General features: G+C 41.2%; 3 protein-coding genes across 10 annotated transcripts; all 3 read right to left on the bottom strand.

Moving 5' to 3' along the window:
- Positions 1 to 6,203: 6,203 nt before the first annotated feature.
- USP18 (ubiquitin specific peptidase 18) lies at positions 6,204 to 29,721 on the bottom strand. Of its 6 annotated transcripts, XM_087935134.1 has the most exons (13): positions 29,582 to 29,695; positions 26,810 to 26,977; positions 22,982 to 23,116; positions 22,355 to 22,535; positions 20,640 to 20,736; positions 19,951 to 20,096; positions 19,613 to 19,692; positions 16,917 to 17,063; positions 15,609 to 15,704; positions 14,835 to 15,005; positions 11,759 to 11,890; positions 9,978 to 10,027; positions 6,204 to 8,128 (listed from the first exon to the last, which is right to left on the bottom strand). In XM_087935134.1, exons 4-13 carry the CDS (start codon positions 22,524 to 22,526, stop codon positions 8,074 to 8,076), a joined length of 1,146 nt encoding a protein of 381 aa, XP_087791260.1. In that variant the 5' UTR covers positions 22,527 to 22,535; positions 22,982 to 23,116; positions 26,810 to 26,977; positions 29,582 to 29,695; the 3' UTR covers positions 6,204 to 8,073. The 6 variants fall into 6 exon arrangements, with proteins under 6 accessions (XP_087791260.1, XP_087791262.1, XP_087791259.1 ...); XM_087935136.1 differs by lacking the exon at positions 26,810 to 26,977 and having other exon boundaries at positions 22,978 to 23,116; positions 29,582 to 29,705; XM_087935133.1 differs by lacking the exon at positions 26,810 to 26,977 and having other exon boundaries at positions 29,582 to 29,696.
- A 7,405-nt stretch (positions 29,722 to 37,126) lies between these two features.
- Positions 37,127 to 51,296, bottom strand: LOC113446242 (tubulin alpha-8 chain). 3 transcript variants are annotated; one of them, XM_087935128.1, is made up of 6 exons: positions 51,151 to 51,279; positions 48,877 to 49,099; positions 44,257 to 44,405; positions 41,964 to 42,644; positions 38,879 to 39,044; positions 37,127 to 37,573 (listed from the first exon to the last, which is right to left on the bottom strand). In XM_087935128.1, the coding sequence occupies exons 1-5, from the start codon at positions 51,151 to 51,153 to the stop codon at positions 38,925 to 38,927; spliced, it is 1,176 nt and encodes a 391-aa protein (XP_087791254.1). In that variant the 5' UTR covers positions 51,154 to 51,279; the 3' UTR covers positions 37,127 to 37,573; positions 38,879 to 38,924. The 3 variants fall into 3 exon arrangements, with proteins under 3 accessions (XP_087791254.1, XP_026571624.1, XP_087791255.1); XM_026715839.2 differs by lacking the exon at positions 38,879 to 39,044 and having other exon boundaries at positions 51,151 to 51,296; XM_087935129.1 differs by lacking the exon at positions 38,879 to 39,044 and having other exon boundaries at positions 50,800 to 51,260.
- A 9,192-nt stretch (positions 51,297 to 60,488) lies between these two features.
- LOC113446161 (tubulin alpha-8 chain-like) lies at positions 60,489 to 65,200 on the bottom strand. The gene is made up of 4 exons (XM_026715719.2): positions 65,158 to 65,200; positions 62,454 to 62,602; positions 61,210 to 61,890; positions 60,489 to 60,802 (listed from the first exon to the last, which is right to left on the bottom strand). Exons 1-4 carry the CDS (start codon positions 65,183 to 65,185, stop codon positions 60,509 to 60,511), a joined length of 1,152 nt encoding a protein of 383 aa, XP_026571504.2. The 5' UTR covers positions 65,186 to 65,200; the 3' UTR covers positions 60,489 to 60,508.
- Positions 65,201 to 65,767: the final 567 nt, after the last annotated feature.

The raw sequence follows: 65,767 nt of genomic DNA, 5'->3' as shown, positions 1-65,767 counted from the left end.
CTGAACTGGTAGTAAGAAAACCTACCGGTACAGCTGAACCAGTTCCTCCAATTATCAGCTGAGAGGATAAAAGAAGTGACAAGCGCATGGTGGGTAGGAAGGTTGGTCCTAGCTTTTTGTTTCTTCATCCTGTCAGCTGATTGGTGTGTTAGAGTGCATGCGTGCAAGCACAATCATCCACCGAACCGGTAGCAACCAAGGTAGGAACCACTACTGAAGTATCTTTTTAGTATCTATTATTATTATTGTTGTTGTTGTTGTTCACAAAAAACGATGGTGTACACAGCAAATGAGATGATGATGCTGGTTTTCGTATCACAAATCACTAGTCGAACACTTCCCAAGCGTTTTGGACTGCGTAATGTATCGATGGATTATGCGAGCAGATCCCCGTAAGGTGGCCTTCTGCAGCTAACCAATGGTGATTTTGTCAGCGCCAATTGTTTTTAAGTGCTTGCCTAGGTCTTTAGGCACAGCACCCAGTGTGCCAAGTACCACTGGAACCATCTGCACTGGTTTATGCCAGAGTCTCTGCAGTTTCAAGTCCTGATATCTGGTCATTTTTTCAAGTTGTTTCTTATCGATTCTGCTGTCACCAGGTATGGCAATGTTGACGATCCACACTTTTTTCTTCTCCACGATTGTGATATCTGGGGCATTGTGTTCCAAAACTTTATCAGTCTGTATTCGGAAGTCCCACAGTAGTTTTGCATGCTCATTTTCGACCACTTTTTCAGACTTATGATCCCACCAGTTCTTTGCTACAGGCAGATGGTAGTTGTGACACAAGTTCCAGTGGATCATCTGATGACTGTGTTGTGACATTGTTTGTAGTCAGTCTGAGCGATTGTTGTTGAGGTAATTCCCCGTTAGAAGAATGAGTGCATACAGGGAGACATATTTGAGAGTAGTGTTTGAATAATACACACACAGCACACAGATACACTGTACAGTAAATGTAGGGTTTTTTTTTACTTTCAATAAAGGTTTTAAACAAAGTTCAAAATAAGTAATCCAAAGTCATTCACAGGTAAGATCAGTCAGTTTTCAGTCCAGGGATAATCCAATAACAAAGTCTAGTGTCAAAAACAGTTCAGTATCAGACTTACATCAAATCCAGGAATACCAGTCAATTAGAAGGAAAGGCAATATTCTCCAACAGAAGGAAATAGAGACTGAGACTCTCTTCTGAGACAAAGCCTAAACAACCCAGGTTTCTGGCTCCATCTTATGGCCGTTTGAGAAACCACACCCAATTACACTTTTAGGATTCTCTTAAAGAGACAGTATTAAAATGTCTATCCTGGTTTATATATTGTCCAACCCAAATAGCTGTTAGGTGACCTACATTCCTAACAATTGTCTTACAACAACTCAGTATGTGATCGATGGTTTCATCCGCTTCTTTGCAGAGTCTGCATTTGGGGTCATCAGCAGATTTTTCTATTCTGGCTTTGATTGCATTTGTTCTGATGGCTTGTTCTTGGGCTGCAAGAATCAGGCCTTCTGTCTCTTTCTTCAGTGTTCCGTTGGTCAGCCATACCAATAATTACCACACATAGGTTCTAAATAGGTTTGTGCCAAATTCGGGGATGTGTGGGAGGTAGGTTGTTTTAACAGAGGCAAGATGCAACCCCAACAATGCAAACAAAGCCCCCCGATACTTTATGTGTATCATAAATGGGAGCCTAATTCACCATCAGATGAACTGTCCCAATTTTGAAGGATTTTTATCATTTTTATCATCATATTATTCACATTCATCAGAATTTGCATTCCTACCACTTAAAAGCCAATTAATCCAGTTTCTGGGCTTCACACAAACCACCAAACTCTGAACTAATCACATGGGGTGGAGTTGTACTGTACAGCACATTAAGCTAAAATGTGGTTTCCTGGTTAGTGGGTCAATGTGCTGGTTAAATCCATACAGTACAGCAGAATGATTCTGACTCGGAGCCTTCTGTCTAAGTGACCCAGTAGAGCAATTTTAAATTCAGAATACAAACTCAGTTCCCCTATGGTTTATCAAGAATCTCTGTTTGTTTTCCATCATTAACTAAAAGGGGAAACAATGCTGATTCTTATTTTGATGCTTGATGCTGATGATATCCGTATCCTGATATCTTTCTCTACTAGCAGGAAACCACCTACAGGAATTTAATGAAGGGCCAGGGGAAAGTTTGCGTGGCCTTGGACGCTTTCGGCTTTATTTTTTACCAGTAAGAACTGAAAACTGGCAAAATCATGAGGCATCTCTACAGTAAATAGGAAATCTCCAGGAAGCAATATGGCAGCCCTGGTGATATTGCCTAATTTGTCAATAAAACATCTGCAAGAAAACCACCAAGCTCAGAGAGCACTGGGAACCAGAGTTTAATTCTGAGCTACAAATATTCTCTTCTATCAGTACTAAGCTAGTAGTAAAGCTGCTTCAGTGTCTTTTCTTTCTTTTTTCTTTATGGTCTCAAAAATTTGGTGTTAAATGCAGTATTGTAATCTTTAGAATAAAAAGAATGAAATAAGATTTGAGATGAGAAGAAAAAGGTCTCTATATTATGTGTACTTTAAAGGAATTTCCACTCTGGAGTAAATGGAAGAAACTGAGCTTTCCCTTATATCAGTATGTAAACCTGACACTCATATGTGACTGAAAACCTTATGCAATTCACTATAGCTTTAGTATTCAAGAGGATTTGGGACAGCCGATCTTTTATTATCTTTAACATTTGCTTGAAGGCACGATTCCTTATAGAGCAGGCTGTGACCTATGGACATCAACTCCTAGAATTCCCCAGCCAGCATGGAATTCTGGAAGCTGAATTCCACAAATCTATTTGCCAAGGTTATAGAGGAAATGTAGGCCCTACAATTCCAGAGATGTAGCCATTGTGATGCCTTTCTTTTTCCTATCTTATTATCTTTTGCATGTGGTTCATGAAAAATTATGTGAAATTTACTATGCAGCACAAGATTTTGGACTGTTGTGCTTGTTTAATATTGATTTCTTCCTATTATTATATGCCATATACTCCTACCACAGCAAACCAAGCATATAGTGGTATTATCCCAATGTCACAAGCAGTGACTGTGATGAGGGATAGCAGGTTCGAAACACGTCTTCTTTGTTGTTACAATAAATCAAAAGTATTCGGAAACCCATATGGGATCACTCAGAACTGAAGGAATTAGGGTACCCATATTTGCAGAATGTCTCTTCTAGCTAAATTTCCCCCTCTGGAACATCTTAAAGAGAGTTGAGAGCATTAGTTGCAAAGGCAAATTAATCTATTTCAAAAGACCTCTATACCCTAGAAGAGAAGTTGTCAATGTTTCTGTTTACAGCTGACAAAGTAAAAGAGTTTTGTGTGATTTTTATTGGGCAAGAGAATTTCTTCACTTGTAAAATTACCCATGAAATTGCATAGATGCTATACATTCAGAGACGACTGGAATGGTTATCTTGTTTTCAGTCAAGCTTCTTCATGTGACCCAAGGATTAACCTCAAGATTAGCCCATCGTCCATGCCAAGAAGAACATGATAGCATGGTTGAGTATATGAACGATCACACTTGAACTTCTATAAAAGCAAAGAGTGATCTAATATCATCCAAAACAGGAAGCTAATATCATCCAAAACAGGAAGAGCTAGACAGACCATTGCTAGCAGTTTTTCTGAATTTATAGCCATGATCAAATAAACTGGCCAGAGCAGAACTCTGTCTTTGATCAAACACAGACAGATCACAGTGGGTCAAGTATTTGTTAGTGGTCCTGGAATTGGATGGAGCTGAAGATCTGATACAGGTGTAACAAACGTGATTTCATTAAGGGCCGCATCAGGGTTGTGTTTGACCTTGAGAAGTGGGGGGGCATGGCCAGCTCACTGTCACTTGAAGCTTTTTTTGGCCACGATGGCCTCCTACAGCCCTCTGCCAGCAAAAATGGAGCCGGGGGGGCTGTGCGTGGCTGCCAGGCTCTGGTTTTGGCTGTGAAGGCCTCCTGCAGCCATCGGCCAGCGAAAACGGAGCCCGGGGAGGCCATATGCGTCCCCAGCTCCGTTTTCACTGGCAGGGGTTGCAGGAAGCCATCACAGCCAAAAATGGAGCCGCACACAGGGTGGGCCGCACACAGCCTCCCTAAGCTCCATTTTCACTGGCAGAGGTACAACAGGCTGGTCCTTCACTGTTTCCAGGGCAGCCACTTGGGCCAGATCTAAGCATCCCACAGGCTGAATCCGGCCTGTGGGCCTTGAGTTTGACACCCCTGATCTGATAAATGAATACCTCTATCAAAAGTAGATGAAGGGTTAAATAGCCATTTCTAAATTACAAGGCAGTTTGGAGATGCTGTACAATTATTCGTTTCTATTTAAGGATCCAATTTTTGAAAAACAATTCTTCATTCGTCATATTATTGTATAATGTAAGTAAAATTTCCCTAGAGTGAAAGTTGGCTCCTTGTTATCGTATGGACATGTCCATGTTGTTTGCTTGGCAGTAGCATGGAAGAGACTTTTCAACAATCTATAGTGTATGGCTGGCATTTTCAGTGCCACCTGCAATTTAAAACGAAAAATGAACTTATTTCCTAGGAAGCCACAGACCAGATTTATTAAAGAGATTCTTCTCACTTAAACTGCGACTCACAAAATGCCATTGTTAGAAAGGGCCCTGCGTGAGCTCCAATCACAAACAGACCCATATCATGTGTTAGCACATTGTGTGAACCTATCATTCATGGCTGAAACTCAGCCAATGTGTTTAATTGAATATAACATAGTAAACAAATTATAGGTTAGGTGAGAGGTAGAAACTCAGCCGGTTAGTAACATGAAAGAAGATAGTTCTAATTTAGGACACATCAAATGCACAAATTCCCAGGTTCATTCTTCTTATACAGGTAGACCTCGATTTATGACAATTGAGCTTAAAATTTCCATTACCAAGCAATGCAGTTAAGTGAGTTTTGCCCCATTTTACAACTTTTTTTGCCACAATTGTGAATTGAATCTGGCTTCTCCCATTGTCTTTTGCTTGTTGAAAGCCAGCTGGGAAGGTTACAAATGGTGATAGCATGATTTCGGGAGTGTGCGGCTGTTTTACATGCCTGTTGCCTGAATTTTGACCAATCATATGACCAATGCCACGATCATGTGAAAACTGGTTTTAAGTCACTTTTCTCAGTGCCATTTTAACTAAATGAATGGTTGTAAATTGAGGATTACCTGAATTGGGGCTTGGTGTTAAAACCAGCACTTCTCAACTTGGCAAATTTAAGATGTCTGGACTTCAACTCCCAGAATTCCTCCAGCCAATATTCTGGGAGTTGAAAAACCACCATTGGGAAACACTAGTTTAACCACAATGACAATTGCTAAATATAAGAACTGTGTGCAATTGCCAAGGTTGAGAAACATATTAAACAAGAATTCTACCAATTCTTTTACAAGTACAGCTACAAAATTTTAGGACAACTGCAGGTAAACCAAGGAGCAGGGCAAGAAAATTGGGGCCATCCAGATAATATGGACTTCAGCTCCCCTAACTCCCAACCAAGAATTTCTGAGAATTCTGGAAGATCACCTACATGGAAGCTTCTAGGTTGGAAAAAGCTATTTGGTGTGACAATACCCAGCATTTTTGTAACCTTGCTCAAACCTTTCTTAGGTTTCTCAGCCCTGATTGAACCTATAATGGCAGTGTAGTTTAATGCAGGTCTTCCAACCATGGCAACTTTAAGCCTAGCAGGCATCAACTCCAAGTCCAACAGGCTTAAAGTTGCCATGGTTGGAGACGTCTGATTTAATGTGTTTAATGTCCTACAGAACTGTCCCATCCTTCCATGGAAGGTGGGGTTATCAAGTCTCTTCCACCATAGAGATGGGATGAGATTTATAGCTGTCCATCCTTGTTAGGATAAGGTCAAAAATCCAGTATAGTGTAATGTGGATTTGGAGCGTTGGATGAGAAATGGAGAAATCCAGGTTCAAATCCTTCCTTTGCACTAAATATTGATCTTGAAAGACTTTGAGCCAACCATTTTCAACCCAACTTACCTCTTAAGTCTATTGTAGAGATAAAAATAAAAGATTCCTGTACAATGAAAACGTTGGGCCCGAAAGCCAGATGGGTGATTCTGGTAGTTTTCAGTCCAATTTATCTCAGAGTTGTGGGAAAATAGGAGGAAGGAGTATTAACTATGTTCAACGCCTTGAGTAGGTTTATTTAAAAAAAAAAAACAATAAAGGTAGGATATAAATAAATTTAATGCATAGAAAGAAAATAGAAAGAAGCTCATCTCTTTATCATCTGATATTGGATTATGTGCAAGAACACCCCATTCCACCCAAGAAAATTTAGCCAAAATTATCTCCTCCCATGCAATACATTTCTAAAGCTAATTCTTTTACACTAAATTGGGCAAGAGGTGGGGTGAGGGAATGGAATTTCTCTGCCTCGTTCTTAGGCTGCCCTCTGCCGTTAATCTATTGGAAATAATGTGGTTCTAGATTTCTTAGCCCAGCTTTGCTTAAGGAATGATGTCTCCTTTGCAACAGAAGAGAGCCAAGACATCTAGCATACCTAGACATCCTTCCAGTCAAATGTCACCAATGTGTTTGCTGGCATTTTGTGACCAAGATGAAGCACCCGAGGATGTTCTCAGCAAAACCTTTGCTTAGTATCAACTTTCCTCCCAACCTTCAATGCTTTCTCCACCTTGTTTCAAAATTGTCTTTTAAAATGGAAAGGTAGAAATAGGTCTCAGCCCAAGGGCCTTCCCATGTAAAATAAAACCAATATGATTGGAGAACCCAAAATATGTAAGATTAGATTTAAAGTTATACTTTGCCAGTGGGTCACTCTTCTTGTTGTGCCATATCTATTGTTGGATGTTGGCGATCATGTTGGCAATCTCATTTATATCCGTGGGTCGTTACATGAATATAAATATAGAGAAGAAACCTGTATCCAAATGTGATTAATACTGCACTCTAGAATTCCTTAACACCGATTAATATGAACATGGGTTGCACTAATTGTATTTAGCATATCTTCACTTTGGATTTTCAAAGTCCAAACATACCTGAATATTCCATAATTGAATTAAAACTTATTTATGATCTGTTACAATCCCTAATTCCATTTTTATTAGATCTGCCCCATCAGTGATTTCTTATCTATTTAATAATATGCTATAATTAACTTTCTGCTAATCTAGAGAAAGCACTTATTAAAGTAGGACTATATAAAGTACAGATAAGAAACCATGCTCCAGGAGTGGTTTTCTTTTCTGTAGCAGAGATCCTGATCTTTTAACAGTTGCAAAAGTAGATGAATATTTCTTCACATCTATTTATCTGTTGTAAATATATAGATATGTTTCATAAGCTTACATGAAATGGAAACGTTATCTTGAAGATCTTGTTTTAAAGCTGTTGTTGATCCAACACATTTTTTTCTTGAAGACTGGTGATGATCAGAAGAATAAAGCCAACAGATGAGACAGAACCAGTGGTGGTATTCAGCAGGTTCTGACTAGTTCTGGAGACCCGGTAGCAGAAATTTTTAGTTCGGAGAACCAGCAAATACCACCTCTGACTGGAGATTTTACAGTATCTTTTCCCTGCCATGCCCAAGCCACACCCACGGAACCGGTAGTAAAAAAAATTTGAATCCCACCAAAGAACTATAATTTATATCGGACTATGGAGATTCTGTCATTCAGGTCATGGTTGTCCCAGAGATGCTTTTTCAAGAGGCAATTGCATTTTCTTTGTTTTTCCTTGAAGACATTTCACTTCTCATCCCAGAAGCTTCCTGGATCACCAGGAAGGAGTTATGGGAAGCTTTCCAGAGCTATTCTGAAAGAAATTAGTTGTTTTGCTTATGCACTCATTTTCTGGAGGGCTCAAAAGTGCTAACTACATTCTTAATTCTCCCTCTAAAATGTACATTTTTCATGTGCATGCTCATTCACTGATGGGCAATGGGTTCAACTTGCTGGCTTCTGTTTAGGGGGGAAGTGTGAATGGGAGCTTATCGTCAGTTATCGTAAGTCTTCATTTCCATTTACACCGATGTGCCATTTTTTCTCATGTAAACCAGAAGGTAGGCAGTTTCACCCCTGCAAAATAATGGAAGAAAAAAAATGAATGATGGAAAACAAATCAGGTGATAACACGAGAATCAGGTAGCAATTACTTTTCCAAACAACTTCCAGGGGAATACATAGAATCATATGAAGTTCTTTTGCCCAGAATTTAGTCAATTTAAATTGTTTCAAATTGGGACAAGCAACTTGGGTATCCTCCAAATGTCTCATAATCAGCAGGAAAAGAGAATACAGATAGTCATCAACTTATAACCATCTGTGAAAATATTTACAGATCCCTCACATCCCGGACATAAACTGTTTCAACTCCTACCTTCAAAATGATGCTATAGAGCACTGCCCAGCAGAACAACTAGACACAAAGACCGTTTCTTCCCGAATGCCATCACTCTGCTAAACAAATAGTTCCCTCAACACTCTCCAACTATTTACAAAGTCTGCACTACTATTACTATTAATCTTCTCATCACTCCTTATCGCCCATCTCCTCCCACTTGTGACTCTAGGACTGTAACTTTGTCGCTTGTATCCTTATGATTTATACTGACTGTTTCCTACTATGATTTGATTGCTTATTGTACCCTATGATTATTGTTGTACCTGATGATTCTTGACGAATGTATCTTTTCTTTTATGTACACTGAAAGCATTTGCACCAAGACAAATTCTTTGTGTGTCCAATCACATTTGGCCAATAAAGAATTCTTTCTTTCTTTCCTTCCTTCCTTCCTTCCTTCCTTCCTTCCTTCCTTCCTTCCTTCCTTCCTTTCCTTTCCTTTCCTTTCCTTTCCTTTCCTTTCCTTCCTTCCTTCCTTCCTTCCTTCCTTCCTTCCTTCCATCCATCCATCCATCCATCCATCCATCCATCCATCCATCCATCCATCTATCCATCCATCCATCCATTGGCCAAAGTTAAAACAACACTGAAAAAAATGACTTAGGACTTGTTGCAACCATCCCCAGAGTCACATGTTTCCAAATTCAGAGCTTGGCAACTGGCTCATATTCATCACAATTGCAGTATCCCAGGGTTATGCGATCACCTTTCCAGACCTTCTGACAAGCAAAGTCAATGGGGAAACCAGATTCATTAACAACCATGTTACTAGCTTAACAATTGCAGTAGTTCGTTTAACCAGTGTGGAAAGAAAGATCATAAAACGTGGCAAAACTCACTTAACACCTGTCTTCCTTAGCAAGGGAAATTTGGGGCTCAAGTGTCATCATAAGTCAAGGACTACCAGTATACTGTACTGATCTAATGTTGTTCTCCGCACAGCCAGCCTGTGATGACCCAGGGTGTGATACAAAACAAACACAGTCACAAAAACCCGGTGAAGCCCCTTTTATTCCTTCACTTTGCTTCCAAGCTCCAAATATCCTTGACAGAAGATAAAAAACTCCCACACAAACAGTTACAAGAAGGAGGGAAAAAAAGCAACACAAACCAGGCAAGATAAGAACTGGAGGATGTCCGCAGATAACAGAACACACACTGGGAAGGACGCCAAACTCAGAAAGGAACCATAGAGATAATTTCACACTTTGTTTCCAGCTTTTGCCCGTACGCATATCTATCCTCTTATTCAGTTGTCACAGCTGCAACCCATGAAGAGGATCAAGGCCCTCTCCTTCTGAGTAGACGTCTCTCCCTTATCCTCTCCCTGAGTGCCCCTAGGCTGGATAGGGGATGGGCCTGGGTCCTCCTCTGACTGCCCAGCCTCCTCCACAGCCTCCAGAGCCACACTCTGTAGCCACTCCCTGTCGGCATGACACAGCCGTATACTGTAGTTTCCCCCTTCTCCTCCCTCTGAACTACTATTCCAGATGGATCAGAATAAAACCTGGCATTCTTCCTTACCAACAGAGAGACTGTCTTCCATAAGTACATTTGATATCATCCCAGGATACCTGCAGAATATAAAGCACAAGCGTCCACATTCAAGGTTATTTTTCAAAACATGCTGAACGCACAGTCATGGCTTATTTTAATTTTTGCTTGTCGAACAACATAGAAGTAAATTAGTTCATAGCATAGATCAAACCTGGCATTTTACTACCCCAGGGCTACATCCAGTCTTTTGGCTGTCCCCTCTGCATCCCATGTGGACTGTTTTTATTTTGAAGGGCACCCCACTTTTTTTTTTTCAATTTACATATGTGTATGTGTGCATGCCTATACACCTTCGCAGCCCTATTGGTTCCCTGCCCTCCCAGCACAACAGTTCCAGTTCGTCATGTGGCCCCTTAGAAAAATTAATTGCCCATCACTGCTGTAGAGGAGCAAAATAATCTGGAAAATCTTGCCCAATTTGTTTCATTTTCATTCCTCCTTTAATTCCTCCTGCCTTGAAGCTCTGCAGATAGGTAGGTCAGACATAATACCAACCAGGGGAAAAAAAACCTTTCAGATTCTAATTTCCTGCCACAAAAGACTGGATATACTGCAAAATTAAGGCACAAGCCAACTTAATGCAACAAGTTACCTTCTGTGAAAAATGGATCAATGGTAGTTGCCATATCTCATCATTACAGCACATGTATTCACTGATAAGATTTATGCTTTTGTACCACAAGTATCTCATTAAAATCCCTTTTAATGACCATTCTTAGATTTTAAGTCACAGTTTCCTTGGCTTCAGCTTAGAACAGATATAGATGCTGCAAAATGAAATGTGGCTTGTAGTTTAGAAACAGAATATCCTGCTTGTTCCATTAAGCTTGATTAAACTATGGCTTAATTTGTTGCGTAAACCCCAATCAATATTTGTAGATGTGCCCTTTAAACTAATCGGTTTCAGAAATGGAGTCAGTGGCCTTTCACAGGATACTGGACTGTCATTCCCATGACCCCTTAGGTCAGTAATGGCTAACCTTTTTATTGTCACCTGCTGAAAATGCATGGTCGCGCATATGCGCCCGCACCCATAGTGCAATGCGTGCACCCCCCTCCCCTGCACATGCATGCATGACCCCCCTGTACTGCACCCTCTGGGCATGTGTGTGCAACCCCCCACGCGCACTCCACCTCCCCTGCATATGTGCACACATCTCCCCTATGCATGCACGGCAGATATCTGAAAATCAGCTGGCTGGTGGGAGGTGTGCACACATACATGCACAGTGGATCAGTTCTGGGCGATGGCTCACATGCTGGCAGAAATGGCTCTGCATGCCACTTCCGGCACACTTGCCATAGGTTCACCATCATGCCCTTGGGTACCGGATGTCGTTACTGGGAGTTAAAAGACCCCAACACCATTTTGACAATCAATGTTTCTTGCCCCTGAATTTGATTCTGAACTTCTTAGCCCAGGGGTTCTCAACCTGTGATCCACAGATCCCGGTGTGTGTGGGTATGTGTGTGTGTTTTCACAGGGGGTCCACAAATACTTGGTACAATCTAATGCTTTAAATCTTAAGTCTTGGTGGTCCGAGGCCACAAAAGGTATTTGAAGTGGGTCTGAGGTGAAGAGAAGGTTGAGAACCTCTCTGCTAGCCTGTTTAATAACTCTTTTTTAATCTTCCACTCTTCCCCACATCCCTGCCAGAAGCCCCATATTCAAGTCAAAATGCATCTTGCAACATTGGAAGTGATCATGATTGTGTAAGACCATCTCCAGTACTGCCTGGCTTCCTCACCTCACAAACACTGGAATCGTTGAAGCAATACCACTTGCTTTCGGTGAGACTCCAGATATAGGCACAATAATGACCAAAGTCAGCTGGTCCCGAGTGGGCAATCACCGCAAAGAGATCATACAACCCATCATTCTGGAAAGAAGTACAGAGCAATACTTTGAAGAACAAAGCAGATGAAACACTTCCTTCTTCTAGCAGGGAATGACTATTATTGTCACACCGCTCCTGGGCTACCCACTGTGTCAAAGGACAAAGAGCAATAGCAATAGCACTTATATACCACTTTACAGTGCTTTACAGTGCCCTCTCTAGGCGGTTTACAAAGTCAGCATATTGCCCCCCCAACAGTTTGGGTTCGGAAGGATGGAAGGCTGAGTCAACCTTGGGCCTGGAGAGATCTGAACTGCCAAATTGCAGGCAGTCAGCAGAAGCAGCCCGCAGTACTGCACTCTAACGACTGCGCCACTGTGGCTCATACAACATGAACTCCTTTGTTTCGACTCTTTCCCCTAACAAGTACTATTGTTACAGGCTTGCTTTCCATAGAGCAATTAAGGCATTTTACCAACAAGGCAATTGTTTATTTTAAGGAAGAGAGACGGGAAGGATCCTGATGCAGGAAGTAGGTCAGATGATTGGGAGTTTTCAGGTAAGTTGCTTGGCAGAGCAAGTTAAGAGGGGAAAAAGGCACTTCCTCCATCTGCATCTAACTATGCTACAAATATGCCTTACTTGGTCCCCGTGATGTTTCCTTCACCTCATCCTGATCTTTTCTGGCTTTAAAGTAGTATTTATCAAATAAACTATGGCAGTTTCACGGTAAATAGCATCTAATGCATTTTGCCAACTCTTCTATTATGGGAGCAGTCAAGAGGATTCACATAGGATTATCCCAGACTGATGTCTATTAGCCATTTGAAGATGGGGCTGGCTTGGCCCCTCTCCTTCAGCCTTGGGCTGGCTTCTTGGATATCATTTCTTTCTCCAAGGGAAAAGAACTGGCATAAGGACCCCTAAAGCATTTTGTAAACTCACCTCATATTAAGCATTCTGAATAAATGGAAACCAGTTTCTGTCTCCGAGAAGCCAGACTCATATAACGATTTATACAAAGGCGAAAGATGAAAATCAAACTAACTTTATAATTCCACAAAGTCTTTAAGGAAGTGGGTTTAGTCTCTCAATAATTTCAGATTTGCTGACTAGATGCAGACCTCAACCAAGAACATCTTCATAATTGGGTAAAGCTGATCAGCTTCTCGATTTCACCTAATATGTATCTTCACTTACCCTTTATATCCTACAAAAGTATTAGATTTTTTAAAAAAGATGTAATGTTTTTATTATAATCCGTCTATCTAATTTGTATGCTGCTGAATCTTCAAGACTCAATGTAGCTTATGTACTTAATATAAAATGTCCACAGTAAATAAAAATAAAACAAGAACAACCAGTAATACAGGATTTGGAAATAAATAAGAAAGATTTAAGTAAAAATCAGAAATAGACATTCCTCAAGATCCCCTGGAACAGTGATCTTCAAAAATTTACAGGCGGTTATCACAGATAGGGCCAGTCTAATTTTTAGAGAAAACGGGACCTGAGATTTAAGGCTTACTCAAGGAGGAAATCGCCAATCAATTTAATTAGGCTGATTGTGTTATTTTATTTGAAATGTGAGAGTGTTACCTTCTCATTTTATCTTTTCCCAATATTTCTCTTTCAGAGAAAAAGAGAGAAAAATCTAATTCCCTGTAAACAGTGCTCAGGCAAGCCTTCCCAACATGCAAGACTGCAGAATTACATTCTGCTTTGCACTGACACTGGACTTGTTAAGAACTGCATTTCAGGGTTTTGAGCAGGGCGGGAGGTACCTTCATGTATACTTTTCTAGAACTGGGCTAAAGGAAAACATCCAGGATATAAGGACGAAGATGTCTCCAGCTGAACAGATTAGAGCAGCGGCCCTCAATCTTTGGGCCAACAGGGACGGCTTCTGTGGAGAGAGGTTTTTCCATGGACCAGAGGAGGCATGGTTTCGTGTGCTGCTTACATCCTGTGGATGGGGTTTCTCATTTGCCTGGACCAATTGCTGGCATGCCATGGACAGGTGCTGGTCCATAGGCCAGGGTTTGGGGACCTCTGTATTAGAGAATATCATAAAGCTCTGTCTCAATGGACATCCTTGATAAGACACTGGAAAATTCATGGAGAAAAGGCTGTGTCTTCCTGTCCTGTCCAGCCAGTTATAGTTAATAGGGAATTGGGATAGTTAGTTAGGAATTCGGAGCTGTCCCCTTAAGGGAATGCATCATGGTAAATGGAGTCCATATCATGTGGCCACATCTGTAATCCTGATTGGTCACCGCATTGATTCTTGATTGGGTTGTGGGAGGTTCCCTTACTCTTGCTCGAACCCCAGCATCATGCTGGCGTTTCTCACCTTTGCTCCACTACTATGGGATGAAAAGAGCAACATCCTTTTACACCAGAAAGTCAGCTATGCAGAGGACATTGAGATGAATCTCGACGTAACTGTGAATTATATTTGAGGATGCCTGATGAACCAATAAAGAGACTTTGAACGGATGCCTTTGTGGAGTAAATCTGTCTGTCTTAAATTCAGCTAGTAATTATAAAGAGCAGAACAGTAAAAGGATAGTTCTCCTTTCATTCTGATAATGTTGGAGCAAGGGGGTGAGGCGCCAGCATGCTGCTGGGGTTCCTGGTCTGAAACAACAATTTTGGGCAACTGTGTCTGGAGAGAGTTTTAAAGGTTATGACTGGGGTTCAAGGATTGGCTTTATCCCTCAGAGTATAATTGCTCACCCTAAATAACACTATCAATAGCAATAGCACAGTGCTTTTTACAGCCCCTCTCTAAAAGGTTTACAGAGTCAGCCTATTGCCCCCAACAATCTGGGTCCTCATTTTACCAATTTCATAAGGATGGAAGGCTGAGTCAACTTTGAGCCTAGTGAGATTGGAACTGCCAAATTGCAGGCAGCCAGCAGGCAGCAGAAGTAGCCTGCAGTACTAGCCTTAATGCTAGATGGAATGCATGCAAATATCCTACCTTCTTTTTAGGATCTGGTTGATACTGTTCCAGGGTCAAGATCTGGCTGAAATCAAGCTCTGGTGGGAAAGCCAAGCTATGTGTGATTTTCCTGGTTCTGCTGCCATCTTTGGAACGGAAGCGAATGAGATGCAGTGTCAACATGCGTGGCAAATAACTTATTTTTATCCTCTGCAAAATCAACAAAAAATATTCTGTCTGAATTGGCAGTCTTGGTAGACATTGGGAAATCCATGGGGGAAAGGCTGTCTTCTTCCTGATTGGAAACACACCAATTTTGGCCAACTATGTCTGAAGAGGGCTTTAAGAACCATAACTGGGGTTCAAGGACCAGCAAAACAAATAAAGAAACTACCGTACAAAGATGGAACTTCTCATAATTAAATATAATTTAATTATATTTAATTGTGATGCAATTAAACTTCGATTTCAAAAAATTATCAACCAGGATCATCTAAAATCTGACTCTAACATTAAGCAAGACATACTGGAGTGTTTGACAAAAGATGTATTTGACAAAAGCCTTGGAACTGCCTGTGGATTTTTTTCCAGCCATAAAGAAATACAATACCCACTCCCTTAGGCCGGGTATCAGCAACCTGTGGCTCCAGAGCTATATGCGGCTCTTTGGGCCCTCTCCTATGGCTCTCTATCAGCTGTTTTGGGAATTTCATGATCTTTACATTTTGGGATTAATTTAATTTAATCCCAAAATATAAAGACCATGAAATTCCCAAAACGATCTCACCTATCCTGCCACCCAAAACAGCTTACCCGCATATGTGATGTTTTCTTGTTACACCTTCCACAGTGGCACATATTTTCTTTAGTTAATTGCTCTGGTCTGAAAAAGCAGTGTAGTGAATTTTCCTACAAAAAGAGAAGTAATAGATTGTAGAAAGCAAGAACAGAGATTAGTTCCCTCAATATATTCCATATTTAATTCTTTCTATTTAAATTGAGGCCATAAAGTTACTGTTTCCCAACCTGCAATTTTCCAAATGTACTGGGCTCTAGGTTGTATCATTCCAACTACCAGTAGCAATGTTAAGAGTAACACCACTGAAAATGCACTTTTACCACCTACTTAAAGCAATCAAGGAGCATGCTGCAGACCTCATCAGTCAAGGAATTTTGGCTGGCAGGCTCTAAGAGAAGGGTCTTTTCTGCTGTGGCCCCTGCCATTTGAAATATCTTGCTGCCAGAGGTGAGATCCACCTCCATCCTCTTGGTCTTCAGGAAGGGCCTCAAAACTTTATTTGACACTGGATGTGATTGGTGGTGTTACAGAAAAATATCCCACCACCGTACTGCTCGTGTGCTTGGTTCTTCGCTTTAGCTAATTTCTGTTAATTTTAATGTTTTCTGTTTTTATGATTTTTGTTGTATTGTTAAGCTGTCCAGTCACTTTGGATAGTGAGATAGACGGAATACAAATTTAATAAATAAATCAACTATATCAACTTCTCCCCTTCAGCCGTTATTTATTTGTTTATTGCATTTATATGTCATCCATCTCACTCTGCAAAGTGACCCTGGGCAGGGGTGGACTTCAAAAATTTTAGCAAAGGATTCTTTGCCCAGTTGCTGGGTGGGCGTGGCCATGGTGGGCATGGCCTAGTCAGCCTCCTGCACCATGGCAGGGTGGACGTTTTTGCCCTCCCTGGGCTCCGAAGGCTCTCTGGCAGCTGGAAACAGGCCCATTTCCAGCCTTCCCAAACTTCCAGGAGGCCCGTTTTTCACCCTCCCTGAGCCTCCACGCATGCCCTGCACTTACCTGCATCCAAAATGGGCCACATGGGGACTCCTGGGAGGGGCGGGGTAGACGAGGCCAGCCAGGAGTGGGATTTGGGGTTCTCCAAACTGCACAGAATCTTAGCTAGTGACTCTCCCGAACCCCCAGCAGCCCACCCCTGACTCTGGATAACTTATAATTAAAATCATGACCTGTAAGGTTAAGCAAGCAAATAAATAATCCCAAGATGCTCAGTTCTCTAAAATTAGCATGAATGCAGCCCTGTCCAATCATAGTGTGTAATGGATGCACTTCCCTGTCCTTTAAAAATGCCCAAATGAACTTACTAAGTTAATAATCAGATGAGAATCAAAATCAAACATTGGAAGATGAAGCATTAGCTGTTTACTTTCTATCTTTATTTCATGGGAACATTTCTGGCACACCAGGAGCTCTTGCAAACGGATGATATATAGATCAGTCAATCTTTCAACCTTCAATAGATGAAAAGAACCAAAAAGAAAACATCATCATCATATTACTACTACTATTATTATCATTATCCGATTTTATTCATTAAACATGAAACTCAGTCAACTGGACATTTAAAATGTATCACAAATATCACTGACTGGCTCTCTCTGATGGTTGATACAGGCTGCTGCCAGCACCCAATATCAGCCATGTATCTTCTTAAAATATACGTTGTTCCGAGTAGCACAGTCTGTTGCCGCTCCGCTGGTGCTACAGCAGGAAAATGCAACTTCTTGATGTATTTTGCAAAATTCTTGGGCATGGTACCAAGTGCACTGATGACAATGGGTATCACTGTACATGTTTCATCCGTAATCACTTAGTTTCAATGGTCAGATCATGATCTTTCATGATTTTTTCCAGTTCTTTTTCTTCGACTCTGGCATCTTTTAGTACAGTGATATCAATAAATTATACATTTTGGTTTTTGACAACTGTGATATCTGGCGTATTGTGTTCCAAATGATGATCCATCTGTATTCTATTATTATTATCATTATTATTATTAGTTGTAGTAGTAGTTTCATTGCTTCCAGAGAAACATGATTTTGTACCAGTCTTTCCTAATTTGATACCAACACATGCTGGAACTGCAGATCCAAAAAATCTCTTCTGCCACGTATGCAGAAGGTTTAGATTAATCTACAGGGCAATTGCTTAGAGCAGGCTATACAGGTAATGCTTGCCTTATGGTTACAACTGGAACTAGAATGTCTGTTGCTAAGCAAGGTGGTGGTTAAGTGAATTGTGTTCAACTTTACAACCTTTTTTGCCAGGATAAGTGAATCTGGCAGGGAAGCTAGCTGGAAAGGTCACAAATGGCAATCACGTGGCCCTGGATACCATCATAAATACTAGCCAATTGCTAAGCACCCAATTTTTTATCACATGACCGGGGGGGGAATGTTGCAATGGTCATAAGTGTGATGACCGGTCATAAATCACTTTTTTCAGTGCCATTGTAACTTTGAACAGTTGTTAAACAGATGGCTATAAATCAAGGACTGTATTTGTCAATACCGATACAGTACTATGCAGTTTGACAGATAGATTCTATCTGATTCCTACCACTGTGAGACCATCTAGTGCAACAGTCGCTAACCTTTTTGGGCTTGGCAGCCTGGGGTGGTGGGGAAAGAGAAGGGATGGTTCTGTGTCAGTGGCAGGTGACTGCTCAAGCATGTGTGAACGCACAAGTGGCAGGCACGAACACCTGCTGCTTGCAAAAATGGAGCTGTGCACACATCCTCAATGCTTGTGCAGCCCAGTTCCGAATGGATCACAGCACAATAGGGGGCTCCAGCCCAGAAGTTGGGGACCCCTTATCTAATACAATCCTCTACCATGTCCAATTTATTGATGTCCAGTTGAATTACGTAGTTCCCATGATTCCTTCCCACACCAAAAAACTTGACCAAAGTAAATACAGTAATATGCAACAGAGATCACCACTACATTGAACAGAGAGCAGTAGGAAAAAAATAACTATGATCATGTTAATTATAGTTGTTTTTCCTCATCCTACTCTCTGTTAAAAGTCGGGAAAGAGTCATGTTTATTCTTCTAGGAATCCGTAAACAAAGCAGGACTACATTTCCCATAATGCTGTTTTCCCCATTCAAGCTTCCATTTAAAACTCAAGAGCCAAACTACATTACACTAATACCACTGGATGCTCAGACAGCCCCCACAGCAAATAGATATGGAGAGAAACCATTTTCTGTCCAAAGTGATCCCTATTCTTCTTCCTAGCTATGTATTTACCATAAGGCAAAATTGATATTTTTATAATCATCCTGCTGGATGATTTTTTAAATTATTATTTTTGATGAATTTTATGGATGGCCCGCCACATTATTGCTTTTTATATTTATTGTGGGTTTCAACCTGGAATTATGGAGTTCTGCATTTTTAATCTTATAGCAATAGCACTAAGTCTGATATACCACTTTATAGTGCTTAACAGCTCTCTCTAAGTGGTTTACAGAGTCAGCATATTTCCCCAAAAATCGGGTCCTCATTTTACCCACCTCGGAAGGATGGAAGTCTGAGTCAACCTTGAGCCTGGTGAGATTCAATCTACCAAATTGCAGTCAGCCGGCAGTCAGCAGAAGTAGCCTGCAATATTGCACTCTAACCACTGCACCACTGAGGCCCTCACCATAAACCACCCACATTCATGTGAGCTGTGCATATAAAAGTATTGTAAAGTGAATGTATCAGTAAATAAATCAACATGATTTATATTAGATCTTTGGCAGGGCCTCTAGCAAATTATGGTTCCTTCTTAGAAGAAAGATATGGAACCATCTGATTTGGTCTCAGGTCCTTTGTCACAACAACCCTCTGTCCAACAATTTTTATTGGCATCAGGTTGGCAAAACTCAAAGTGTGAAGTCTAGCAACTGGCCTTTACTTAAAGGGGATTACAATTAATTAATTCATTGTGCCTGTATAAAACCACAATGATAAAAGTTTTTTTTTCTGCTTTATAAAAGTAGGATTTTACCAGGTCTGTGTTTGCAATTTGGTCTTTAAGTAGGTTCCAGATTTTGTAATAGACTTCCGAAGCATCGTGAACAACAAACACTAGAAGAAAAGAAATAATAAGCCACAATTTAGCCTAGGGGATTCTACATTCGTTTTCCAAATTCTAAAAATCTAATCTACTTCCATGACTATATTCTTCCAACTTCCAAGATATTTTTAACCCATTCTGGATTCCTAATAATCCCCGTCAACCCATTTACAGAATTTTGCCTTTCCCAGCTAACACTATTTGCTTTCCAATCCCTCTAAAGGTTACGCCATCCAAATGGTATCTAAGAGGCTCCATATATTCCTTACATCTCACACCATGATGAGAAAGGCAGTAGAAAAGATCGAAAGGGCGCACGGACTTCCCCTTGGCCCGCTGCATACTTTCCAACAGCAGAAGCATTTGATAAGGGACACTGGCATTCCGTTCTGCTGTTCCATGCGGTACATTGATCCTGCAGTGAAAAGAATCAAAACTATGATTGTCCTTCAGTCAGGAAAAAACTGACCTCATACTTGAAGGCCAGGTCCTTAGAAAGGAATAAAAACCTAACATATTTCCTATACTGTACAGATATCGAAGTTTTGCCAATACCGTAAAGAAGAGAGGGAAGGCCACGGCTTTAAAGCTTAAATATACACTTTTAAAACTTTATACTTTTTTTTATAAATATAATTATTTGTGTAAACAATATGTATTTTATTAAATAATAATGTGTTGCAGTTGCACACCTGGTTTGAAGGAGCCACACCCCCTTTACAGTTTCAATAAATCATAATATTAGCCATAAGTGAAATAGGAAATGTTCAAAATATTCTATGGTTTTGCAACAATCCTAGAAAGGAATGTTCATTTTCCATTCTGCAAATGGGGAAGCTGGCTTGAAAGAAATGGCTTGCCCAGTGGAAAAAATGGGTAGAGAAGAGATAAGAAAGAACAGGCGTTTCCAATTATCAACTGTCTGCACACATAATTATACTCTCTGAGCATGACTCACCTCCGGAGTATTGAAGTGAAGTATCTGTTCATTAAGAAGCTTTGAAGCAATGAGTTGATGCAGCAGCTCAATCCAATGTTATACAAGCCAACAGCACCTGAAAGTAAGACCCCAAACTAGAATGTGTAGCTTAGACAAAAAGGAAGAAGAAAGATGTTGCAGATATCTAAGGCTACCTGTTTTTTCAGAGCTCCAAATTTGGAGACCACAGAATATCTACAGCAATACGAGGTTTATACTGGAAGGAGAAAAATATGCAGGATTTTCCCATTTGGAGAAAGGAGCACTGAATTCTAAATTATTTCCTTAGTTTTATGGTAAACTAACTGGATACCTGTGCTTCGCTATGAAACTATGTGATCGGAAAATAAGGAGAAAAAAATTCTGCATCTGTCTACCAGCATCTATCGGTATTCATCTGGCTAGCGTCCTGTCGGTGTGTGAGAGAGTTGAGGGCTCTTTGGAAACTGAAACAGTATTTGCTCTGTGAGCAAGGAGACAGCAAGAAGCCTGGGCATGGCTTAGCTCAACTGTTCTGTAGTAAAGCTGCTTGCTGCTGTGAAACTATAACTGAAACTCCTCTCCTCTGCTTGTGTTTTGCAGGTGGGGAGGGGGAGTAGAACGCCTTAGCATCAGAGCATGTTAATAATAATATACGAAATACTAATGCTCTGATGGTCATTTCGAAAAATCCTGAGCACCCAGAAGCCAACAGGAACATATGTGCCAAATTTCAAGTTTGTAGGCTTTACAGTTCTGGAAATTTTGTGATGACGTGAATGGTATTTCACTTTTTTATATTAGATAGATAGATAGATAGATAGATAGATAGATAGATAGATAGATAGATAGATGTAAACTATTCCACAACCCATACTATTTTCAAGGCTTATGCCACTGGACTTTCAACCCTGGAGATGCAACTTTCTCCAAGTGCCAGAAAGAGAAATATGAAATCAAGCCTCTCTGTCCCCAGAGTAGGAGTTGCAGCTTACAAAATTATAATGCTATAAAATCTGATATCCTACTAAAACTCTTATTATAATAAGAGGTTTTGTTTTGCTTATGAAGGATTGAGTGAAAAATTATGTTTGGGCCTCCTTACCTAAGGAGTTGAAGTAATAATAGGCACCTGTAGAGGAAAAGGATGACAGGCAATAGAAATTGGCCGTGATAACTTATGTCCCCATTCCCTGCATCCAGACTACTGTAGTGCGCTCTACTTGGGGCTGTCCTTAAAGACTATTCCAAAATTGCAACCGGTTACAGCAGCTGCACATTTACAGGCTCTGACTCTGGAAGCAGATTTTGTCAGTTGGATTCCAAGTCCTATTAAAGGTGCTGGTTTGACCTATAAAGCCCCTCACGGTTTGGCATCCAGATACATTTTGCATTGCCGTTTGCAGCCAGCTGCACCCCAAGCAATTGGACCTAGTAGGGAGGCAATCAAACAGAATGTCTTTTCACTGCTTTTTTACAAGCTCCTGAAGATCGGGTTTTTCCAAAGTCTTTCTCTGATTTAAATCTCCCTGCCATCGTTTATTTTCTCCCTTCTCTAGTACTGTTGTTGTGTTTTTTCTTTTGCTATGGAGCTTGTTTTATATTGCATTCTGCGATGCAACCTGCCAAGGGTTCTTTTTGATAGCAGCAGCAGCGTACACAAATAAAAGTCAGATAAATAAATGAAGCACAAGTCAAAAACCACCAAAAAGTACCATTTCTTGAGTCTGCCATTCCAAGGATTTCATCAAATTGCTTGCTACTCTTTTCCAAATCCTTGATGTTTTCTTTCTCGTTGCTTTCTTCTTGTTCTTCTGGTTCTAAAATCTGATAACCATACAGCTTGGGAGATCTTTTTAACTTGGGATGCTCAAATTTCTGACCCATGAAGGTTTGCTGTGTACAAAACACACAATAAACACACAAAACACACAATAAACCTGCAACTCTGACTTCAAATAAAACAGGGCTTTGCACCAAAGCCTGACCCACTCAGTAGCACCCAGTACCAGGTATTTGATGGATTTTAAGTTACAAAACTACTGAATAATTTAAATGGGAAAAGGAGAGCCAGTCTAGTAAAGAAGGCAGCAGGCTAGAAAGTGGGAGACTGTGAGTTCTAATCCCACTTTAAGCAATGAAAACAGCTGGGTGACCTTGGGCAATCTCTCTCTTTCTCAGCCCAACCCATCACACAGGGTTGTTTTTGTGGAGAAAAGGAGGAGGAGGAAAGAGTATTGTATATGTTTGCTGCCTTGACTTTATGAAAAATAACAAAGGTAGGATAGAAATAATGTAAAATTAATAAGACAATAAAAGCTGTAAAGGTCTTCCCTACCCACCAATATTCTACAATAGGGGTGGGGGAACAATGGCCGGCTCAGGAATTCTGGAGTTGAAGTCCACAAATCATGAATCGTTCTCCACCTCTGTTCTACAACTTTCTTCAGATGACTGAATGCTGGGGGTTTTTTTTCCTGGAAAGAAGAGATTCCAACAGTCTGATTCAAAATTCACAGGTAGCACCCTTGTCAAATTTACAACACAAATTAATTAAAATAAATTAAATGCAATAAATCAACGTAAATCTGGGAGTTGAAGTCCACAAATCTTAAAGTTGCTAAGGTTGGAGACCCCTGCCCTACACCATTTCTGACAAATGGCAGTCCAATCTCTTCTTGAAAGTCTCAAGTGATGACGCTCCCACAACTTCCGAGGGCAAAGCTGATGAGTTTTTCCTCACAGGGTTGTTGTTTGGGGTGGAACAGGAAGAGTGCGATCTATGTATTCTCCTTAAAGAAAGTCAAGGTAACAGTCTAGGAAATAAGACAAAGGAAGGAGGTGAACTTCATCAGATCCAATCCCAATTCTGTCAAGAAGAAATGGTTTAAATAAAAATGCAAAGAGCCTGGAAAGAGCTCCTCCAGAAAGAAGAAAAGAGGACATTATAGTCCTCAAAACGAATCTAAAGACAAAGCAGACGTGATAGGAAATAAGAGCAGTCACATAGAGGTAGTCCTTGATTTATGACAGATCCCCTAAAAGGATCCGATTCCGCATACACACACCTGCAGTCACATGTTCACATTTTGGGCACTTGGCAACTAGCTCACCTTTATGGCCTTTTGCAGCATCCGAGTGACATCACTGCTATTTTAACATTTTTTACCAATTTCTGGCATTTATTTCCTGTTTCTGCCAAAAAATCCACCCATTCGGTATAATGGATTCACTTAACAAGTGCTACATTCACTTAACCACCACTGCAAAAAATGTCAAAAAAACAGATCCAGTCACAATCACATGGTGATCCGGTTAACAGTCACAATTACTTATGACTATAATTTCAGGCTCAGTTGCCATCATAAGTGAGGAACTACCTGTAATTCCCTTTTTTAAAAATTGAAATGGAACAGCCAGAATGTCACTTTACTATCTATGGAAGATACAGATATGGAAAGGGTTAAAAAAAAAAAAAAAGTAGGAAACAGGAGTTTCCATTCTTTGCATCTGCAAAGTAGAGTAAGAAGTCACGGTACTGTCTATTGGTACAAAGCTCCATCAGTTTTTGTGTCAAACATGTGATGCACGTAAATATGATCAGAGATTCAGTCACAGTATTGTGACTGCCATCGTGACTTTTCTGACCACCGCACCCTATCCTGTTTCTCACTCAGCAGCCTTGCTGAAATATCACTGATTTTTATAATCAAGGCAGCTGGAAGAATATTCCTATCTCAAGTGTAGCTGGAGCAACTACACAACCCTCGGCCTCTTGATACCAAAAGAAATATGGGTGGGCAGCCATTTTCTGCATCATGCTTTCCTCTCAGATCGTGGATCATCTGTGGCCTCACAAAAACTGTAAAATGGAGGGTGAGAGGGTGAGGCAGCCAATGTTAAGTCGAACGCCCATTCCTTCCTGGATAAAAGTGGTTTGTCGCTCCTTACCATGCACAGAGGAATAAATCAAAAAGACAAAGAACATCCTTGTATGTCAAGACATACATGACTTTTCTACATAGTATTGCTAATGGAAAAATGATTTTTCCATTCTCGACTACATTAACCAGCATCCACAGATGGTACATGTTGCACAAAATATTTTTAGCATCTCCTTTCTGAAAACCAGGCTAGTTTTGTAACCAGCTGGATAGAGACCGTTTTGTCCACTAGGTTCCTTTCCAAAAGTACCCAAATATCTTGCTTTAAAGCCAGAATCTAGACAGAGTTACCATACAGAAGGAGAATTTCATCCTACATATGAATCCCAGTGAAATCAGAAGATTAGTAAAATGAATAGAAAAAGAACAGACTATTAACATTTGTATCTGAGCTGCTTGAGAATGATCTTAAGAATGACACTTGGTTAGCATGATCCAAAGAATGGGACTTTTTTTTCCTAAAATGACTTTAAAAAGAAAATCTCCTTTGAATTGAGGATATACAATTAGTAGTCCTTGGTTAATGACCATTTGTCAGAAACTGTTCAAAGTTATCACAGCACTGAATGGATGGTATGTATTTATTAATCAAATTTATATAGCCTCACAACTCACAAGTTGACTCCAGGCAGCATTCATTAAAAATACAGAGTTAAAAATTAACACTTTAATCCCACCCCACCCTATAGCAATGATAATAGAATCAACTAAGCCTCGTGACTGACTCCCATGTCCTTAAGCTTTGCAGAAAAGCAACAAAATAGGGGCCAATCTTAACTCTGAGGTATTGAGTAATGATATTCCCACAGGGAGGGAGCCACCATAGAGAAAGCTCTTCTCCTAAGTCCCACCAGATGTACTTCCTTAATAGTTGGGACCTGCGACTTGTTCTGCTTTCTTATTCTTGTGAACTAGGTACATGTAAGTGGGGAGAGGAAGTCTGTCAAATGACCTGGTCCCAAGCCATGTAAGGCTTTTAAAGGTTATAACTAGCAACTTGAGTTCCCCCCAGAAGGAAATTGGAAGCCAGTGCAGCTCTTGTAAAAAAGGTTAAAACATGTGAACATTTGGAATTGCACAAAATTATGTGGGCCACTGTATTATTTTGAGTCAACCGAAGTTTCCCAGATGCTCTTCAAGGGCAGCCCCATGTAGAATGCATTACAATAGTCCAAACTCGAAGTGACCAGAGCCTGGGTGACCATGAAAAGGATCTGTTAGTCCATGAATGGCATTTAAAATTGGTCCCCAAAGTTTTAGCCATTGTACTACCCCCATAGTCATGTGGTCACAATCTGTTGCTTGGCAACCAACTCACACAAAAATTACAGGGTTCTATAATCATTAACTATTTACCTGCCTACCTACTTACAAATCACCAGGAACTTGCAAATCCTTTCCAACTTCCACACTGACTTTGCTTTTTGAAGGCTGGCAGGCAGTTGCTTAATGACAATAATGGGGACAGCCAGAATTGTAACATCACATTTTCCAACCACATCATCACTTGGCAACCACAAAATGCCACCCCAATTACCGTACTTCATCAAGGATTACCTGTATTTATGTCACTTCCTTTGCAGCAAAGGGCAATCTGTTCACCACCGCTTTTTTCCAGTAACCTTCTTGACTGCCCAGTCCAGCTAACACACCTGGTATTTTCTAGCAGCCTCCCATTCAAGTTCTAACCAGGTCCAATTGCTCAGTTAGGGAGAATCCTTGAAGGTCTGCTACCACTGTAATATTGCTTTTTTAAAATGCCTATTTTATTTTTATTTATTTATATCCCACCTTTATTATTTTTTTAATAACAAAAGGCGGCGAACATACCTAATCCTCCTCCTTCCTATTTTGCTAACAACAACCCTGTGAGGGAGGTTGGGATGAGACCGAATGACTGGCCCAAAGTTTTCAGCCAGCTTTCATGCCTAAGACAGAACTAGAACTCAAAGCCTCCTAGTTTCTAGCCTGGTTGCCTTAATCACTAGACCAAATTGGCTCTTTTACTGTTATTTTACTATTTATACTTCACCTGACTTGATTTTCTGGAGACAATAATATGCAACTATATTAAGTCCCCCACCTTGACTTCTATGTCACTATAATGCCATCATGCTCTGGCAATGCCAATCTTTTCTCCCTGACCACAAGTTTTTCTATCTCAATCTATGAGAGAAACAATCTCAATTATTAATTTTAAAACCATCTTTTTCCCTTTAAACTGACCTTTCACTCCAGAGTTTCAGAATCTGTAAAATCTGTAGTGATGGCAACTCATTATCATGGGTTGAGATGTGGTTCAGTGGTCTTCTCTGACTACACACTGCTCCAAGTTCTTTCTGTGCCAGTTATTTTCCTGGTTTCCCAAACTTTGATCTTGGATTGTAACCAGCACTAGAAGGCAGCAGAGATCCTCCAGTTTATTTGGAGAAAGAGAAGAGGGTTTGTCTGTTTTTGGTTGTTGGTTTTTTTTTGGGGGGGGGGGGTATTCTCAAGCAATATTCTGAAATTGCCACATCACCATTTGAAGAACTGGAGACTTGTTCATACACTATTCCAATTCAGTAGCTTTCAGCAATCCATCTTCATCTTTATATGTCTTAGCTATGCTTCTCCTCATATCAATATCCAGAAAATAAGTGGGTGGAGAGTGAATTAGAGTATTGCTCCAATTTGTAAATTTCCCTGTACGGGTCAGTTTCAATCACTTTTAGTTCACAGTAGAGGTTTAACAGCTAAGCAGTCTCATTTCTCCTGCTTTAAGGGATCTACCCAGCTAGTTGCTCATTCTGTCCTAGTGCCTTCCTCCATGTTTCTTTATTATACATTACCATGAGAAATGACCAAACTGGTGAGGGGAAAGAGGTGGGGAAAACAAACTTTAAAAAAAAGGAAGCAGAATCCTAAAATGAGATATTCCCAATTGCTGATGCAAACAGCATCTCCCCTGTTCCCCCAAATGGTGGATGTTTTCCTCCCTGGATGGGCATGTCCTAAAAATTGAGGGGAGGAACCCGATCGCTTTGCCTGGACAACAGCCCACACAGTCATAGACCACCAGAACTACAGCAGCAGCATTTTGCCTGTGACTTGGAATAGAGCAGGCACCAAAAAAGAAGCAAAGTGTTGACAAGGAAGATAGCATTTTATGCAGTTTTGTTCCTAAAAAAAAAGGTTTGTATCTTAAACCAGCAGTGGGGAAATGTCTTAAATTTCCTAGCTCACTTTAAAAACATAGGACTAAATAAAGTTTATAATTTTAAAAAAAAATGTTTTTAGATTTCTAGGCTACCCATCTAGGTGGCTTACAGTCATGCAATTAAAATACCACATAAAACATTAAAATAATAAAGAACCATACATTTAAAAATTCGGATAAAATTCATACATATTCTGTGGGCTTTTGACTATATGAAGCCATAACTGGCCCATCACATTTTAACCCACCAGATCTGGTGATCAGAGCCTGCCTAACTAGATCCAGTTCATGCATGCAACCTCACAAAAATTGGATTATCACACTTACGCAGTCTGTTTTCTTTGCAGTTCCACAAAACAAAGGCACAGGAAGATCTTGCTCCCAAGATAAAGGGCAGGAGGGGCTAACTTTTTTTCTTATTTAAGTTTAGAATAAACATGAAGGCTGATAGTTCTGAATACAACAGGGATAGAGACCTAGCCTGCTTTGCAATCAATATTTATCAAAATCTTCATCAGTCTGGGTACACTGGGGTGATTCAAACTGTCCACTAAATATATATAGGTAGTCCTCAACCTATGGACACAATTGGGAGTAGAATTTCATTTGCTAAGCAAGGCAATTGTTAAGTGAACAGTGCCAATTTTACAATCTTCTGGGTACTCCAACACTGGAGGTTTATAAGAAGAGATTGGACAACCGTATATCTGAAATGGAATGAAGTTTTTTTTTGCTTGACCAGGGGGTTGGACTAGGACCTCCAGGGTTCCTTCCAACACTGTTATTCTGTAAATAGAGAACTGCTATATACCCTTTCTCTCCTTAGCCTCCTGCGTAGAAAGTGTCAAGAGCAACTCAAATCAGGTTTGGACATCACAATATTAGAGGTAAGCTAAAAGGGATACCAATAAAGATGTTGTAATCATCCAGATGGTCATCTTAGTACCACCACTACAAAAACACTGGAGCCACTCTCCCGCGACCTGGTTAATATCTGGTTAAAAGTCAGTTATTGAAAACGACTTTTTTATCTTTAGCTTACAGACCATGCCCTCAGCTCCCTGCCCAACAAGGTCTTGGTCCTTGTTCCGTTCCCCTCAAGCAGAGGACATTTATTCATTTATCTTCTCCACAATCCCATTTATGAGATTAGACACAAATTATTCACGGGAGGTGAATTCTACAATTCAGGCATGAAATAATTGAATGACCTTGTTGCAGATGTGTCTCCAATTGTTAGCAGACATGAAGCTTCTGCTGTCACTTAAACTTCTTTTATAAACAGAATAGTCCTAGCTTTTGAGGGGCGAAAAAATCTTCAATTCTCAAGTCTTCACTTCATTATCTTCTTTTAACTTGATTCCTTCGAATATTCTTTTTATTACTTCATTTTACCTTTATCTTACATTCAGTACTTCATCTTACTCTCCCACTATTTGCTTTACTGAATTGTAGGCAGTGCAACCTGTGATTTAACAACAAACTCCATCCCTTTCCTTCCTTCCTTCTATCGCAATAAAACCATCGGGGGCCCATCATCGTTCAGTTTGCAGACTGGGTCTCAGCGGCTTAACCCACCAGGTAAGCCACACATCGGGGCTTAGCCAAACGTCGTTCACCTCCCTTCTCTCCTTCGACTTGCAAAATTTTTGGGAAAAGGCTTGCAAACCCCGCCCCCCACCCACAGGTTTTTATTCCATAAAATCAGGATGAGGCGCCTACGGCTGGGGTGATAAGCATGGAAAACCCCCAAAAAGGGGGTAAGGGGAAGAAGAGGAGAGATCGGGGGTGAGCCTTACCGCGAGCATCGGGTCTCCAAATCGTGGCGTCTCTCCCTCCTTCGCGACTAGGCGCCGAGTGTCTTCCCCGCACCCTTTTCAACCAGCCGCTTTCCCCGCCCCGCCGCTGAGTTTTGCTTTCCTGCAGCCGAAGCAGCAGAAGCAGCCAAACTCAAAAGCGAAACTTAACTGCGCTTGGGAAGCGGCGTTTCCTCCTCCTCCTCCTCCTTCTTCTCCATTTTTACGTGGCCGGGAGAAATGCCAGGTGCTGTTCGGATGCTTTTGAAAGCTGCGTTTGACGTGGTTGCGCCGCGTTTGGGACGTGAAGGAGAGAGGGAAAACATTGAATATTGTTTTATTTATTACATGAAATGTCCCAGAGGTGCATTTCCAAAAGGCAACTGGACGTTCTTGGGGTTTGGGTTTTTTTGTTTTTTTTTTGTTTTTTTTTGTTTTGGTCTTGACAACGTTTCGCTTCTCATCCAAGAAGCTTCTTCGGTTCTGAGCTTCTTGGATGAGAAGGGAATCCTTTATAGAGTACAAGGGGAAACCCAAGAAAGTCCGGTTTGGAAAAGCACGACCTGGATGATTGAGCATCTCCATATGGACATTGTATTAAATGCTGCCCACCGGCTTACAATCAAGTCAAAGCAACAAGGTAACACTTTAAAGTCTTTAAAGAACTTTAATAGTTGTTAATATTAACATTGAAATTCACTTAACATCAGCCAAGATGGCAAGAAAGGGAACAAGATACACACAGGTGGAGGTGTGTTATTCTCTCTCTCTTTCTCTCCTTCCCTCTCTCTTTCTCCCTCTCTCTCTTTCTCCCTCTCCCTCTTTCTCCCTCCCTCCCTTTCTCCCTCTTTCTCTTTCTCCCTCTCTCTTTCACCCTCCCTCTCTTTCTCCCTCCCTCTCCTCCTCCCTCCCTCCCTTTCTCCCTCCCTCCCTTTCTCCCTCTCTCTCCTGTTTCTCCAAATGTGGTCCAAGGACCCCTGGAGGTGCCCCCAAATTCTCTGAGGTACTCGCGAAATCAAAATGATTTACCAGTATGTCGAATAAGACCAGAATCTTAAAATCGAGTGAAAAGCTGCAGCAAAAATAAGCACATCCATGTGACATGTTCATATCCATATGATCAATACAGGTAGTCCTCAATTTACACCAGTTCATTTAGTGACCATTCAAAGTTGCAATGGCAGTGACAAAAGTGAGTTATGACCACTTTTCACACAGCTGCAGCATCCCCATAGTCATATCAAAATTCGAATCCTTGGCAACTGATTTAGGTTTATGGCTGTTGTAGTGTCCCAAAGTCACGTGATCAGCTTTTGCGACCTTCTGACAAGCAAAGTCCATGGGGAAGCCAGATTCACTTAATGACCATGTTACCAACTTAACAAATGCAAAGATCGACTTAACAACGGTGGCACAAAAACATGGGGCAAACTCACCGAAATGTTTCACATAGCAACTTAAATTTGGGGCTCAGTTGTGGTCGTATCTCCAGGACCCCCTGTATAAACCCATACAAGCAACAGCTATTCTGCGGGTTTCCATAATTTTTAAAAGGGGGAAGGGACCCTGAGAGAAAATAGTTGAAGAAACAGTGACTTGAAGGGACATTTGGGAGGTAAGAGAGGAGTGGAAGTTAAGATCGATTGCTGCCTGCACGAAATCATGAAAAAGGTCTGCAGCCTTTTCCACTCCCCACTTCCTATCTCCCTTCCCCAAGGCTAATCTGCTTATCCCTTTCCCAAAGTGCTGAATTGCAACCTTTCTGGTGAGCGAAACTTGGAGCTTAGCCTGCAGCTCCGCAGCCAAGGGGAGGGTGTGTGTGCAGGGGAAGCAACCAGCCTCTAATCTTAATGAATGCCAGAGGTTTTGGAGGGGGGCAAAAGCTGGACGCCACTTTAGAGACTTTAGGATTTTTACCTGTTGTAAAGAGCGAGCATCAAAGAATTCTTCCTGTGGCTACATCAGTTTGTAAAGTCTAGGAGGGTAGAGTTAACCCATATATACACGAACACAATACAGAAGCCTGATGATGGCAGATGAGATTCTGCCAAAACGTTGCTACAACTTTAAAAGCACAACTATAATGACATGAGGTGAACACACCTTTGTTGTCCTATTTTCCCCACAATGACAACTCTGTGTGGTGGTTTGGGCTGAGTGTGACTGGCCCAAAGTTTATCCAGTTGGCTTTCATTGCTAGGGAGGGACTAGAACTCACAATCTCCCAGTTTCTAGCCTGACGCCTTAGCCCAGGGATCCCCAAACTTGGCAACTTTAAGACTTGTGGACTTCAACTCCCAGAATTCCTCAGCCAGCATAGCTGGAAGTTGATGTCCCCAAGTCTTAAAGTTGCCAAGTTTGGGGATCCCTGCACTAGACCAAACTGGCGTGGGGAAGGTGTGTATGCTGGGAATGTTGCACACAGCATTGTGCACAGTTCTCTTCTACCTTACAATGTGTCGGAATCAGATCCTTGATTACAGACATTGATTGTGAACCTTTAAAACTTTATATTAAGATGGCAATGCAGAAATGGTACACTGGAAGACCTAAGAAAGGCAGACCACTGCAATACAAGTCCTGCTACTTTTGTAGGTGCATCAACACACATACACACACGGAGTCCACACATACACAAAGTCCGTAGAGATGGCTTTGGTGCTGATAACTCTTATTATCCTGCAAACTTTGACATCCTATCAACGCACTGCTCAGAGATGTCAGTGCCAGCTTGGGGGAGGATGGCAAGAGGGAATAAGCACCGGGTTTTAGCCTTCAGTCCTCCAGTCCCAGGGAGATACTCTGGGGAACAAGAGGGGAAAAGAAAGTGAAGGAAACCTCAAGAACAAACACAGGAGCAGCTTATGTGCAAGGCTGAGCAATTGCAGTTTATAGAATAGTACAACAGTTGGAAGGGACCTCTAGTCCAACCCACTGCCTAGGCAGGAAACCCTACACTATTTCAGACAAATGGTTATCCAACATCTTTTTTAAAACTTCCAGTGTTGGAGTATTTACAACTTCTGGAGGCAAGTGGTTCCACTGATTAATTGCTGTAACTCTCAGCAAATTTCTCCTTAATTCTAGGCTGCTTCTTCCCTTGATTAGTTTCCACCCTTTGCCTCTTGTCCTGCCCTCAGGTGCTTTGGAGAATAGCTTGACTCCCTCTTCTTTGGGGCAGCCCCTGAGATATTGGAACCCTGCTGTCATGTCTCCCCTAGTCCTTCTTTTCATTAAAGTAGACATACCCAATTCCTGCAACCCAACGTTCCTGCAACCATTATAATATATTGTGCAGCAGTCTGACAGAAGATCTTTAAGCCCATGTCAGAAAAACAACCCACCTGATCCATGTGGGATAGTTAATCTGGAGGGAACAGCGTTGGCGAGCAGATCTTTTACTGTGGGATCAGACAACTGGGAGCAAAGGAGAGGTTTCCACACACCCTTCTTTAAAAAAATATATATATCCTGAGCTGCTTCTCTGGCACCGTCACCCTGCCCCTCCTTTCCCACGGCAAGAAAAACAAAGGGCAAGCGATGGAGGAGAAATGGACTTTTGGGGTACCAGAGCCCCCTGTTGCAAACAGAGTGTTTATCATCCAAGGGTGGCAGCTGAAGAACTTTTCCACCCCTTTTCCCATCCCATGTCTCTTCTCCCATGAAAGAGAAACAGAGGAAGCTTTTAGCTGCCACACCCATGAGATAAAACAGGGAGATATCTGATTGTGCTGCCTGGAAAAGTTGCCCCTCCCTCATCTTCCCCTCTGCTTTTCTTGCCTGGGGGGAACAGAGCCGAAGCGGGAGAGGAGGGGAGACTAAACTTGGCTTTATTACTCAGCAAGAACCCAAATATGCAAAACATCCCATATTTGGAGTGCTTCTTTTTCACTGTGTGAGTTACTGATTTGTTATAACTTTCATTTCACAGAATCGTCCTAGAAAAGCCTATATGGAGATAACTCTACCCCTTTTAACCAAACGTTTTCTCTCTTTCCTCTTTATTGCCTGAAGGGACACACAGAAACCACAATGCATTTTTTTTTCTGTTTGTGTGGTTAAGGTGGCATCTTCAGAAAGTTACATCATTTATTTTGCACAACTTATAACTGTTTCTGAAACTGCATGTTAATAACCACATTCTTCCTTTTTTTTCTAATCCAGAAATTAAATCTTACGGGGAAGGTGTTGGATTGCCTTCCCCAACACTTGACTTAACCAGGAACTCTTCCAGATAACCTGGCAAATCCCTTCTTTTCAGCCCAACCGGTGTCACAGGCTTGTTACGTCAATAAAATGTGGGCTGTTCCCATTTTGGAGAAATATTAGAAATTTGATTTTAAATATAACAAAACAAAATTTAAAACTTGAACCTGAAACCTTTCTGCTAAGTATGATAGAGTCAAACATGGACAAAAAAATATCAATATTTAATTTTGCATATCATAACTGCGGCCAAAATAACCTACGCACAAAACTGGAAACTGCCTTCCATTCCTTCAGAGGATATGGTAATTTAAAAAATACATGAATGCGCTGAGATGGATAGCCTAACCAAACTGTTAAAAAATAAACAAGATAATGACTATTACGAAATATGGAACATTTGATATGAGTGGTTAAAGAAAAGGTAATATTTGATATTTGGATAAGTTATGGAAATGACAGAAGACGTACATTTAATCACAAACTATATAGAGAAATTAAAACATTAAAAGAACGAAGGAGTTATTGTAACAAGGTAGATCACGTCAATAATAAAGATAAAGAAAATTATTTTAACCATTGCTCAATATATGCTGTAAAATGTATATGTGTGTGTGTGTGTGTGTGTGTGTGTGTGTGTGTATATATTTGTTTTCTGAGGTTCATAGATTGTATGTGGATCTTTGTTGTTGGGTTTTCTCGCGTAGATTGATATCTAGGCACGTTTGATGAAGTCTCATTCATCATCTTCAGGCTCTGTCTCCGGCTCTGTGCTTCTCAGAGTAATGTGAGATTGCAGCTGCTTCCTCCTTTTAACTGCCAGTGGGTGGGACTTGATTGGGTGGGGCAACCCCCAACCAATCAGAACACACCAAACCCCTACCAATGAGAACACACCCCCACCCAATCAGAACACAGCCAAGCCCCCACCCAATCAAGTCCCACCCCACTGGCAGTTAAAGGAGGAAGCAGCTGCAATCTCACATTACTCTGAGAAGCACAGAGCCGAGAGACAGAAGCCTGAAGATGATGAATGAGACTTCATCAAACGTTGCCTAGATACTTGAATCTTACAGGAGAAACCCGAACAACCAAAGATCCACATATATATATATATATACACACACACACACACACACACACACACACACACACACAGAGAGAGAGAGAGAGAGAGAGAGAGAGAGAAATTAAAAAATTATTAAAAAATCTGGGCTATTCCCAGTGCACCGTCTTCAGCTTCTGAATAAAAGCAGAGAAAGCAATCTATTTTTTTTAAAAAAAACTGATCCTCAGGAAGGATGTTGGAATAAGAACTGAAATTAGGTAAAGAATTATACTGGCAAGTTTTCTCCTTTCTATGGATACACATGCAGTCCACAGAGAGTTTATTTCTAGACAGCCAAGGAATGGAAAAATTGAAAGATGTGTGAGTCACGTTGGATTGCATTCTCTTAACAACTTCAGCAAGGCAAAGCAGAAGACATGTTTCATCAGAAGAGCTAACAAACACAAGGATGTAGTAGTATTTTAGGTGTTATGTCAACTTTTTTGGACTGTTCCACTTCCACCCTTTTTCAATGTTCACAGTTTTTTTCTTCCAAATATCTTTTGACCAGGGAGCTGAACTTCAGTCGTAGGATCTTTATATTTTCCACATACTTTATATTTTCCACATACTTTGAAAAAAAATCCCTGTGATAAAAGTATTGACCCATTTACAGACATAATTCTAGGAGATGAGGATAATAGAAGTTGAAGTCCAATACAACTAAAGGCCACCTGTTTGGCAAAAACCAGTCTATCCTGTTATGTATGGCAAAGGAAAGGCAAAAGTGGCTGGGTTGACCTATTGTTCCAAAACATGGTTTGCTTAATTATGGAATTTGTAGAATAAGTCACAATGGCTGGTTTAAATGGCATCATAGAATAGGAAGAGAGATGTACATCATCTAACACAGCAGTCACCAACTGGTGGGCCGCAGCCCACTGGTGAGCCATGAGAAAATTTTGGTGGGCCGCAGAGAAATCTCACCCCCAGAGCACCCCCCCAAAGCAATTAATCCAGGCTGTGCAGAAACACAAGGCTGCGCCACCCACCTGGCCCGTGGGAACCCTCCCCGCCCACTCACTCCATACCTGGCAAACTTGCTTGCTCAATTTTCCTTCTTCTGACCATCATCTGTTCTGCTATGCCGGGAGATTTAGACTAGCTAGGAAGCAGGAAATGGTTGGATTTCTTGCTTTCTAGCTAGTCTTTAGATCTTTGGCTCTGCTTTTAAGCACAGCTGAACCTCACTTAGGACTGAAGGTTTTATTATTCAATGCAGACTCACAGCAAGCAAATTTGAGAGCAGATAGATAGATCACTGAATGTTCTCCGAGCAACTCAATCTGCCTGCCTGCCTGCTTTGCCTGATTTTGGGTAAAAGTTGCTCTTTTTTAATAAAAAAATTCAATATTTACATACATGGTGTGTTGTGAGTTAATTTTGTGAGTTCGCTTGCTAGCAAATTTTATGTGACAGACGGAGCTAGCCGATGGCAGATAGATAGATCTCTGAATGAATCTGTGGTTCTGTGAGCAACTCAATCTGCCTGCCTGCTTTGCCTGATTTTGGGTAAAAGTTGCTCTCTTTTTATAAAAAAATCAATATTTATATAAATATTTATAATAATTACATACAAGCCATGCCCAGCCAGTCACATGACAACCAAGCCACACCCACAAAAATAGGCCAGGCCCACAAAATAGGCCAGGCCCACAGAACCAGTTAGTGGTCCTTGAGATTTAAAATTATGAGTTTGGTGGTCCTTGAGGTCCAAAAGGTTGGCGACCCCTGATCTAACATATGCTCAGTTTGTAATGGACGGGCTCCCTTAGGACTGCCTATACATAATTATCAAAATATATAATTATTAAAATTATTAAAAATTATAATGGCAATCAGAAAAAGAAAATAATAGATGGAGGGTGTTAATAATAATGAAGCCACTCACATGTTTCACCCATCCCGTGGGGAAGGGGAGGGTGACTTGTGATCATTTTTCACTCTTATAACCCCCACGGTCACATGATCAAAATTAGGATGCTTGTCATCTGACTCATAGTTGTGACAGGATGGTATGAGCAAAGTCAATAGGGAAGCTAGATTCACTGAACAACCATGTTACTAACTTGGCAACTGCCGTGATTCCCTTGGCAACTCTGGCAATAAAGGATGTAAAAGGGGGCACAACTCACTTAACAACCATTTCACTTAGTGACAGAAATTTTGGGCTCCGCTATGGTCATAAGTCAAGGACGATAGTATGGCCTAAGAAAGAAAATGCAGAAAACCTCTTCACAGACTGATGATATATTTATATATGCCGCTGGAGTAGACAAGACAATGCAAAGGATTAAGCTTAACTACTATGCTTCTTTTGTCCATCAAAGACTTGTGAGAACTTCATTTGTGGCCCAAATATGCACCACTAGGGACCATTTATATTTTCAAAATTCTTCCCCATCATTTTCTTCTTCCAAGGAATCCATGCCAACTTCCTCATAGTCTTTCTCCAATGCAGCTAAATCTTCCCGCGCCTCGGAAAACTCTCCTTCCTCCATGCCTTCACCAACATACCAGTGAACAAAAGCTCGCTTGGCGTACATCAAATCAAACTTGTGGTCCAACCTTGCCCAGGCTTCGGCAATGGCAGTGGTGTTGCTCAGCATGCAAACAGCTCGCTGCACTTGAGCGAGGTCCCCTCCGGGCACTACGGTTGGGGGCTGATAATTGATGCCAACCTGAAAAACAGAAGGAGCGATAAGAACATTCAAAATGGCCTTGATAGAAAGCAGGGGGTGGGGAAAGCAATGAGAAATCTGAATTAATTTTATGGAGGGAGATTCTGATGACTTCAACGAATTTATTCCCATAATTTCCTCTAATAGCTAACCTGAGTGATGCCATATTCCAAGCATTTTAGAGGAAAAAATTATGGCTCACTGGTTAAGACACCAGGCTTGTTGGCTGGTAAGCGGACCCAGGTTCGAGACCCAAGTGCCACATGACAGGGTGAGCTCCCGTCCTCACCCCAGCTCCCGCAAACCTAGCAGTTCGAAAGTATGCAAATGCAAGTAGATAGGTACCATTTCAGTGGGACGGTAATAGTTCCCTCCCTAGTGGACAATGACTAGTGGAGTAAAATCCGGAATTAAAAAAAATAACTTTAGGATACTTTTGCTGTGCGAAAGCTTGTGATGTTAAAAAGACAATATTTGCATCCCTCCTAAAAATGGATTGCTAAGGGCTAAGGATATGAACTCTCCAACAAAATGCTGTTTTTGATAATTCCCGAGATCAAGATGAAGATAATAAGATCACGCTTGTTTAAAAGACATGTTTTTACAACACTTTACACTTACTAAATTTGGGGAGAAAGTATTGGATTGTGTAAAAATATATTTATGCGACAAAAGCTAAAACATTCAGATGATAATATTCTTTTGAACTACAACTATATGAAGTCTTCTTCTTTCATTACCACTTGACTTTAAGACCATTGACTTTAAGACACAACACTATTTGCCAACCGTGGTAACTTTCAGAACTTTCAACTGGCTGAGAAATTCTGAGGGTTGAAATTCACCCATCTGAAATTTGCTGAAGTTGAGAAATACTGGAATAGAAGATGACATACTGTCTTCACCATGGTTGCTTCCTCTCAGAGCCCTCCACGTTTCATCAAGTACATAGTGAATTCATCAATCTACTATAGGAGGTGACCAAGTTGAACACAAGGGAAGTGTCATGCCCCTGGTGGAGACTGACTCTGAGGAAGAGGAGGAACAGCCAACAGGGAGTGGGAGTGTGGCTCCAGAGGTGGTGGAGGAGGCTGGGGAAGGGCAGAGGCCGGCTGAGTAGTCAGAGGAGGATCCAGGCCCATCCCCTATCCATCCTAGGTCACGCAGGGAGGAGAGGATCAGGGCAAAGCGAGGTCTACTGAAGAGGAGATTACCATGATCCTCCTCATGGCTTGCAGGTGGGAGCTATGTATATAAGTTTGCAACTGCGCAGTTAGAATTTTCTGGAGTCAATTTAGTGTTTACCTTGAAAGAGGTTTATCTTTGCTGGCATTCTTCCCATGGACTTTTCTCAGTTATTTTCCTGGAGTTTATAATTGGTTATCTTGGCTTGCTTCGCAACTCTCATCAATGCGGTTTGTTTTGGTTTTCTGTTTGCCTCATTATTTACTTTTGTGACTTTAAACTGTGCCTAATAAAACAGTGAAGTTAAGTTGAAGGCTTTACCAGACTTTAATATATGTTTTGGGTTTGGGGTTATTTTGAGAGACTACAGGTCATCACAGGAGGAGTCAAACATGTTATAAGTCTTGAGTCTCTTCACACAAGAGAGGTACTAAGTCCAGCCCACCAAGAATTCTATTGACTTTTATCTATTGCATTCAAATTCAATGTAGAGAAAAGGAAAGTCCTATACTTAGGCAAGAAAAACTAAAAGCATACATATAGATCGAGTGAAACCAGGCTCACTAGCAGTAACTGTGAGAGGGATCTTGGAGTCTTAGGGGACAACTAGCTAAATATGAGCCAGCATTGTGCAGCAGCAGCCCAAAAAGCTAATGCAATCCTAAGTTGCATTAACAGAGGGATATAATCAAGATCAAGGGAGGTACTAATACCACTCTATACAGCCTTAGTAAACCTTAGTCACCGCATTATAAAAAAGATATTGAGACTCTAGAAAAAGTACAGAGAAGAGCAACCAGGATGATTAGGGGACTGGAGACTAAAACTTATGAAGAACGGTTACAGGAATTGGGCATGGCTAGTCTAGTGAAGAGAAGAACCAGGGGAGACATGATAGCAGTCTTCCAATATTTGAGGGGCTGCCACAGAGAGGAAAGGGTCAAGCTATTTTCTAAAGCGCCCGAAGGCCAGAAGAGGAATAATGAATGGAAACTGAACAAGGGGAGATTTAACCTGGAAATAAGGAGAACTTTCTGACAGTGAGAACAATCAACCAATGGAACAGCTTGCCCTCAGAAATTGTGGGAGTACCTTCACTTGAGACCTTCAAGAAGAGATTGGACTGCCATTTGTCAGAATGGGTGTGGGGGTTGGACTAGATGACCTATAAGGTCCCTTCCAACTCTGATTATCTGTTATCTGTTACTGCAAATTAGCTTTGAATGTTAGTATACAATAAACGTATACTGTATACTCATTTGAGCTGCCGGGACTCCTGGTTTCCTGCATATGAATCCAAAATGTCACAAGATGTCAAAGAAAGGATTATCTTTTACAACTCATATGAGTTCCCCTTTTGTAACCTTCTGATTTGCAAAGTCAAGGGCAAATTAGATTCAAGTGACAACTGTATTGCTATTAATTGCCAGATACAAAAACCAGGAGCTAGGATGGAGTTCAAAAGCACTGCGATTTTATTTCATGTTACCGATACACAAGAATCTGATCTACTAACAGTTGACTCCAGACAAGAGTCAACCGACTTCAACTTAGATCTCTTTTGGGGATGTAGGGACTCCAGACTGATGATGCATTTGACTCCACCCTGGGACTTCCGGTGGGACTTCCGTTGAAGACGGATCGGAGTCTGCGATTGTGAGTGGCTTGGATTCGTGTTCTACCTGTTGAAGGGTCCCAAAGGATCCACCCTGGAGGGGTGGTGAAAAAGGGGGAGACCGCCTGCTGGGTTGAGGGCAGCCACATCTCCCCTCCCTGGCTAGCAACACTCCCCCCGAAGACAGGCTGTAGCGGCAGTCTTTAATGGCTGTTTAGAAGACAGGAAGCTATCCAGGAACCAAGTTTGTGCTGGAGCAGTGAAGTGGTGATTGGTGTGTGACCGGGCAAAATACTTTGGATTTTTTAGAGATAACTCTGAAACAGAAGGAAAGAGCCCTTGTTGAAGATTGTAGAAGCGGCGATTTGAAAGAAAGAGGAAAAGTGTAAAGATAAAGAAATAGGACTGTAAAAAGAGTTAAATGGAAGTGATACCACTCAGAGAAGATTTTTTAATTATGACAGAATAAGAAATTGAATTGAAACTTGTATTAATTAGGCATTGATTAGAATGCTGGAATTGACTATAAAAGAAAAGACTTCACCCTGATGCTCAGCCTGGTCATCTCTTACATTAACAACTGCAGTGATTCACTTAACAACCGTGGCAAAAAGATCGTAAAATGGGGCAAAATTCACTTAACAACTGTCTTGCCTAGCAATGGAAATTTTGGGCTCAATTGTGGTCATAAATCAAGGACTACCTGTATTGCCCAAATTGTGAGATAAGTTATACAATATTAGTCACTATTTGTTTTGCTCTGAGTTTGGTTTATTTTACTTTCCACAACTACTTACACAACAATTTGTACATTATTCTATTAAAAACATTATTCTACTTGCTATTATTATTCAAAAATACAGTATAAACATTTTTAAGAAAGCATAGGGCTGAATGAGAAACAGGCAAAAGAAATGAGCGCAAATGAAGACCAAATAATCTATTCAATATGATTATACTGAAATCGATTTTAAGTTTCCTGTTTGAATTATGCAAGCAACCAGATTACATAGCTAGAATTGCAAATGTTTGTGTAGGAGTATTCATACTAACATTTCATTCCCTTTTACGTAGAATGGAGATGTTTTGTTTTGAAAGTTGCTGCTTCAGGACTTAGAGAAGTTTAGGAGGGGCATAAAATGAATGGTGTTCATTGTAAAACAATAAAAGCTAAACATGTCCACTCAAAGGGGAAGGGTTATTTGAAGTATAGGGCATTTTCATGAAGATAGATCAGCAAATTAAAAAAAAGTTAAAGGTTAGATTATTTTCTGAACATAAGAAGAAAGGTTTGCTTATTTATGGTAAATCCATCTTGCTATCCAGAATGAAAATGGTTATTTAATTGACTTGCATATTTTCTTTCAAAAAGTAATTTCTGTTTAGTTCAAGTAGGTAACTTTATACTCTACATTTTGAAGATCTACTGGAAGTTTCCCACAATTTTAATGAAATTGGATAAAATAGCTTATGACAAGTACATTGATGTCACTTACATTTAATACTTACCTTGGGACATGGATTATACCCATTATGTGAATGTGCATCTCTTTAAGACAGAAGGAAGATATTTAATTATTTGCTCCTCACCTTGAAGCCAGTTGGACACCAGTCCACGAACTGGATTGTTCTCTTGGTCTTGATAGCAGCGATTGCAACATTGACATCTTTGGGCACCACATCTCCACGGTAGAGCATGCAGCAAGCCATGTACTTGCCATGACGGGGGTCGCATTTGACCATCTGATTATTGGCCTCAAAACAGGAGCTGGTGATCTCGGCCACAGAAAGTTGCTCATGGTAGGCCTTCTCAGAGGAGATGATGGGTGCATAGGTCACCAAAGGGAAGTGGATGCGAGGGTAGGGCACCAGGTTGGTCTGGAATTCAGTCAGGTCCACATTGAGGGCACCGTCGAAGCGCAGGGAGGCAGTGATGGAGGAGACAATCTGGCTGATAAGGCGGTTCAGGTTGGTGTATGTGGGGCGCTCAATGTCCAAATTACGACGGCAGATGTCATAGATGGCCTCGTTGTCCACCATGAAGGCACAGTCAGAGTGTTCCAAGGTGGTGTGGGTGGTCAGGATAGAATTGTAGGGCTCCACCACTGCTGTGGACACTTGAGGGGCTGGATAGATAGCAAATTCCAGTTTGGACTTCTTGCCGTAATCCACCGACAAGCGTTCCATCAACAAAGAAGTGAAACCTGAGCCTGTGCCTCCTCCAAAACTATGGAAAATCAGGAATCCTTGTAAACCCGAGCAGGAATCTGTCTACAAAGAAGTACAATCCAGGGTGAGCTCCTTGTATCTCAACAATTCTTTTTAGCACACTCAGTGTTTGCTACATGCAAAGACCATTTCTACAATTCCAAATCTAACTCAAAATCTAATTTGTTGCTACAGCTTTGTCCCAATGAACCTGTGCTTAGGCACATGCAGCAAAACACATCTGATCTACATAATTACCTTAATATATGCTACAGGTGTTCTTGGAGCATTGTAAGGAATATTAAAAGTAATTTCTCTACTCTTTTTTAATATTCAATATACAAATAAGTAAGGATGTCTCCATGGGACCCTTCCTATTTCCTCATTTAAAGAAAGTCTTTTAATTCTTTGCAAAACATACTTTCAGTGGCAGTTTACGGAAATCTGAAATCCAGTGGTGGTGTGAGTTTTCAATAAGAACCTACATTGTGGTGAGCATACCTTTTTGAACAAAACCTTGTTTATTAGTAGCATTTCTTTTTCATGCTTGGCACCTTTCTAAAATAGATTACAGCCATTCTTAACCACTAATCCTTTAAAAGTTAAGTTAGCTGTGTGATACAGGTAGTCCTTGACTTCCAACAGTTCATTTAGTGACAGAGTAAAGTTACAACATCACTGAGAAAACTCCTTATGACTGTTTTTCACGCATATAACTATTGTAGCATCCCCATGTTAATGTGATCAAAATTTGGATGCTTGGCAACTGATTTAAGACAGTTGAAGGGTCCCGAGGTCATGTGATCACCTTTTGGGACCTTCTGACAAGCATAATAAACCGCTTAGAGAGGGTTGTAAAGCACTATAAAGCGGTATATAAGTCTAAGTGCTATTGCTATAATCAATGTGGAAGCTAGATTCACTTCACAACCATGTTGAGCCGTGGTGGCACAGTGGTTAGAATGCAGTACTGCAGGCTACCTCTGCGAACTGCCAGCTGACTGCAATTTAGCAGTTCAAATCTCAGGCTCCAGGTTGATTCAGCCTTCCATCCTTCCAAGGTGGGTAAAATGAGGACCCAGATTATTGGAGGCAATAGGCTGACTCTGTAAACTGCTTAGACAGGGCTGTAAAGCACTGGGAAGTGGTATATAAGTCTAAGTGCTATTGCTGTGCTACTAACTTAATACCTGCAGTGATTCACTGAACAAATGTGACAAGGAATGTCATAAAACAGGACAAATCTCACTTAACAAATGTCTCACTTAGCAACAGAAATTTTGAGCTCAATTGTGCTGGCAAGAAGAGGACTATTTGTATTGTGACTGCCTCATAATACAAGAAGAAAAGAGTATAAAATAACAGGATAACAATTCCTCTACAGTATGAGGAATATATACTTGGCATAAGCATTATTTGTCAAACATGGTAGCCTAGTGAGGTTTTCCTAGCACTGAAACTGTGAGATCCATGACTTTTATAGGTTGTTATTTAGGTTCAACTTAAATAGATTATTTACCCAGCTCATTCTGCATATTAATATAGCTCATGGCATACCCAACTGGCATGACTGGAACTGGAGTTCCTATCATTAGATTTCTGCTTCTTGCCCTAGATTTGCGCTGAATTTCTGCCTCAAAATCATGTCACTTTTAATTGCCATGCATGTGCTTACCAGCTTGCGAATACGATCCAGCACCATATCAATGCTCTCCTTTCCAATGGTATAGTGGCCACGGGCATAGTTATTAGCCGCATCCTCTTTGCCAGTGATCAGCTGCTCTGGGTGGAAAAGCTGGCGGTAGGCCCCAGCCCTCACTTCATCTATTCAGAAATGTAAATATATTGTGATAAATATAAGACATTTTTTGATAATAGTGATTTGTTACTTCCTAATTGACATCTGACACCATCTTTGTTTGCTATATGACAGAAGCATTTGTGGGTTATTTTGTTTATTTGTTTATTTTGTCAAGCGATTATACGATTACAGGTAATAAGTATAGACATAGTTATGAGTACATGAAAATGATACATATAAGAAAAATAAAAAGAAACAATAGGACAGGAGTGGTAGGCACATTGGTGCACTTATGCACACCCCCTACCGACCTCTTAGGAAAGGGGTGAGGTCAATAGTAGACAGTCTAAGGTTAAAGGTTTTGAGGTTTGGGGAAGAAACCACAGAGTCAGGTAGAGTATTCCAGACATTGACAACTCTGTTGCTGAAGTCGTATTTTCTGAAATCAAGTTTGGTGCGGTTAACCTTGAGTTTGTATCTATTGTTTGCTCTTGCGTTGTTATGGCTGAAGCTGAAGTATTCATTGACAGGTAGGACATTGCAAGGTGTAATTTTATATACTGTACTTAGACCAGACCGAAGGCGGCGTAGTTCTAGGTTTTCTAGGTCTAGAATTTCAAGTCTGGTGGCATAAGGTATTCTGCAATGGGTAGAGGAATGGAGAACTCTTCTTGTGAAATATTTCTGGATTTTCGCAACTGTATTAATATCAGATATGTAATGCGGTTTCCAGGCTGATGAGCTGTATTCAAGTATTGGTCTAGCAAATGAGTCACCATGGGCAAATAGACGGCAATATAAATCAAATAAATAAATAAATGTTTTGTATGCCCTAGTTAGTAGTGTGATATTACCAGAGAAAAAGCTATGTAAGATTAGGTTAACAGCTCTAATAGCCTTTTTGGCTATGTAGTTACAGTGGGCTCTAGCACTTAGATTATTAGAGATGATTATTCCAAGGTCTTTTACAGAGCTTGGATCATCAACAAGGTCTTAACTATTCAGCTTGTATTTTATTTTCTGATTCTTTTTGCCAATATGTAAAAGAGAGCATTTATTTGTTGAGATTTGAAGTTGCCATTTGTTTGACCATTCTGATACATAGTCGAGGTCTTTTTGAAGGGTAGCAGTATTGTCGGTGGTATTGAATAGTTTTACATCATCAGTAAAGAGAACTCAGTTGCTCTTAATATGTTCACAGAGGACATTTATGTAGAGTATGAAGAGAGTTGGTCCTAGAACACTACCTTGGGGGACACCACTGTTGACAGGTACAGAATTTGATAGGACGCTCACAATTTTGACCATTTATTGTCTGTTTGACAGGAATGCTTCTATCCAGTTATGAAGGTGTCCAAAGATACCAATTTTAGAAGTAGTTTGTCGTGTATCACTGAATCAAAGTCTATGTAGATTGCATCTATTGCTTTACCCTGATCGAGTTGTGTAGTCCATATGTTTTTGCAGTGTAAGAATTGCAGATTACAGGATAGTTTTTTCCTGAAACCAAATTGTTTATTAGAGAGTAGGTTGTTTGTCTCTAAGTGGAGGATAATGGATTGGTTAATAATTAATTCCATGATATTACAGCTGATGCAGCATAAGGAGATTGGTATGTAATTTTCAACTAGGCTGGGGTCTCCCTTTTTGAAGATGGGGATGACTGTGGCTAGTGACCATAGGTTTGGCAAGGAGCTAGCCCTGAAAGATTTTCCAAAGATTATGCTTAGAGGTTCAGCTATGGCAGTAGATTTTTTTTGGCTTTAACTTTATTTGAAATGATTCTAGGCACAGATTATTAACATCAAATATGGTCTTGCTTGATTCTTAGAAACCAAGTAGGAACTATTGCAATGCTCGGTCTGATCCTTGATGATCTAGGTTGTACAACTGAGGATAGAATTATTAATACAGGTAGTCCTCAACTTATGACCACAATTGAGCCCAAAACTTATGTGGTTAAACAAAACATTTGTTGAGTGAGTTTTGTACCATTTTATGACTTTTCTTGCCAACTGTTGTTAAGTGAATCACTGCAATTGTTAAGTTAGTTACACGGTTGTGAAGTGAATCTGGCTTCCCCATTGACTTTGATGGTCAGAAGTTTGCAAAAGATGATCACATGACCTCAAGACAATTCAACTGTCATAAATGTGAACCAGTTGCCAATCATCTGAATTTTGATCACAGGACCATAGGGATACTGCAATGGTCATAAGTGTGAAAAGCAGCCATAAGTCACTTTTTTCAGTGCTGCTATAACTTTGAACTGTCACTAAATAAACTGTTATAAGTCAAGGACTACTTATAATGGTGGCACATTAGAGATATATTGTTAAACTCAAAATAAACTCTGATTCTTTTTACTTTTTTGTCCCTAACAATATCTCTTTCTCTCCCACTCCCACACATACAGATGCAAACAACCACACAAAAAATATTTAAAGCGGACATTTAGATATCCAACATATTTAAAAGCTCCAAGTAAAATTCTGTCCCAGATGGATATAATGAAATATTCACACAAGGTAGCCAGCAGGATGCCCTTTTTTTTTTCTGTTTGCTCTTTCAAAATTCAGGAGAAACAAATTTTCTCATATAATTGCCAGGCAGAGGGTGGACTGTTGCCAGTTTGCACCGGTTCAGAGGAACTGGTAGGTAAGATTCTGCATAATTTGGTGAACTGGCAAATCCCACCGCTGGCTGGCCAGGCCCTCTTTATTTTTTCAGCCTCTTTTTGGGGTGTTTTTGGGGCCCAAAAACGCTCCCCAAAACAGCGCAAAAAATTTCCCAGGCCAAAAAATGGGCGGGAGCGAGGCCAGCCAGTGGTGGGATTAGCCCCAACTGACTGAATCCTACCTCTGCCTTTGAGACGAGTGGCCGGGAGGTGGGGCTGGGTGTGATAAGTGATGTCACCCACCCAGTCACATGATCAATCGGCCACACCTACCCAACCAGAGAACCAGTTGTTAAATTATTCCAATCCCACTACTGCTGCCAGAGCAGAGCTATAAGTACTCTACAATAATAATAAAATAATCCGTTTAGGACTTGCTGTATAAACTGGCGTTCCAAAGCCTGTATAAACCTCTGTTAATAGTAATATTGGTGTTAGGGTGTAGTATAATACATAGAATATAATAAATAATAACATTATGTCTGAAGAGCTAAAATGGAACCCCAATTCTTTAAATTAGGAACATGCAAACAGGTACATTCCCATCATTTATTTAAAAGGATACATAATTGAATTTCTTTCAACATATTCATGTAATGAAAAGTATGTAATGAAAGTGAACCAGAGTACAATTATCTATCTTAAAATTTTTCTTTGTATCTGATTAAAAATTAGAGGCACTAATTTGTAGAGCATATGTGTGGGACTGTGACTCTAGATTGTATTCCGATAATCTTTAACTCTACAGTATAATTAGTCAAAGTAAGTCAGTCAACTAATTTTAGAAACAAGAAAGGGCAGCATACTATTTTTTTCTGCCAAGGAGGGGGAGTGAAAGCATACATGTAAGTGGTTTTTTGCATCAGGTATCTAAATTACCTGAGTGATTGGATATTATCTTTTTATTGATTATTTGGTGTGATTCATTCACTCTGTCAGTTAAGTGTTAGGCCATAATTCAGTCAAAACCTCAGTAGTTAAAACCTTGGTATTTATCCTCTCCTCCCCAGTTAAAATAGATAAATCTTAGGTCAGCTTTGTAAAAATACCAGCAAGTGAGAAGTTTTCACTGACCAAATTAAGTTGCTGCAAAATAATAATTAAAAAAAAAAAATTCAGCGTAAATAGGCTTGTAGGATTGGTTTTAGCATTAATCACAAATTCTTTACCCAAGCATATGCTCTGGTTTGGACAAATCCGGTTTGCACTGGTTTGGACAAAACCCAACAGCACTTTTTCACGTGGCTGTTGATAAAAATAGGATCACCAACTTGATCGCCAGTGTCCGATGATGGATATGGCAGACGAAGAAGGAGGAGGAGGAGGAGGAGGAGGAGGAGGAGGAGGAGGAGGAGGAGGAGGAGGAGAAGGAGAAGGAGAAGGAGAAGAAGAAGAAGAAGAAGAAGAAGAAGAAGAAGAAGAAGAAGAAGAAGAAGAAGAAGAAGAAGAAGAAGAAGAAGAAGAAGAAGAAGAAGAAGAAGAAGAAGAAGAAGAAGAAGAAGAAGAAGAAGAAGAAGAAGAAGAAGTAGTAGTGGTGGTGGTGCTTTGATTGTAGAGATGTTCTTAGCACCTTGATTCCCCCAGATCCCAAGGACGTTTCTGGTATAGAATTCTACAAAATGGGACCTGATGGCTGAAGACATATTGTCAAATGGAATTTTTTAAAAATTCTTGAACAGCAAATTTTACATACCATCAGAAGTCACCCTTCCATAACTGGTAAAAGATTAGAATACCTGATTTCTTCACTCCATCTCCAGCACTGCAAATGTTCAAAAACTCCCATTCTATTTGCCACCACTCATGATTTCACTGACCTACTACTGTGGGTTCTAGGTCCACCATAACTGCTCGTGGCACATGCTTCCCCGTGCGGGTTTCATTGAAGAATGTGGTAAAGGAGTCATCATTACTGAACTTGTTGGGTTCAGCCTGGAAGGTGCCATCTGGCTGGATGGCATGCTCCAGACAGAACAGCTCCCAGCATGCATTACCAATCTGAACTCCAGCTTGTCCAACATGAACAGAGATGCATTCACGCTGTGAGGGAAAAAGATAAAGAGAAGGTAAGAAGAATAGTAGGCATACAATGCCCATTTATCTCATCACCCCCTCTTCTAGAGAAAATTATCATTGGATCTTCAGGGATAGAGGACTTCCTATTTTCAATGGTTTGATCCAACTCGGAACTCTTAAGAAAATTTGGAATATACCATCATTTCCACCTCATAACAAACAACGGGGTTGACTATGCCCACCAGATCATGTCCATCACAGTTGCAGGATACCATGTCGGAGATGACTAATCTAGACAGTGATCTAAAATTTCCGAGCATCGATATCTGTGTAAGCAAAATAATACCCACTTAGGAAGAAGATAAAAATGCTATCAGTCTTGGGAAAGCCCCTATTTTGAAGAAGTACAAACAACATCGACAAACAATATCATCACTCAGAAAATCCAATGAGGACCAAGATTAATTTTTGTCCATAAAATCTGTCGGTCTATTAGAGGATAACAGCAATGAAGAGGAAAATGGAATACTGCTGCATTGGCCCAATATTTTTATTGCAGTGATTAGTCTGGAAAGAGATACATTATGGATGCTATTTGAATAATAGAGCCACTGGTTAAGGTACTGGGCCAGAAGCTGTGCAAATTCTTGTCCCACCTTAGGCACAAAGACAACTGGATAACCTCTCAGCCCTAGGAAGCAGGCAATGGCAATCCATTTTCAAAATCTGGGCCATAGCCAGCATACTTTTTCCCCCCAGCAAAAATAACATCATAATAATAATGAAACAGTGAGCATTTTTCTGGATTTCTTCAACATTCTCAGGTTTTATCTGTATACAAAGATCACGTTTAATATCACACATTGTGATAAATCTCAATCCCATAATATTCCCAATGCGTTTGCTTTTATTTCTGTCTGGGTCTCAGCTAAATGATATTACTGCATGAACTGTAACTTAAGAAGGTTGGATTCCTTAGCCCATATGATTGATAGGAAGAGTGGAAATGCTTTCCTCCCTCCCTCTACCATCCATATTTTTTTAATTTTTGTATTTCATATCTTTAAGAAATCCATACTGGCCCGAGTCACCACACATTTACTGGCAATAAAGATAAGGTTAAGCAATGAGTAATGAAGTTGGTTACACTAAAAAAAATTAACTTTCTCTTTTGTTTCTCACAAAACTTTCAGTTTAGCAATTTGGAGTCATCAAAGTTGGATGGGAGGAAGGGCTCAAAAGCCTGAAAATAGATTAACTCAAAGTTACCTAACAAAGAATGAACTAGTTAATGGTTTTAATTCAAGTTCTAGGCTACATCCTACAGTCACATAAAGTCTGTCTGATGGTTAGTAAGAAGTACTAATCCTTTTATAGGAAAAACAAAAGTATTGTTCTAATAAGCTGTGATTTTAAAGTATAGGTTGCTTGCTAAGCCATACTGATCCAAATCACACATGCTAAAATCAAGTTCTCATATTATCCAACTTCTTTGTGGCACCTCATTGTGGATTTTAGTAGTCATTTTGGATATTTGAAGGGTGGAAATGTAGTGGCTTGCTCTCCTCCCCAAACATTATATCAACATAAAAGCTAAAAGAGGATACAAAAACCATGGATAAGTCTCTTCCAGTTATGGCAGCACAAAACTGGACAACTTCTGGCAGTTTTCCAAAGGTTAGAAAGACAGGCTTGAAACCTGTGATTCTAAGAAGTTTTCCTACCTTGGCTTAGTGGAATGGGTGATCCCGGCCAGCATCATCTGGGGACAGGTTATGAATTTTGAGTTTCCCACTTATTCTCAGGGTAGAGAATGCCGTTTCTCTTGTTGCAATTCATCCTAGAGGTATTTTTTTTAACTCAGATTTCCTGCTGACTTCTGCTATTCCCAGGTAAGCCTGCTTAGGACTGCACTGTTAACCACTTCAGCTTACAATGCCGTCTGTGCTAGAAACACTACGATCTGGCCAAGAGGTAATGCCTAACTTGCTTTTGAATATAAACCTTACAATTTTTTTAGAGCAGGTGGCTATGAATTTCTTCATTCTTGTTTCCCTTCTATTTCTTTGGCTTACCATAATGCTTTGTCTGATTCTGGCTTCTTTTCTTGGTCAGGAGTTAGAAGGCTTTGTTACTGTTTTGGCTGTCTTTCTCCAATTCCTCTGCCACCCGTTGAGCTGTAATGAAGGAGGAGACTGGCACCAAACACCTGTTGTTGCCTCTCAGTGTCATAGAGCAGGAGAGGGAGGAGGTCATAATTCCCAACATGTACACCCTCTGGACCAACTTACATCACCAGCCTCTGAGAGTCATAGCTGCAGCAGCTTCATTGAGCCCAAAGGGACACAGGTCCTAAAAATTCTAAATTATCCACTGATGGGTTTAATCGGCCCATCCACGAGAAATAGTAGTCTTTAAATAGAATTAAGATTAGATCAGATATCTTTATTAGGGTCTTTGACCAGCCTTTCCAGTAAAAGACATAGCTTGATGCAACAATTTGTTATTGCAAAATGAAAGAAAACAATAGAACAACAAAAACAAAATATCTAATCAAAGGTTTTGCACACTTGTAGAACTTGGTGAAGATATTTTGCTATGTAATATGTGAGTATGGAGTTAGCAGTCCTTAAAAAAACATAAAATTTATCCGTACAGCCTTCATATTTGGAAATGATTCGAGTAATCAGACTGTGTCTTAGGGCAAGATAAGAAGGACACCGTTATGAAGACATGAATGAGAGTTTCTACCACCCTAGGTTCCACAGGGGCAAAGCCTCTGCAAATAGGGAGCTCCATGGAATTTTCCTGCCAGTAGAGCTAATGAAAAGTCATCAGAATGGGTTCTGGAAAAGGCCCAGCTATATTTGTATAGGGTTATATTGTACCACAGTAGGGGGATTGCATCTGTCTAACATATGGCAATTAAAAGTGCTGGTGATTGTCACTTTGACAATTAATGTCCCTGATTTTCTCTTTTACTATTATTTTTACCTGCTCCAGGGTTTTATTTCTTTCTAAAAAAATTGAAGATCTCAGCTTGAATGCAGCAGCTATGAAAAGGCAAATTCCATGCCAGGTCATTGGAGAAAGGACAGAAAATAGAAGAATCAACATTATAATGCTTTCATGTGAATCTGTCATATACCGACGTATGGAGTACAGAGAGTTCTTGACATACAGGCATAACTGAGCCCAATTTTTTTAAAATTGCTAAGCAAGGTAGTTGTTAAGTGAGTTTTGCCCCATTCTACGACCACTTTTGCCACAGTTACTGTAGATATTAAGTGAATCAATCAGGTGGGTGTTAAGCAAACCTGGGTTCCTCCATTGACTCTGCTTGTTGGAAACTGGCTGGGAAGGTTACTGTCATGCCCCAGTTGGAATCTGATTCCGAGGGAGAGGTGGAACAGCTGTTAGGGAATGGGAGTGTGGTTCCGGTGGCTGGGGAAGGGCACAAGCCAGCTGGGCATTCAGAGGAAGACCTAGGCCCAACCCCTCTTCATCCTAGGGCATGCAGGAAGGAACAGATAAGGGAGCAACATGGTTTACAGGGGATAAAAGGGCCCTGATCCCCTTCATGGGCTGCAGCTGGGAAGACTGTTTAAAAAGGCAAAATGTGCATGGCAAAGTTGCTGGAAGCAAAGTGTGCAATATCTTTGTCGAGGCTTATCTGGGTTTTGGTGTCCTGCCAACTGTGTATGTCTCGTTATCTTTTGGAAGTCTGAAAGTTATTATCCTGGTCTGTCGTGTTAATTACTTCAGCGTGGTTTGTGTTGGTTTTTTTAATTTCTACTTTATCTGTATTTTGGGTTCGGATTGCATTTCTTCTTCTGCATTTCTTTGTGATCACATGACTCAGGAACAGTGCAACTGTCATAAATACATGCCAGTTTCTAAGTGTCCGAATTTTTACCATGTGACTATGGGGATGCTGCAACGGTCACAAGTGTGAAGATGAGTCAGAAGTCACTTTTCTTAGTGCCGTTGTAACTTTAAATGGTTGTAAGTCAAAGACTACCTGTAATAGATATAGCCCTGGTTGCTGCATTTGAAAAATAATAGAAGTGGAAAACAATGGAGCTGGGGGGAAAAGTGAAAAAGAAAGTAAGTACTGGACTCAAGAAATTACTAGAATGTTTGGGACTTTTTAGTTTAGTAGAGAAGCCAAGGAGAGACGGGATCAAGAATTATAAAATCATGCATGGCATTGAAAAATTACAAAAGGAGATTTTCTTCATTCCTCTTGTTGACAAACTAGAGCTGATATAATGGTTGGCACCCGTATTCACGAGGGTTCAGCATTGGTTTTGTAAATGAACACTGGCAAGCTCTGTGTATCATTAATGAAGAGACCGCCCGCAATTCATTGGTTACAGAAAAGCATTAAAAAAAGAAACTAGGAACAATATGCTCAAATGTATGTTAGGAGTATATTGACTGTTGATGTGAAATAGTTCAGTTGCTGGAAGTCTTATAGCCCATTTCTTTCTTCTAATAAAATCTTGCTCAAGACTGCCTTTGAGAGATTTAACTTGAAAGAGGAAATTACTTTTGGTTTTGGGCAGATAACCAAATGGTTAAAGCAACAACAGCTTTTTCCAGCCTTATGGGGCTGGCCAGGAAACTACTTCCAATCCACTCCAAGATTTAACAGATGGTTTTATAACAGAGCCCTCTTTTATGTGTTCACAACCATTTTGAATCATAGAACTTGCATGTTTTTTTCTATGAAAAACATTTACTTGTCAGTTTTTCTTTGCAATGTGATGTATAGGAGCCTGACATATAGATTTTAAGCCTAATTCCTCTCTGTATATTGTGTTTGGGTTGATCCATTGATGTTTTAGTACACAAGCCATACAAGTAAGATCTGTACATTCAACCAACTCTGAAAAGAAATGCATAACTAGTTAAATTCAAGTAGTACCATCAATTTGGAGAACAGTTTAGATCAGGTTCTTGACCAGTTCTTGAAAGCTGTTGGGAATCATAGTTACATACAATGTAGTTTACCATTATAGTTATATTCCATCATCTGGAAGAACATGAGTAGAATTCAGAGTTGTCAGAAGTAGTTTGGTCTGATCTACCAAACTTTTACAAGACTCTTGGATGTTTGGGAAAAGTAAGTTACCCTACTCAACTGGCCACATATGCTAACAAATCAGAGGTATTTTTTGTGAAGGTGATCCAGGTGTGAAGCAGACTTCTACTAAATGAGAAAGTCTGCTTAGGTTTGTGCAGCATGCCCACACTAAACAAAAATAATGTTTGGTAAGTGTGAGTATATAGTGACTTTAATCCAGGGGTGGGATTCTACAGGTTCTCACCTATTTGCTAGAACCAGTTGTTAACTTTCTAAGCAGTCCGGAGAACCGGTTGTTGGAAGAAATCTTCTTGCATTCTTGGCAGTATGCCTAGACTTACTGTCGCCAAAGGAGTTTTAGTCTAAAACTGGTGACCATTCAAAGTTACAATTGCACTGAAAAAAGTGACATGACCATTTTTTCACACTTATGACCGTTGCAGCATCCCCACTATCATGAGAGGCCAGGCGAGGAGAAGCACCCCTTGATGTGAGTAACGTCGAGTTGGCCATGCCCACCCAGTCACATGACCAGCAAGCCAGACCCATCAACTAAGCCACGCCCACAGAACTGGTTGTTACAAAAATGGAATCCCGCTCCTGCTTTAAGCTTCATAGTTTGAAAATTGTTTAAGCTTTTCATGAACCTATTCAATTGTAGTTTATTCTATAAATCATAGCCTACGGTTTAGTGCAATGTACAGAGCCAACCAGTATGTCTTTTGCACTGTATCTGCAATTCAGTTTCTTAAGGTTGGCAACTTCAATATGTGGACTTCAATGCCCTGAATTTCCCAGCCAGCCAATCCATTTGCTGTCATTTCAGCAGAAGAATGGGGAGTATCTCCTCATAATGGCACAATTTAATTTACAAAATTTGAGATTGCACATAGGCTGCCCATGACTAACATGGACATACATTTCTAGCATTTTTTTCTATTTCACAAGAAGTAGTGAGTAAGAGAGTTTAGGGAGATGAACCTGTGTTTTTCAACCTTGGTCATTTTAAGGCAGAAGTCTCCAAACATCGCTGGCTGGAGAATTCTGGGAGTTGAAGTCCACAGGTCTTAACATTGCCAAGTTTGGGGACCCCTGTTTTAAGATATATAGAATTCTAGAAGTTGAAGTCCATACATCTTAAAAGTGGCCAAGGTTGACAAAGATCTTTATAGATCAGCCCAACATGAGTGTTTCTTATTTGATATTCTTATATATCACTTATGAGTGGCCAATGTCTGGAATACTCTACCTGACTCTGTGGTTTCCTCCCCAAACCACAAAAACTTTAACCTTAGACTGTCTACTATTGATATCACCCCTTTCCTAACAGTTCTCTAGGGGTGTGTGCATAAGCGCACCAACGTGCCTACAGTCCCTGTCCTATTGTTTCATTTAATTTTTCTTGTATGTATCCATTTGATGTGATCATAACTATGATTATACTTATACCTATTATCTTGTAAGCAATTGACAAATCAAATCAAATCAAATCTATATATAACACGCTTTAAAGATTGTGCAGCAAGATGCAGAAAATCAGTGAGTTTTGGGTGCCTCTGAATTACAGGTAGTCCTCAACTTATAACCACAATTGACCAAAATTCCTGTTGCTAAGCAAGATAGTTGTTAAGTGAGTTTTTTCCCTATTTCTTTAACAGATTTCTTTAACAGATAATCAGAGTTGGAAGGGACCTTGTAGGTCATCTAGTTCAGTGGTCACCAACTGGTGGGCCAGGGACCACTGGCAGGTCAGGGACCACTAATGATCCGCGAGAAAATTTTGGTGGTCTGTAGAGCAATATCCCCCCCGCAAAGCAATTAATCCAGGCTGCACAGGAACACAAGGCTGCGCTGCCCACATGGCCCACCCACCCGCTGGCCCCCACCCTTCAGTCGAGTGCAAACCTTACCTTGAGTAGAGCCACATGAGCTGGAACTGGAAGGTAAGACCAACAGCAGGGGAGGGAAATCCACCATAGGGTGGCTTGCTGACGTTGGTGGGAAAGTCGGTTCCATCTTCCAGAGCTGCAGTAGTCACAGGACTGGCCCTTTGGGAGCAGCTGCTCCTCCACCTGGGTGCATCGGCCTGCCATGGACTGGAGGAGGAGCTGCTCCGGGATGACCAAAGGGCCAGTCCTGTGACTACTGCAGCTTTGGAACATGGAACCGACTTTCCCACCAACTTCAGCAAGGCTCCGACAGTCAAAATTCATATTAGTGGTCCGTGAGATTTAAAATTATGAGTTTGGTGGTCCCTGAGGTCCAAAAGGTTGGCGACCCCTGATCTAGTCCAACCCTCCCCCGCCCAAGCAGGAGACCCTACACCAGTGGTGGCTAACCTTTTGGGGCTCCTGTACCAAAAATTGTGTGCATGCTCGCTTGCGCGCACTCGCATGCCAGCACCCAGAAGGCAATGCGCATGCCCCCAAGCCCCCTGCGCATGCACGTGTGATCCCCTCACGCATGCTGCACGTCTCTGCAAATGTGCGCACATCTCCCATGCACCCCCGCATCCTGCACAAGTGCACCAGATACCCAACAATCAGCTGGCAGGTGGACAGCACAAGCGCATGTACAGTGGGGCTCTTCCGGGCGACCTCTCGCGTGTTGGCAGAAGTGGCTTCGTGTGCCGCTTCCGGCACGTGTGCCATAAGTTCGCCATCACGGCCCTACCCCATTTCTGACAAATGGCAGTCCAATCTCTTCTTGACCTTTCTTGCCCCATTTGTTAAGTGCAAATGGGGCAACACTGCAGTTAAGTTAGTAACACAGTTGTTAAGTGAATCTGGCTTCCCCATTGACTTCGCTTATATTGAAGGTTGCAAAAGGTGATCCCATGACTCCAGGACACTGCAACCATCATAAATACGAACCAGTTGCCAAACTTCTAAATTTTGATCAGGTGACCATGGGGAAGCCTGCAGCGGTCATAAAAACGGCCATGAGTCACTTTTTTCGGTGCTGTTGTAACTTTGAATGGTCACTTAATGAACAGTTATAAGTTGAGGACTACTTGTACAATTCCAAACAGCACTATGGTAGTTACCATGTCTCATGTGGAGGGAGGTGAAAAGTGTAATTCAGCCACACCAGGAAGGCCAGCTTTCCCCAACCCTAACCCACAGCCTTTACTCTGAACTGATCTTACACGAGTTAATTTGCTTGTGTTTGACTTATTATATTTAGCGTGTGGCATGTGTTAGCCAGGGATCACCAAGGTGGCTGGCTGCCTCTGTGAAAGGAATTTTTTGGGGCAGTTTTATCTTTACCTGCATGGGTGGGACACCTGATTGCCGGTAGGCAATGGGGGAGGTTCCTTTCTTGTCCCTCCGCAGTTTATTCATCTGACTGGAATCGAACTGCCACGCTCCCGACCTCAGCGGTGCACGGGCCCAGCATCTTACCACTTGAGCCACTGCGGCCTCCATGCTTGGCTAATTTGTATAATAGATGTTCTCTTGGCTAAGCCCAGCACTATATGTACTGTATTATGCTAAGAGCAATGTGAACCAAACATTCCATTGCTTTGCAATAGATATCAGTTGAGTAAGTTTCTGATCTAGCAGCCTATTATTTCCTCTTATTGTTAGACTTGTTGACTGTGGCTGTTGGGAGTTGATGTTTAGCAACATCTAGCACAGAGTTTCCCAACTTCAGCAACTTTTAAGATTGTAGACCTCAACTCTTAAAATTCACCAGCCAGCATGTTGACTTAGAGTGCTATAGTTCATTCTGCTCACACACATCCCACAGCCATTATATTAATTAATCACAGGAATTCAGGCTCAGTGTCTTAATTGCTGTTGAGTGGTCCTCATGAAATTGAACTGTTAATGATGTTGTGTTATGTAACCCAATGGCTGTCCTTAATTTAGGACTGCGCTGTAAAAAAAATTTTATTTCTCAGGAAGCCCCATCAATCAGCTCCAGTTCCTGGGTCTTAATGCTCAGCAAGAGCAGATGTCCTTGTTCCCCAAAACAGGTGTCATGCCCTTGTTGGACGAGGAGGAAGATGAACAGCTGACAGGGAGTGGGAATGTGGTTCCGTTGGCTGTGGAAGAAACTGGGGAAGGACAAAGTCCGGCTGGGCAGAGCAGGGAAGAGGTAGAACAAGGGAGAGGGAATTCAGAGGAAGAGCCATGGCCACCCCCTCTTCATCCTAGGGCACGCAGGAAGGAATGGAGAAGAGCGCAATGTGGATTTCGTGGCTTATAGGGGAGGAAAAGGCCCTGATTCCCTTCATTAGCCACACCTGGGAAGAAAGTCTAAGAGATATGCAGGCTGCATGCAGCAGCTGCTGGGAGCAAACATGAGTTTAACTTGGGTTGACCTTGCTTATCTGTGTTCCTGGCATCTTTCCAACTGGGTTGAGTTATTGCCGTGCCTTCACATCTGAAATTTTTGCCCTGCCAAACTAATTACCTCATTTTACCTTGATTGCACTTATAGTTACAGTTTTTGTTGACCATATTTTGGACTTGATTCTCTGCAGCCAATGGCTGTTCTGTTTTTCTCCAGCCAGAAGGTAACCTGGACACTGAGGGTAAAGTTGGAGCTAATAAAGAGACTCTTATTGATTAACTGACTGTGTTGTCTTTGTGCGAGGCCCTGGCTCATCACAACAGGGAAGAAGCTGGCTAGGAAGCTTCCACAAGACCCCCAAGTTGGAGTCATGCACTGAATTAAGTCATGCTTGCTTGAGGCCTTAGATGATATGGGATCCCATCCATCATGACTTAAGATTATGCAGGTAGTCTATTTATGACCAGTCACTTGGCTACTGTTTGAAGTTGCAATGCATCTTACCTAAGGGATATTTATGACCCAGATTCAAAGTTCCAACATTCACCCCATGTTCACATGACCACATTTCAAGTGCTTGGCAACCGGGCTTCATTTATAACATCTTGTGATCAGATGACCATGTTTAATGAAGGTTTTGCTGAAAACTGGTATTTGCTTATGGTTTTTAGCAAACCCACACCTAGGTAGAGAAAACCATTGGTTCAATTCACCTTGGTGTTTGCTTAATGACCACGGCAAAAAGGGTTATGATTGAATCACTTTACAGCCATCATGGGCAGGCTCCATTACGGTCATTGCTTGTGGACTACTTGTACATTAACTAACTCAAAACACAGTTCAAATAATGTTAAACATATTCTGGCTTGCTCTAGCTCAGGGGTTTCAAACTCAAGGCCCGCGGGCCGAATCCGGGCCACAGGGTACTTAGATCTGGCCCACGGGGCCAGCCAGGAAATATCAAAGGACCGACCCACACTACTTCCGCTAGCAAAAACAGAGAACTGTGGGGGGGAGGGGTTGACCCTGTTTTTGGCGTAGATGGCCTCCTGCAGCACACTGCCAGCCAAAACAGGGTGCGTGGGACTATGGGCAGCCCCTGCACACCCCATTTTCAGCCTGGACAGCCTCCTGCAGCACTCTGCTGGCCAAAACTGGGCATGGGGGCACGCCCCATTTTGGCCAGCAAGGTGCTGCAGGGGGGGGATTCGTCCTGTCTCCTCCTCACCCCAGTTGGCCCGCAGAGGACAATTACAATGCTGATCCAGCCCTCCAGGAATTCCAGTTTGACACCCCTGCTCTAGCTTGTTAGAAGAGGAAGGTTTCTTCGTTAATTTTCACTTCTTTAGCCAGATCTGGTTGATATCCAGGAGTGGGATTCAAATTTTTTAACAACCGGTTCTGTGGGTGTGGCTTAGTTGGTGGGCGTGGATTGGTGGTCATGTGACTGGGTGGACATGGCTTGATGGTCATGTTACTGGCTGGGCGTGGCCAACTCAATATCACTCACATTGAGGCACGCATCTCCTTACCTGGCCTCTCGTGACTGTGGGGATGCTGCAACAGTCATAAGTGTGAAAAATGGTCATAAGTCACTTTTTTCAATGGTCACTCCACACAGGCAAAGTACCAGCAAAGGAGGGGAAAAAAAACTCCAGAGAAGTTCCAGAGACAGGAGGTCTAGTCCTGCCAAGAATGTAATAAGGGTTACATACATAAGGGAGAGGCAGTTTCTGTAAGCAACCCCAGAATGTTTCCTTCCTGCCTTCCTTACAGGATTAGGCCAGTAATTTCTTCTAACAACTGGTTCTCCGAACTGCTTAGAATGTTAACAACCGGTTCTAGCAAATAGATGCAAACTGGTAGAGTCCCACCCCTGTTGATATCACATAAGATGAACCCCTGACCAATAAATATTTGTAGGCATGAATCATGCTCTAACCACCCACATAACAAGTCTTCTTCTTAGAGGTCTACTAAATGTTTCTTTTTTAAAGAAAATTAGAGCGGAGACAAGTTAGTGCGGAGAGAGGAGCAAACTGTTAAATTTCCTCGCTGCCAAGAACCGAATCAAAGGAATCAGTCGCCACTTCCTCATAATCTTTCTCCAATGCAGACAAATCCTCTCGAGCTTCTACGAACTCTCCTTCTTCCATGCCTTCGCCAACATACCAATGTACAAATGCCCTCTTTGCAAACATGAGGTCGAATTTGTGGTTCAGCCGTGCCCAGGCTTCAGCAATGGCTGTAGTGTTGCTAAGCATGCAAACAGCACGTTCTACTTGGGCAAGATCTCCTCCAGGGGTCACGGTAGGGGGCTGATAATTGATGCCAACCTGGTGGGAAGGGAAAGAAGAAAAAAAGCCGAACAAAACAGTCTCTTTGAAACACAGAAAAAAAAGGCCAAAGGGGTGCATTACCTGATTTTTGAACTAATATCAGAGACAGTCATTGGTCCAAATTATCCATGTCTATCTATGTCCTTTTTGAATCCACTACATCTCTAGAGTTAAAAATATGTGTGCGGCATTGGGAGTTAGAAGCAGAAAAGCAGTCTTGTCTTAGATGAGAAGCGTCCGTAAGGAGTACTTAAATTTAATAAATCAATTTATTAAATAAATAAGCCCCCTGGTCCAAAATCACAGTCACTAGTTCTTAGCCTTCATCTACTCTTATTTTTACTGTTACTGCTACCTACTGGTAGTTAAGAGATCCTGGCAGTTTTTAATTATTTGTTCCTCACCTTGAAGCCAGTTGGACACCAGTCCACGAACTGGATTGTTCTCTTGGTCTTGATAGCAGCGATTGCGACATTGACATCTTTGGGCACCACATCTCCACGGTAGAGCATGCAGCAAGCCATGTACTTGCCATGGCGGGGGTCGCATTTGACCATCTGATTGTTGGTCTCAAAACAGGAGCTGGTGATCTCGGCCACAGAAAGTTGCTCGTGGTAGGCCTTCTCAGAGGAGATGATGGGTGCATAGGTCACCAAAGGGAAGTGGATGCGAGGGTAGGGCACCAGGTTGGTCTGGAATTCAGTCAGGTCCACATTGAGGGCTCCGTCGAAGCGCAGGGAGGCAGTGATGGAGGAGACAATCTGGCTGATAAGGCGGTTCAGGTTGGTGTATGTGGGGCGCTCAATGTCCAAATTACGACGGCAGATGTCATAGATGGCCTCGTTGTCCACCATGAAGGCACAGTCAGAGTGTTCCAAGGTGGTGTGGGTGGTCAGGATAGAATTGTAGGGCTCCACCACTGCTGTGGACACTTGAGGGGCTGGATAGATAGCAAATTCCAGTTTGGACTTCTTGCCGTAATCCATGGACAAGTGTTCCATCAACAAGGAGGTGAAACCTGACCCTGTGCCTCCTCCAAAACTGTGAAAAATCAGGAATCCCTGCAGCCCTGAGCAGGTGTCAGCCTAAAAATAACATCACAATTTAGATATTTATTTTCTACATCCATTTTATTTTTTTTACATTTTTTGATTTCCCGACTGAATTCTAAAGCAGTGCTCTGGAAGAATTTGATATGTACTGCATATTGACTAACTTTAACAAATCTGTGTCAGTGGAAATCCTGGAGGTATGTTTCTATTCACTTGCCAAACATGACAAGGAGAATCTGTTCTCTTTTTCAAACTAGAAGTCTGATAATCTCTCTTTAATTCAGCTGCATTCTATTTACTAAGACTGAAATGAAAACAAAGCAATCTAGGAAATGTTGCTAGATGGAAAAAGACTCTTCCATTCCTTGAGGTAGGGTGGAGTCAAATGTTTGTTACTATATCTTGACCAGGCTTGAAATTTTGGACAATCACAGAAGTGTGCAAAAAAGTCAAAATAGGGACCTCTTTGTTGCTATAATGGCTGTTTTGATTTTTGCAGCTTGTATCTGGTTTCTCTAACAGAAATTCCACTGGTGCCTGATGACTGTCTTCTTGAACCCTTTCCTTGGGTCATTTTCTAATTCTTTTTCCCTTACCAGTTTTCGAATGCGATCCAGTGCCAACTCAATCCTGTCTTTACCAATGGTATAGTGACCACGGGCATAATTATTAGCCGCATCTTCTTTGCCAGTGATCAGCTGTTCTGGATGGAAAAGCTGGCAGTAGGTGCCAGCCCGCACTTCATCTGTAAATTTTAAGAGATACGTTTTTTAAACTTGGTGTCCTAAAAAATATGACTTGGAAGATCAGAGGCATACATTTGAAAAATTCATATCTACGAGTCAGAAATGCATTTCAACAGAGATAGCAAAATACTGATATCCCAAGGACTCTAAGCTATGGATGAATACAATATAGTGGTCTTTTAGTTGTGGGTATAAGAGAATTTTCTTTGAGATTCCCAAGGTCCAACATACATTTCCAGGTACAAAAATATAACATGTTTTAACAATGTTGAACTCTAAATATATATTGACTACCAAAACTGAACAGTAGCACTATGTGTGCTTCAAAAATTATTTGGAAGAATTGCTGCATACCTTGTGAGAGTACAAATAATGCCAGCACCATACACAAGTAAGGTTATAATTATCAAGCTGGCAGGCAGAATTTTGTGATGTAAGCCCTGCCCCTTTTAGGTTAGGGTTATGCCCACCATCTTGGCAGTTTGTAGGTGCCTTGACTTTTGATTGTCACAGCTTACAATGGAAATTCCAGGCTTTGTTATGGTCATAAATCGAGGAGTTCCTGTAATGTGAAAGATGTGGTAGTTCTGTGGCTTTAGACCAAATGGATTTAGGCTTTCAAAGATGATGACAAAACCATATACTGGAGCTGTCAGTTAGTATTTATATAGATAAAAATGGAATATGGTGGAATGTAATCAGAGGTTGTAGGAGGGAGGGGCTCTTTCTCACAGGGCAAAGAGATAGCAGAGCTTGGGAAGCCTGGTAGGCAGGAAGAGAGAAAGTGTTGTGGCCTGTCAGCTGCCGGCCCTCCAGCAGTGAAATCAGAGGAGGAGAAGGAGCCGTGGTAGTCAGAGTCAGCATCCAAGCAACCTGAGTGCTCCGGGGGGAAGAGGGACTGGAGAGAGAGACAGAGACAGAGGCAGAGCCTGGGCTGTCAGTCAGCCTTCAGATGGAGATTCAACAGCCCCCAGGTCTGGAAATGGTAGATGAAGAAGAGGAGGAACAGCTGGGTCCAGTGCCTGATGCACGAATGTGCAGACAGCAGAGGAGAGGAGAGCAGTGGAAATCTGTGGGTCGATCCTTGAGAAGGAAGAGCCATTGATAACAGATAACAGATAATCAGAGTTGGAAGGGACCTTATAGGTCATCTAGTCCAACAACCCCCACCCCCAAGCGGGAGACCCTACACCATTTCTGACAGGTGGCAGTCCAATCTCTTCTTGAAAGCCTCAAGTGATGAAGCTCCCACAACTTCCGAGGGCAAGCTGTTCCATTGGTTGATTGTTCTCACTGTCAGAAAGTTTCTCCTTATTTTCAGGTTAAATCTCTCCTTGTTCAGTTTCCACCCATTATTCCTTGTCTGGCCTACAGGCACTTTAGAAAATAGCTTGACCCCTTCCTCTCTGTGGCAGTCCCTCAAATACTGGAACACTTCTACCATGTCTCCCCTGGTCCTTTTCTTCTCTTCACTAGACTAGCCATGCCCAGTTCCTGCAACCGTTCTTCATATGTTTTAGACTCCATTCCCCTAGCGAAGCCCCACCTTAGCTCTAGGGGATAAAAGGCAGGGGGCGGAGATGAATAGGTGTGGCATACTGGACTTCTTCTGGTCAGACTTTTGTTAACCTGAGAAAGAAACTTTTTTACCGGGGCTGCTGGCACTCCTAATAAAAGAATTTTTTGAGTTCACTTCAGAGGGTTTGTCATGTTTGGGGTGCTGGGTCAGAACAGAAAGGTTGAACCCCACTAGCAGTTCACAGAGTACATCTGTAGTTATTACAGATAATTGTTTTAGTCTGGCAAGATTCTGTCTGTAGGTGTATAGCAATAAAGGAATACTCAGCAGTAACTCTACATGTTGTTCTTGATTTGTTGATAGGGTTCACACATTGCACTAAATCAAGATCCAATAATTTAACCTGAAAAAGCCCCAATTAGTTGGGTTCCTCCATCACTTAGCCTAAAACCATAATTTGCCAACAATGTCTGGGATTAGAATAGAATAGAATTCTTTATTGGCCAAGTATGATCGGACACACAAGGAATTTGTCTTGGTGCAAATGCTCTCAGTGTACATAAAAGAAAAGATACATTTGTCAAGAGTCAAGAATCATCAAGTACAACACTTAATAATAGTCATGGGGTACAAAAAGGCAATCAAATCATACCAGGAAACAGTCAATATAGATCGTAAGGATACAAGCGACAAAGTTACAGTCATACAGTCACAAGTGAGCGGGGATGGGTGATAAGGAGTGATGAGAAGATTAATAGTAATAGTAATGCAGACTTTGTAAATAGTTGGAGAGTGTTGAGGGAATTATTCGTTTAGTAGAGTGATGGCGTTCGGGGAAAAACTGCAAAAAAATATGAAACATGATGAGCTCCAAATTAACAACCATGCTATGGCATAACATTACACATAATCCAATTTCCTAAATCAAATTAAGCCACATCATTGAACCACGGGGTGGGGGTGGGGTGGGGAATCAATAATATTAGTCTACAGAAAGTCATGGAATTTGACACAAGGCATGTTCCTTTGACTCACCAACTACGGTTTGCTCCAAGTCCACCATGATAGCCCGTGGCACATGCTTTCCGGTGCCTGTCTCTCTGAAGAAGGTAGCAAAGGAGTCATCATTATTGAATTTGTTATTCTCAGCAAAGGTGCCATCTGGCTGGATCCCATGCTCCAGGCAGAAGAGTTCCCAGCATGCATTGCCAATCTGAACCCCAGCCTGGCCAACGTGAACAGAGATGCATTCACGCTGCATGACACAAAAAGTATAACATTTAGATGACACATAACACATTATTTTGTGCCCTTCCTCTGGAATCCCTTAAACTAAGTTGCATGCACATAGCTTTAGAAAAGGCTAGTTAAGGATTTAGTATCCAAATACAGCCACATGAGCTGAGCAAATCTACAAGTGAATACATGCGATATGACTGATTGCTGGAAATTGATCATGTGGTGATGGGCCCTGAAAACATAAATGAGTGAATTTACATACCACATGTATCTTTGGTTTATTTAACTGTTTAGTTAAATAAGCCATAATTGATTCAATTCACACAACGTATTAAACTATAATGCATGCCATGTTTTGCTGTTTGAAATGTCCATAAAATTCAGTCCCTGGGATTTGAACATCATG

The sequence above is a fragment of the Pseudonaja textilis genome, chromosome 5, assembly GCF_049901715.1.
Source record: "Pseudonaja textilis isolate UNSWEBS1 chromosome 5, rPseTex1.2, whole genome shotgun sequence".
In the NCBI taxonomy this organism is placed as follows: Eukaryota; Metazoa; Chordata; class Lepidosauria; order Squamata; family Elapidae; genus Pseudonaja; species Pseudonaja textilis.
The sequence above is the reverse complement of the archived record's forward strand: the minus strand, read 5'-3'. Positions and strand labels throughout refer to the sequence as shown.

Excerpts from the sequence above, each read along its gene's own strand:
- USP18 (XM_087935132.1), bottom strand. The coding sequence starts at position 23,773 with ATGCTGCAAAAGGCCATAAAG. Across the intron at positions 23,117-23,752 it reads TGCTGCAAAAGGCCATAAAG|GAAAAAAAACCCCCAGCATT; the intron begins GTGAGCTAGTTG and ends TCTTCTTTCCAG. Across the intron at positions 15,705-16,916 it reads CTCATCTGATTATTAACTTA|GAAAATTCACTACACTGCTT; the intron begins GTAAGTTCATTT and ends CTCTTTTTGTAG.
- LOC113446242 (XM_026715839.2), bottom strand. Across the intron at positions 44,406-48,876 it reads CCTAGAACCCACAGTAGTAG|ATGAAGTGAGGGCTGGGGCC; the intron begins GTCAGTGAAATC and ends ATTTCTGAATAG. Across the intron at positions 42,645-44,256 it reads TGGATCGTATTCGCAAGCTG|ACAGATTCCTGCTCGGGTTT; the intron begins GTAAGCACATGC and ends ACTTCTTTGTAG.
- LOC113446161 (XM_026715719.2), bottom strand. The coding sequence starts at position 65,185 with ATGGTGGACTTGGAGCAAACCGTAGTTG. Across the intron at positions 62,603-65,157 it reads CTTGGAGCAAACCGTAGTTG|ATGAAGTGCGGGCTGGCACC; the intron begins GTGAGTCAAAGG and ends TAAAATTTACAG. Across the intron at positions 60,803-61,209 it reads GGTGTCCAACTGGCTTCAAG|GTTGGCATCAATTATCAGCC; the intron begins GTGAGGAACAAA and ends CCTTCCCACCAG.